Raw genomic sequence first — 72,089 nt, forward strand, 5'->3', positions numbered from 1 at the left:
GAAACACTTCCAACACATATCGTCAGCTCACCTTTAGCTAGTCTCTGTTTATTCCGTAGCTTTTATTTTGAGTTACTAACACTTAGCAACCGAACCGGTATCTAATACCCTGGTGCTACTAGGAGTACTAGTAAAGTACACATTAACATAATGTATATCTAATATACTTCTATCGACCTTGCCAGCCTTCTCATCTACCAAGTATCTAGGGTAATTCTACTCTAGTGGTTGTTCCCCTTATTACAGAAGCACTTAGTCTTGGGTTTGGGTTCAACCTTGGGTTTCTTCACTAGAGCAACAGCTGATTTGCCGTTTCATGAAGTATCCCTTCTTGCCCTTGCCCTTCTTGAAACTAGTGGTTTCACTAACCATCAACAATTGATGCTCCTTCTTGATTTCTACTTTCACGGTGTCGAACATCACGAATAGCTCAAGGATCATATATCTATCCCTGTTAAGTTATAGTTCATCACGAAGCTCTAGTAGCTTGGTGGCAATGTCTTTGGAGAAACATCACTATCTCATCTAGAAGATTAACTCCCACTCAATTCAAGTGATTGTCGTACCCAGACAATCTGAGTACAAGCTCAACGACTGAGATCTTCTCCCTCAGCTTGTAGGCTAGAAAACTCGTCGGAGGTCTCATACCTCTTGACGTGGGCACGAGCCTGAAATCCCAATTTCAGCTCTTGGAACATCTCATATGTTCTATGACATTTCAAAAATGTCTTCGGTGCCTCAATTCTAAACCATTTAACATTACCGAACTATCATGTAGTCATCAAAACGTGTATGTCAGATGTTCGCAACATCCACAGACCACGTTCGAGGTCCAGCACACCGAGCGGTGCATTAAGGACATAAGCCTTCTACTGTCTGCATAATTGCTACTTTCAACTTTCAACTATGTTTTCTCTAGGAACATATCTAAAACAGTAGAACTAAAGCGTGAGCTATGACATAATTTGCAAAGGGCTTTTGACTATGTTCAGGATAATTAAGTTCATCTTATGAACTCCCACTCAGATAGACATCCCTCTAGTCATCTAAGTGATTACATGATCCGAGTCAACTAGGCCGTGTCCGATCATCACGTGAGACGGACTAGTCATCATCGGTGAACATCTTCATGTTGATCGTATCTACTATACGACTCATGCTCGACCTTTCGGTCTCTTGTGTTCCGAGGCCATGTCTGTACATGCTAGGCTCGTCAAGTCAACCTAAGTGTTTCACGTGTGTAAATCTGGCTTACACCAGTTGTATGTGAATGTTAGAATCTATCACACCCGATCATCACGTGGTGCTTCGAAACGACGAACTTTCGCAACGGTGCATAGTTAGGGGGAACACTTTCTTGAAATTTTAATGAGGGATCATCTTATTTACTACCATCGTTCTAAGCAAATAAGATGCATAAACATGATAAACATCACATGCAATCAAATAGTGACATGATATGGCCAATATCATTTTGCTCCTTTTGATCTCCATCTTCGGGGCTCCATGATCATCATCGTCACCGGCATGACACCATGATCTCCATCATCATGATCTCCATCATCGTGTCTCCATGAAGTTGTCTCGCCAACTCATTACTTCTACTACTATGGCTACCGGTTAGCAATAAATTAAAGTAATTACATGGCGTTGTTCAATGACATGCATGTCATACAATAAACTAAGACAACTCCTATGGCTCCTGCCGATTGTCATACTCATCGACATGCAAGTCGTGATTCCTATTACAAGAACATGATCAGTCTCATACATCACATATCATTCATCACATTCTTATTGGTCATATCACATCACATAGCATACCCTACAAAAACAAGTTAGACGTCCTCTAATTGTTGTTTGCATGTTTTACGTGGCTGATATGGGTTTCTAGCAAGAACGTTTCTTACCTACGCAAAAACCACAACATGATATGCCAATTGCTATTTACCCTTCATAAGGACCCTTTTCATCGAATCCGATCCGACTAAAGTGGGAGAGACTGGCACCCGCTAGCCACCTTATGCAACAAGTGCATGTCAGTCGGTGGAACCTGTCTCACGTAAGTGTACGTGTAAGGTCGGTCCGGGCCGCTTCATCCCACAATACCGTCGAAACAAGATTGGACTAGTAACGGTAAACATATTGAGCAAAATCAACGCCCACAACTACTTTGTGTTCTACTCATGCAAAGAATCTACGCAATAGACCTAGCTCATGATGCCACTGTTGGGGAACGTAGCAGAAATTCAAAATTTTCCTACGAGTCACCAAGATCTATTTATGGAGAAACCAGCAACGAGGGGAAGGAGAGTGCATCTACATACCCTTGTAGATCGCTAAGAGGAAGCGTTCAAGAGAACAGGGTTGAAGGAGTCGTACTCGTCGTGATCCAAATCACCGGAGATCCTAGTGCCGAACAGACGGCACCTCCGCATTCAACACACGTGCAGCCCGGTGACGCCTCCCACGCCTTGATCCAGCAAGGAGAGAGGGAGAGGTTGGGGAAGACTCCATCCAGTAGCAGCACAACGGCGTGGTGGTGGTGGAGGAGCATGGCAATCCTGCAGGGCTTCGCCAAGCACCGCGAGATATGAGGAGAAAGAGAGGTAGGGCTGCGCCAATAGGAGAAGAACTTCATGTGTTGGGCTGCCCCTTTGCCTCCACTATATATAGGGGGAGAGGGAGGATGCGCCCCCACCTAGGGTCCCACCACTAGGGGCGGCGGCCAGCCCTAGATCCCATCTAGGGGGCGGCCAAGGGGGGGGAGAGGGGAAACTTGCCCCCCAAGAAAGGTGGGTGCGCCCCCTCCCCAAACCCTAGGCACCTTGGGCCCTGGTAGGGGGCGCACCAGCCCACCTGGGGCTGGTCCCCTCCCACACTTGGCCCATGCTGCCCTCTGGTGATGGTGGCCCCACTTGGTGGACCCCCGGGACCCTCCCGGTGGTCCCGGTATGTTACCGATAAAACCCGAAACTTTTCTGGTGACCAAAACAGGACTTCCCATATATAAATCTTTACCTCCGGACCATTCCGGAACTCCTAGTGACGTCCGGGATCTCATCCGGGACTCCGAAAAACATTCGGTAACCACATACAAACTTCCTTTATAACCCTAGCGTCACCGAACCTTAAGTGTGTAGACCCTACGGGTTCGGGAACCATGCAGACATGACCGAGACGTTCTCCGGTCAATAACCAACAGCGGGATCTGGATACCCATGTTGGCTTCCACATGTTCCACGATGATCTCATCGGATGAACCATGATGTCGAGGATTCGATCAATCCTGTGTACAATTCCCTTTGTCTAGCGGTATTGTACTTGCCCGAGATTCGATCGTCGGTATGCCGATAACTTGTTCAATCTCGTTACCGGCAAGTCTCTTTACTCGTTCCGTAACACATCATCCCGTGATCAACCCCTTGGTCACATTGTGCACATTATGATGATGTCCTACTGAGTGGGCGCAGAGATACCTCTCCGTCAACTGGAGTGACAAATCCCAGTCTTGATTCGTGCCAACCCAACAGACACTTTCGGAGATACCCGTAGTGCACCTTTATAGCCACCCAGTTACGTTGTGACGTTTGGTACACCCAAAGCATTCCTACGGTATCCGGGAGTTGCACAATCTCATGGTCTAAGGAAATGATACTTGACATTAGAAAAGCTTTAGCATACGAACTATACGATCTTTGTGCTAGGCTTAGGATTGGGTCTTGTCCATCACATCATTCTCCTAATGATGATATCCCGTTATCAACGACATCTAATGTCCATGGTCAGGAAACTGTAACCATCTATGGATCAACGAGCTAGTCAATTAGAGGCTTACTAGGGACATGGTGTTGTCTATGTACCCACACATGTATCTGAGTTTCCTATCAATACAATTATAGCATGGATAATAAACGATTATCATGAACAAGGAAATATAATAGTAATAATAACTAATTTATTATTGCCTCTAGGGCATATTTCCAACATAAGTTCCCTGAGCGCGCTTTGTCTGTTACAGCCTTATGGCCTGATTGCCTGGTTATCGGAAACACCGTCGATATTCTCGATAGGTGGAGTACATAACACTTTTCGGTCCTTGACCGAAGAGGGAGAAGCCGATGGTCGGTTAAGACGCGTTCAAAGTTCGGGTGAACACACATATGATATAAGTACTTTGGTACATACAATCATTATACATAAAATTCTTTTATAATAAGTGTTCTTCTTTCCAGTCGTTGCAAAGCCTTTTTTCTATCACTCCTTTTTTCGACACGAGTGTTTGGTAAATAGCCGGATTTCCCTCTCAAAGCCGCTAAAGTTTGCTAAACTGGCCTAGCGAAAGGTACTCCACCTTCGGGATAGGAGGTTGAAGCCGTAGGCTGACCCGCTTGAAGTCTTGAGATAGGATGTGTCATGTTAAAAGCACGACAGAAGCACAATTTTTACTCTAAGACCAATTTTTGGATTGGCACCAAACACTTGATCTTGTTCGGATGTCAAGTTTTTACTGACGTTTCTTGGTTTTCCAAGTTTATGGCACTTTTAAACTATTTGTGTGTTTCTAGCACAAGTCTCGCAGTGCAACGCCGGACACCTTTAGGGACTCGGCAAAAACATTCTCGGATATTACTATATATGCATCGGTTTCAAATTGTGTCTTCGGTCAATAGTTGGGTTGCCCGGTTCTTGTGCTTGCCTCCTATGTTCCGCTTTGTTTGGTTAGGTGTGCAAAGGGAGAACCACTGCGATTGTGCTTCCATCTCGCATGGTTAAGCACCTCAGTGGAGAAAGCCGAAAACTGACTGTCACAATAAGCGTAAACTGGTCAGTGATCCGATGACTATGTTAAATGACGGGCCGTTCATAACATTAGCCGAAGTGTTCACGGCTTGACCTCGGCTGTCGCCGAACACTAAGCGGGGGGCTACTTGCTGGCCTCCCAACATTAAGCTCCTATGACTAAGTGAAAGTTATAAAGCCTGCATATCTGATTGCCTTGTTTCCGCCAACCCAAAGAAAGGAATCGATAGCGGGACTATTTTCTTTGGACGATGTTTCTTATGTTAAACAATAATATAACATGTCTCTCTACGTACCTTTGTTTATAAAACTATATGGCTGGATTGCCTTGTTTGCCGTAAATCTTTGCCCTCATAAAGGCTTTATAAAGTAGGACAAACACTCCTCGGCTGCTGGCCAAGGAGGTTGAAGCCGATGGTCGGTCAACAAAGTTTTGTGCAATGCGGATCTGAGCATTAATGTTGTAAAGTACCTAGATACATAGAGTCATTACACATAATTTATGATTTTACTATGGATATCGATCCTTAATTCGGCCTCCCGTGCCCGCATTAAGGCTTGGGGGCTACTAGGCTTCGGGATTATTATTTACAAATATTAAAAGGAGTACATCGATCCCCTGATCTGGTGTCGCCACCCGATCAGTGTCTCGGGGGCTACTGCATTGCCTGTCCAATGCAGAAAATTTAAAGTGCAATATAGTTTTCGAGGAGATTATTATCCTCAGGTTGGTCGGCCGCACTCAACCTGAGTCTCGAGGACTTTGCACACCACGTTTCTATTCCTATGTATGTTGTCGAGCTAAGAGTTGATCCTCAGGCCGATTTCGCGCATCGACCTGAGTCTCAGGGGCAACTAGGATCAGCGGTTTCATGTTTTCCTTCAGGTGCATCTCGTGTTTTAGACCGACGCACACACCTTGAGGGCTACTGGCTATATATCTCGGCAGAGAATAAATTGCACCAATCAAAAAATCAGCCTGCAGTCAGGGGTGGTGCACCACCTCGGAAGCAGCCCGGCATTAAGCTCGGGCGCCAGTGGCTGGCTCCATAGAGGGCATTTCCGGCATTAAGCTCGCCTAAGCTCCTTCAACTTTTTGAACCCAGATGATCTATGACATCTCGGATATAGTCCAGCGTTGGAGCTCGGATACAGTCCAGCGTTGGAGCTTGGACACAGTCCGGCGTTAGAGCTTGGATATATTCCGGCGTTGGAGCTCAGAAGCAGTCCGGTGTTGGTGCTTGGCTGCAAAAGATACCTCGAATGCAATCCGGTGTTGGAGCTCGGACGCAAGAAGACACTGCTGCTCGGGAATAACTTCAAACCTGAGGTGTGGCATAATAATAACAAGGCATTGATAAAGGCCGGAAACTTAAAGGGGCTCCTCGGATACCCGACATATAAACTCTTCGGATTTACTTTGCGATCCTCAAGATCGAAGATGGGAAAATTTGTTGAACCAGATTTCAAGACCGACAACCGAAGATGAAGAATAGTTCAGAAGAATCGAGGAGCGTCCCCAACTTGAAGACCAGTTCAGGGGGCTACTGTCGGTGTCCTGGACTAGGGGTACTCACCACGTCGTCTCCCGATCAGTTAGATTGGGCCGAGGACCCCCATGGTCGTATACTCATGGGCTAGTTCGGACAGTTGCCGCATACAAGGAAGATTCCACAAGACTTGGTGATCAAGACAAGGACTCCTCCCCACCGGCGTATTCGGCTAGGACTCTTGTTATCCTAGGCCTCTGGTACATTATATAAACCGAGGCTAGGCTAGTCGATAGAGGATATTATGACATTACTCATCATACCTCTAGGGTTTAGACCACAACATATGATCTCGAGGTAGATCAACTCTTGTAACCCCTATACTCATTATAGTCAATCAAGCAGCATGTAGGGTATTATCTCATCAAGAGAGCCCGAAGTTGGGTAAAATCCCGTGTTCATGTTACCATTGATCCTCAGACGCACAGCCTGGGACCCCCTACCCGAGATCCGCCGGTTTTGACACCGACAGCACCCCCCCCCTCAAGCCCAACCCGAATTGGGAGGGGGGCCGGGCCCCCTTTCCTTCTCTCCCTCTCCCTCTTCCTTCTTCTCCTACTCCAACTAGGGAAGGAGGGAAACCTACTCCTACTGGGAGTAGGACTCCCCCCTTGGGCGCGCCATAGAGAGGGTCGGCCCTCCCCTCCTCCACTCCTTTATATACGGAGGAGGGGGCACCCCATAGACACAGGTTGATTGTTTAGCCGTGTGCGGTGCCCCTCTCCACAGATTTTCACCTCGGTCATATCGTTGTAGTGCTTAGGCGAAGCCCTACGCCGATAACTTCATCATCAGCGTCATCACGCCGTCGTGCTGACGAAACTCTCCCTCGACCCCATAGACACAAGTTGATTGTTTAGCCGTGTGCGGTGCCCCTCTCCACAGATTTCCACCTCGGTCGTATCGTTGTAGTGCTTAGGCGAAGCCCTGCATCGATAACTTCATCATCACCGTCATCACGCTGTCGTGCTGACGAAACTCTCCCTCGACCACAGCTGGATCTAGAGTTCATGGGACATCACCGAGCTGAACGTGTGCAGATCGCGGAGGTGACGTACCTTCGGTGCTAGGATCGGTCGGATCGTGAAGACATACGACTACATCAACCACGTTGTCATAACGCTTCCGCTTTCGGTCTACGAGGGTACGTAGACGGTACTCTCCCCTCTTGTTGCTATGCATCACCTTGATAGATTTTGCGTGATCCTAGGATTTTTTTTTAAATTACTGCGTTCCCCAACCAGGACGACGTGCACACCTTCGCTCATATTATTCTTGACCACGTTACTAATGACACCATAGTCAAAAGTTATTTTTCATAACAACACGTATACGTGTAACTCAAGCAAGATCCAACACATTATGACAACATTTTTATTCACTCGTACATAATTCATCTTACACAAACTAACATTGTTTACCAGATAATTCAAATGCATAGTTCATCTTACACAAATCAATATTGTTTACACGAATAGTTAAAATAGAGAGTTCATCTTACAAAAGCCAACATTGTTTACACCGATAACTAAGAACAACCAAATATTGGCTTAAATGTGTACCTAGTCAGATAGCTCTGAGCTTAATTTGCGCACCATGCATTGGTTGCAATGTCATCACGGTGTGCGGTGCATGCGTATATGATGGCGCGAGCTCAAACTCGAAATGCTGAAGGATCATGCTTAGTGCCATCTTGGCTTCGAGCATTGCAAAGTTCTGGCCGATGCACACCCGTGGCCCCCAACCAAATGACAAGAAGGCGCCCGGATGCTTAGATGCCTTGGAAATCCCCTGGGCAAATCGGTCTGGTTTGAACTCATTGACATCACTTCCCCATATGTCTGGATCATGATTGATAAATAGAACTGGCACCTCGATGAACACACCCGAGGGGTATCTGACCCCTCCGATATCCATATCCTTGTATGTTTTTCGGCTAAAAACTGTAGCCGATGGATACAACCGAAGAACCTCGTGAAGGATCATGGTCACCTACAATTAGTGGAAAGACAAATGTATAACTTCAAAGTCATGTTACAAACAAAATACATCAATTTCAGCAAGTACTCACCGTTTTTAGTCGGCTAAGGCCCTCGTACTCGGGTTTGTTCTTCCTAAATAAACCTAGGACCTCCTCCCTCGCAAGGTCTTGCCACTCCGGATGCATGCTTAGTACAATCATTGTCCACGTGAGCAGCACCGACGTTGTCTCCATTCCTGCCAAGTAGAATAGTTTGCACTCCTCGATGACATCTTCCATTGCCATTCCTTGGCTAGGTTGGCCATTCTCGTCCATGTCCTTCATATTTGACTCTAGCAACAGGCCTAGCAGATCATTTTCCGATTTTTCACCTTCTTCCATAGCTCGCATTCTTTTATTGATTAGACCTTGTAAAACTGATTCAACCTCCTTATTGTTTTTGCGCATTTTCAAATTGTTCTTGGTGGGCAAGAATCTGCAGTACATCAGGCAGGTCCCACAACGTAAAATAAGTGTAACCAAAAGGAAAAATGTACATGACTAATACTGATTGGGATTTTCAAGAGATTTAACACACTCAGAAATTAGCAAAAGCAAAGAAAAACCGAGAATCACATAATAACTCACAGGTAACCCGGAATAATAATCCTCTGGACCGCACCAACAAAGAGCTTAGCTTGCTCGGACTGCAGTTGGAATATCCGCCTTCCTTCGAGATAACTGCTGCCGAAAGCTGTGCGAGAAATGACATCCCCGGTGAGGTTCTGGAGCTCCGGCCACACATCCACCTCGCACGATCCGCCAGAACAATGCAACTCCTTCCATCTGGTGACAAGCTCTTCACAGCTTGCAGAAAAAGCCGGTAGCATGAGCTGCAAATTAAGTCATAAACTGACAATAAGCCATAACTAATCACACTTGTGGCAACTATTCTAGGACGTACGTACAATATTTTTTTAAAGTTGATGAAATTGAACCGAAATTTGAAGATAACATAAATTGAAAGGAAATTTGTCTTTTCCGCAAAAAAAAAAGGAAATTTGTCTGAATTGTGTGTGATTTTTTTCGCTGACCTTGAGCTTCTCAAGATGGAAAGCGGGATTGAGGATCCTCCTGTGCTTGACCCATTTCTCCCCCTCATGGGTCGTGAGGCCGTTGGCGAGCAGCTTGGTGAGAGCCGGGAACTGGGGCTTCTGGAAGTGGCCAAACTTGTTGGACAGCACGTCCTTGATAAGCTCAGGGTCAGTGATGGCCACGTTGGCCACCGGTCCGAACCAAGAGAAGCACGGCTTGCCGTTGTCCCGGACGTTGTTGTGGAGGAACGGGATGACGCGGGGGACGATGTCGTGGCAGCGCAGCGGCAATGGCTTGGCCCAGGCCTCGTCGTTGAGCCGGCCGAAGTCCTTGAGGTCGCCCATGAGGAAGCGGTACGGCGTGCCGCCGACGCCCTGCGCGCGCAGCGTCCGCTCAAGCCGCCGCGGGCGCCACCACAGCCGGTCCAGCAGCAGGCGGGCCTGCCACAGGAGCGCAGAGCCCGTGAGCCCGTACAGGAGGTAGCTCCATGGCACTGCCGCTGCCGCCGCTGCAAGGTCAAAAGCCATTTTTCTCAAAAGTCAAGAGATGTTGGGCTACTAGCTGAACGAGTGTGCATTGACTGGTGGCATATTTGGCATCGTCTTATATAGAGGTGTGTCCCTGGGTAGGAGTTTGATTAGAAGCTTGATTAGTCTCTTCTTTGCATTTGTTTTAAGATTTCTTGGAGTGTAAGACTGGTTTGGCATCGTGTTATGTAGCGGTGTCACTGTGTTGTTGGATCACTGTCTTCGTCCCATTTGTTAAATGATTTCTTGCGGTAGAAGACTAATGGATATGCTTGCAGCGAGCTTGGAGGAGAAGAAAGTTCGATCAGGAAAAGATCGGTCAAACGGTGGCGCCGGCCACCCACGTGGGACTTCTTGTTGCTACTCTGCTTTGTCACTGATCTCATTTATTTTTCTTATCCAAGTTAAATTACTGATCAACGTTTTTTAGTAAATACGCTGAAAGTAATAGAACTTAGACGTGACAGTTAATTTGATGCATAAATTTGTAAAATAGTACATGATTGCAATCATCTAACTTGATTGTGCTTTTAAATACGATCACATTTCTCGTACGCGGACATATCTGCTGCCTATGTGGCACGTCGGCGTGCCTATGGCCCACTGTCGGACACTGGAACCGCTGGGAACGAGGTGTTTGTGTTTTTTTTTATCGAAACCCCCTCACTTTTTTTCTACTTACCCATGAAAGGCCCTCGAATGACCCTCCAATTGCAAAAATTGTAAAATGGCCTGCCAAGTTTTGAACCTAGCAGCAAGCATTGATAGCCAACTGATCTAACGGGGTGATTGATGTCTAACTAGACCATCAAGGCGTGTGTTGGCCTGCAACACATGTTATGATTTTAACTATTGATAGTTTTGTCATCTATGTGAGGTCAGGGCCTCCAATGCCGACCCGTAAATTTCCTCCCGCATCCGTCCGCGAACACGGATGCGGGGGGTGGCCATCAATGCTGCCCGCATATATTTCAACAACTTTTTAAACTAATAGGACGAAATTCATGCAAACCAACCAGATTTTTATATAAACCGAACAACATTCATGCAAACACGATGAATTTTCATCAAAGTTCAGATAGAAATGGTTTTAGGTTGGCTCTTGTGGCAGTGTATGGCGTAGCCCAACCTGAACTTAAGCCCGACTTCCTTGCTGATCTAGTTAGGATCTGTGGGGAGGAAAGGTTGCCAATTTTAGTCGGAGGGGGTTTTAACATTATCAGGAGGAGAGAAGAGAAGAAGAATGACAACTACGATGGCGGGTGGTCATTCATGTTCAACGCGATTATTGAGAGTCTTAATCTGCGAGAGATCGACCTTACGGGTAGACAATTCACATGGGCGAATTCGTTACCTAATCCGACCTATGAGAAGTTGGACACAGTGCTGACTAGTGTAGAATGGGAACAAAGATACCCTTTGGTATCGGTGCATGCTATGCAGCGTGCAATCTCAGACCACACACCCCTGTTACTAGACTCGAGTGAAGCAACTCATATAGGTAACAAAAACCTTTTCTCTTTCGAATTGAGTTGGTTCGAAAAGAAGAATTTCTTAGATATTATTGCAAGGGAATGAGCTAAGCCTGTGAGTGGTAATTCCAATGTTGAACGGTGGCAAAACAAGATTAGACACCTTCGACAATTTTTAAGGGGTTGGGCCAGAAACGAAAGTGGGATTTATAAGCGAGAAAAGGAAAGACTGTTACAATTGATTGAAACTCTAGATCTCAAAGTGGAATCTACCCTTCTCAATAGGATTGAGCAGGATGCTAAGTCTGACGCAGAGCAGAAGCTTCGTGATCTTCTTAGAGAAGAAGAAATGAAGTGGGCCTTGCGTGCGAAGGTTCTCAAAGTTGTCCAAGTGGATGACAATACTCATTTTTTCCGCATGATTGCAAATGGAAAATGAAGGAAAAAGAAAATCATCCAACTTGAGCAGGATGAAGGGATGGTGGTCGGTCATGAGAACCTTAAGATATATATTTCGAATTATTATAAACAACTCTTTGGGCCTCCTATGGACAATGATGTGTCCCTCGATGATCTTGTAGTTGAGGACATTCCTCAGCTTCGGTCAGATGAAAATGAGATTTTATCTGCACCATTTTCAGAGAAAGAGGTGTTTGAGGTGATTTCGCAAATGAAACCGAATAAGGCGTTGGGACCAGATGGGTTTCCTGTTGAATTCTATAAGAAATGTTGGCATGTCATAAAGGGAGACCTTCTGCCCATGTTCCAGGACATGTTTAATGGTCACCTACAACTTTTCCATCTTAACTTTGGAACAATAACATTGTTGCCAAATAAAGAAGGAGTAGTTTGTATTGAACAGTTTCGACCGATGTGTCTTCTGAATGTGAGTTTCAAAATTTTCATGAAGGTGGGCACCAATAGATTGACACATATTGCTCACTCGGTGGTGCAATCGAGTCAACGACCTTTGTGCCTGGGAGACACATCTTGAAAGGGGTTGTTGTCTTACATGGAACTCTTCATGAAATCCACTCGAAGAAACTCGATGGGGTGATTTTCAAGGTGGATTTTGAGAAGGCATATGACAAAGTCAAATGGCCTTTCTTACAGCAGGCAATGTGCATGAAAGGGTTTAATGAAAAATGGAGGAAGCAGGTGGATTCCTTCCTCCAAAAAGGCAGTGTCGGGATTAAGGTGAACGATGATGTGCGTCATTATTTCCAAACTCACAAAGGTTTAAGACAAGGGGATCCATTATCTCCTATTCTTTTTAATATCGTGGCCGATATGTTGGTCATGCTTATAGGCAGGGCAAAAGTGAATGGCTTAGTAGGTGGACTAATTCCCCATCTGGTTGATGGTGGGGTTTCCATCTTACAATATGCTGACGATACTATCTGTTAGGAATCGTTGCATGGAAAACAAAAAAATTATATGCACACGCAATGATCTATCCATGGAGATGCATAGAAACGAGGGGGAGAGTGTGTCTACGTACCCTCGTAGGCCGTAAGCGAAAGCGTTTCACAACGCGGTTGATGTAGTCGAACTTCTTCGTGTTGGATAACGTTGCAGAAAACAAAAATTTTCCTACTCGTTTCACCAAGATCATCTAGGAGTTCATCTAGCAACGAGTGATTAGATGAATCTACATACCTTTGTAGATCGCGAGCGGAAGCGTTCAAAAGAACGGTGATGATGTAGTCGTACTCGACGTGATCCAAATCACCGATGACCAGCGCCGAACGGACGGCACCTCCGCGTTCAACACACGTACGGAACAGCCACGTCTCCTCCTTCTTGATCCAGCAAGGGAGGGAGGAGAGGTTGAGGGAGATGGCACCAGCAGCAGCACGACGGCGTGGTGTTGATGGAGCTGCAGTACTCCGGCAGAGCTTCGCTAAGCACTATGGAGGTGGAGGAGGTGTTGGGGAGGGAGAAGGAGGCAACCAAAGGCCAAGGCGTTCAGGTATGAAGTCCCTCCTCTCCCCCACTATATATAGGAGGGCCAAGGGGGGGTGGCCGGCCCTAGGAGATCCAATCTCCTAGGGGGTGCGGCGGCCAAGGGGGGTTTCCCTCCCCCCCAAGGCACCTAGGAGGTGCCTTCCCCTCCTAGGACTCTTCCCCCTTCAAACCCTAGGCGCATGGGCCTATGTGGGGCTGGTGCCCTTGGCCCATTAGGCCAAGGCGCACCCCCTACAGCCCATGTGGCCCCCCCGGGACAGGTGGACCCACCCGGTGGACCCCCGGGACCCTTCCGGTGGTCCCGGTACAATACCGATAACCCCGAAACTTGTCCCGATGCCCGAAACAGGACTTCCCATATATAAATCTTTACCTCCGGACCATTCCGGAACTCCTCGTGACGTCCGGGATCTCATCCGGGACTCCGAACAACATTCGGGTTACTGCATATACATATCCCTACAACCCTAGCGTAACTGAACCTTAAGTGTGTAGACCCTACGGGTTCGGGAGACAAGCAGACATGACCGAGACGACTCTCCGGTCAATAACCAACAGCGGGATCTGGATACCCATGTTGGCTCCCACATGCTCCACGATGATCTCATCGGATGAACCACGATGTCGAGGATTCTATCAACCCCGTACGCTATTCCCTTTGTCTATCGATATGTTACTTGCCCGAGATTCGATCGTCGGTATCCCAATACCTCGTTCAATCTCGTTACCGGCAAGTCACTTTACTCGTACCGTAATGCATGATCCCGTGACCAGACACTTGGTCACTCTGAGCTCATTATGATGATGCATTACCGAGTGGGCCCAGTGATACCTCTCCGTCATACGGAGTGACAAATCCCAGTCTTGATCCATGTCACCCAACAGACACTTTCGGAGATACCCGTAGTCTACCTTTATAGTCACCCAGTTACGTTGTGACGTTTGGCATACCCAAAGCACTCCTACGGTATCCGGGAGTTACACGATCTCATGGTCTAAGGAAAAGATACTTGACATTGGAAAACTCTAGCAAACGAACTATACGATCTTGTGCTATGTTTAGGATTGGGTCTTGTCCATCACATCATTCTCCTAATGATGTGATCTCGTTATCAATGACATCCAGTGTCCATAGTCAGGAAACCATGACTATCTGTTGATCAACGAGCTAGTCAACTAGAGGCTCACTAGGGACATGTTGATGTCTGTTATTCACACATGTATTACGATTTCCGGATAACACAATTATAGCATGAATAAAGACAATTATCATGAACAAGGAAATATAATAATAATGCTTTTATTATTGCCTCTAGGGCATATTTCCAACAGTCTCCCACTTGCACTAGAGTCAATAATCTAGTTACATTGTGATGAATCGAACACCCATGGAATTCTGGTGTTGATCATGTTTTGCTCTAGGGAGAGGTTTAGTCAACGGATCTGCTACATTCAGGTCCGTATGTACTTTACAAATCTCTATGTCTCCATCTTGAACATTTTCACGAATGGAGTTGAAGCGACGCTTGATGTGCCTTGTCTTCTTGTGAAACCTGGGCTCCTTGGCAAGTGCAATAGCTCCAGTGTTGTCACAGAAGAGCTTGATCGGCCCCGACGCATTGGGTATGACTCCTAGGTCGGTGATGAACTCCTTCACCCATATTGCTTCATGTGCTGCCTCCGAGGCTGCCATGTACTCCGCTTCACATGTAGATCCCGCCACGACGCTTTGCTTGCAACTGCACCAGCTTACTGCCCCACCATTCAAAATATACACGTATCCGGTTTGTGACTTAGAGTCATCCAGATCTGTGTCGAAGCTAGCGTCGACGTAACCCTTTACGACGAGCTCTTCGTCACCTCCATAAACGAGAAACATTTCCTTAGTCCTTTTCAGGTACTTCAGGATATTCTTGACCGCTGTCCAGTGTTCCTTGCCGGGATTACTTTGGTACCTTCCTACCAAACTTACGGCAAGGTTTACATCAGGTCTGGTACACAGCATGGCATACATAATAGAACCTATGGCTGAGGCATAGGGGATGACGCTCATCTCTTCTATATCTTCTGCCGTGGTCGGACATTGAGCTGAGCTCAATTTCATACCTTGCAACACAGGCAAGAACCCCTTCTTGGATTGATCCATATTGAACTTCTTCAATATCTTATCAAGGTATGTGCTTTGTGAAAGACCTATGAGGCGTCTCGATCTATCTCTATAGATTTTGATGCCTAATATATAAGCAGCTTCTCCAAGGTCCTTCATTGAAAAACTTTTATTCAAGTAGGCCTTGATGCTGTCCAAGAGTTCTATATCATTTCCCATCAAAAGTATGTCATCTACATATAATATGAGAAATGCTACAGAGCTCCCACTCACTTTCTTGTAAACGCAGGCTTCTCCATAAGTCTGTGTAAACCCAAACGCTTTGATCATCTCATCAAAGCGAATGTTCCAACTCCGAGATGCTTGCACCAGCCCATAAATCGAGCGTTGGAGCTTGCACACTTTGTCAGCATTCTTAGGATCGACAAAACCTTCCGGCTGCATCATATACAATTCTTCCTTAAGGAAACCATTAAGGAATGCCGTTTTGACGTCCATTTGCCATATTTCGTAATCATAGAATGCGGCAATTGCTAACATGATTCGGACGGACTTCAGCTTCGCTACCGGTGAGAAAGTCTCATCGTAGTCAACCCCTTGAACTTGTCGATAACCCTTAGCGACAAGCCGAGCTTTATAGATGGTCACATTTCCATCCGCGTCTGTCTTCCTCTTAAAGATCCATTTATTTTCTATGGCTCGCCGCTCAACGGGCAAGTCAGTCAAAGTCCATACTTTGTTTTCATACATGGATCCTATCTCGGATTTCATGGCTTCTAGCCATTTGTCGGAATCCGGGCCCGCCATCGCTTCTTCATAGTTCGAAGGTTCACCATTGTCTAACAGCATGATTTCCAAGACAGGGTTGCCGTACCACTCTGGTGCGGAACGTGTCCTTGTGGACCTTCGAATTTCAGTAGGGGCTTGATCAGAAGTATCTTGATCATTTTCATTAACTTCCTCTCCAATCGGTGCAGGCACCTCAGGAACATTTTCTTGAGTTGCGCCATTTTCCGGTTCAAGAGGTAATACTTCATCAAGCTCTACTTTCCTCCCACTTACTTCTTTCGAGAGAAACTCTTTCTCCAGAAAGGACCCATTCTTGGCAACAAAGATCTTGCCTTCGGATCTGAGGTAGAAGGTGTACCCAATAGTTTCTTTTGGGTATCCTATGAAGACGCATTTTTCCGACTTGGGTTCGAGCTTTTCAGGTTGAAGTTTCTTGACATAAGCATCGCATCCCCAAACTTTTAGAAACGACAGCTTAGGTTTCTTCCCAAACCATAATTCATACGGTGTCGTCTCAACGGATTTCGACGGAGCCCTATTTAAAGTGAATGCGGCAGTCTCTAAAGCATAGCCCCAAAAAGAAAGCGGTAAATCGGTAAGAGACATCATAGATCGCACCATATCTAACAGAGTGCGATTACGACGTTCGGACACACCATTACGCTGAGGTGTTCCAGGCGGCGTGAGTTGTGAAACTATTCCACATTTTCTTAAGTGTGCCCCAAACTCGTGACTCAAGTATTCTCCTCCACGATCTGATCGTAGAAACTTGATTTTCCTGTCACGTTGATTTTCAACCTCACTCTGAAATTCCTTGAACTTTTCAAAGGTTTCAGACTTGTGTTTCATTAAGTAGATATACCCATACCTACTTAAATCATCAGTGAGAGTGAGAACATAACGATAGCCACCGCGAGCCTCAACACTCATCGGACCGCACACATCAGTATGTATGATTTCCAATAAGTCGGTTGCTCGCTCCATTGTTCCTGAGAACGGAGTCTTGGTCATTTTTCCCATAAGGCATGGTTCGCACGTGTCAAATGATTCATAATCAAGAGACTCTAAAAGTCCATCAGCATGGAGCTTCTTCATGCGTTTGACACCTATGTGACCAAGGCGGCAGTGCCACAAGTATGTGGGACTATCATTATCAACCTTACTTCTTTTTGGTACTTACATTATGAACATGTGTAGCATCACGTTCGAGATTCATAAAGAATAAACCATTCACCATAGGAGCATGACCATAAAACATATCTCTCATAAAAATGGAACAACCATTATTCTCAGATTTAAAAGAGTAGCCATCTCGAATTAAACGAGATCCCGATACAATGTTCATGCTCAAAGCTGGCACTAAATAACAATTATTAAGGTTTAAAACTAATCCCGAAGGAAGATGCAGAGGTAGCGTGCCGACGGCGATCACATTGACCTTGGAACCATTCCCGACGCGCATCGTCACCTCGTCCTTTGCCAGTTTCCGCTTATTCCGCAGCCCCTGCTTTGAGTTACAAATGTGAGCAACTGCACCGGTATCAAATACCCAGGAGCCACTACGGGCACTAGTAAGGTACACATCAATTACATGTATATCACATATACCTTTTGTTTTGCCGGCCTTCTTATCCGCTAAGTACTTAGGGCAGTTCCGCTTCCAGTGACCGCTTCCCTTGCAATAAAAGCACTCAGTCTCGGGCTTGGGTCCATTCTTTGGCTTCTTCCCGGCAGCTTGCTTGCCGGGCGCGGCAACCTCCTTGCCGTCCTTCTTGAAGTTCTTTTTACCCTTGCCTTTCTTGAACTTAGTGGTTTTATTGACCATCAACACTTGATGTTCCTTCCTGACTTCTACCTCTGCTGATTTCAGCATAGCAAATACTTCAGGAATGGTCTTTTCCATCCCCTGCATATTGAAGTTCATCACAAAGCTCTTGTAGCTTGGTGGAAGCGACTGGAGGATTCTGTCAATGACCGCATCATCCGGGAGATTAACTCCCAGCTGAGTCAAGCGGTTATGCAACCCAGACATAGTGAGTATGTGCTCACTGACAGAACTGTTTTCCTCCATCTTACAGCTGAAGAATTTGTCGGAGACTTCATATCTCTCGACCCGGGCATTGAGCTTGGAAAACCATTTTCATCTCTTCGAACATCTCATATGCTCCATGTCTCTCAAAACGCTTTTGGAGCCCCGGCTCTAGGCTGTAAAGCATGCCGCACTGAACGAGGGAGTAGTCATCGAAACGTGCCTGCCAAGCGTTCATAACATCTTGTTCTGCAGGGAGAACGGGTGCGTCACCAAGCGGTGCTTGTAGGACATAATCTTTCTTGGCAGCTATGAGGATGATCCTCAGGTTCCGGACCCAGTCCGTATAGTTGCTGCCATCGTCTTTCAACTTAGTTTTCTCTAGGAACGCGTTGAGGTTGAGGACTACGTTGGCCATTTGATCTACAAGACATATTGCAAATATTTTAGACTAAGTTCATGATAATTAAGTTCAACTAATCAAATTATTAGTGAACTCCCACTTAGATTAGACATCCCTCTAGTCATCTAAGTATTACATGATCCGAGTTAAACTAGTCCGTGTCCGATCATCACGTGAGATGGACTAGTCAACATCGGTGAACATCTTCATGTTGATCGTATCTTCTATACGACTCATGCTCGACCTTTCGGTCTTCTGTGTTCCGAGGCCATGTCTGTACATGCTAGGCTCGTCAAGTCAACCTAAGTGTTTGCATGTGTAAATCTGTCTTACACCCGTTGTATGTGAACGTCTGAATAAAACACCCGATCATCACGTGGTGTTTTGAAACAGCGAACTGTCGCAACGGTGCACAGTTAGGGGGAACACTTCTTGAATTTATTGTGAGGGATCATCTTATTTACTACCGTCGTTCTAAGTAAACAAGATGCAAAACATGATAAACATCACATGCAATCAAATAATAAATGTGACATGATATGGCCAATATCACATAGCTCCTTTGATCTCCATCTTGGGGCTCCATGATCATCTTGTCACCGGCTTGACACCATGATCTCCATCATCATGATCTCCATCATCGTGTCTCCATGAAGTTGCTCGCCAACTATTACTTCTACTACTATGGCTAACGCGTTTAGCAATAAAGTAAAGTAATTACATGGCGTTTCTTGATGACACGCAGGTCATATAAAAGAATAAAGACAACTCCTATGGCTCCTGCCGGTTGTCATACTCATCGACATGCAAGTCGTGATTCCTATTACAATAGCATGAACATCTCATACATCACATATAGATCATTCATCATTCATCACAACTTTGGCCATATCATATCACAAACCACTTGCTGCAAAAACAAGTTAGACGTCCTCTAATTGTTGTTGCAAGTTTTACGTGGCTGAATTAGGGTTCTAGCAAGAACGTCTTCTTACCTACGTTAAAGCCACAACGTGATTTTTCAACTTCTATTTACCCTTCATAAGGACCCTGTTCATCGATTCCGCTCCAACTAAAGTAGGAGAGACAGACACCCGCCAGCCACCTTATGCAACTAGTGCATGTTAGTCGGTGGAACCGGTCTCACGTAAGCGTACGTGTAAGGTTGGTCCGGGCTGCTTCATCCCACAATACCGCTGAAGCAAGAAAGGACTAGTAACGGCAAGAAAGTTGACAAATCTACGCCCACAACAAATTGTGTTCTACTCGCGCAAGAAGAACTACGCATAGACCTAGCTCATGATGCCACTGTTGGATAACGTTGCAGAAAAAAAAATTCCTACTCGTTTCACCAAGATCATCTAGGAGTTCATCTAGCAACGAGTGATTAGATGCATCTACATACCTTTGTAGATCGCGAGCGGAAGCGTTCAAAAGAACGGTGATGATGTAGTCGTACTCGATGTGATCCAAATCACCGATGACCAGCACCGAACGGACGGCACCTCCGCGTTCAACACACGTACGGAACAGCCACGTCTCCTCCTTCTTGATCCAGCAAGGGAGGGAGGAGAGGTTGAGGGAGAACAGCCACGTCTCCTCGGTGGAACAGCCACGTTTCCCTCCCCCCCCCCCAAGGCACCTAGGAGGTGCCTTCCCCTCCTAGGACTCTTCCCCCTTCAAACCCTGGGCGCATGGGCCAATGTGGGGCTGGTGCCCTTGGCCCATTAGGCCAAGGCGCACCCCCTACAGCCCATGTGGCCCCCCCGGGACAGGTGGACCCACCCGGTGGACCCCCGGGACCCTTCCGGTGGTCCCGGTACAATACCGATAACCCCGAAACTTGTCCCGATGCCCGAAACAGGACTTCCCATATATAAATCTTTACCTCCGGACCATTCCGGAACTCCTCGTGACGTCCGGGATCTCATCCGGGACTCCGAACAACATTCGGGTTACTGCATATACATATCCCTACAACCCTAGCGTAACTGAACCTTAAGTGTGTAGACCCTACGGGTTCGGGAGACAAGCAGACATGACCGAGACGACTCTCCGGTCAATAACCAACAGCGGGATCTGGATACCCATGTTGGCTCCCACATGCTCCACGACGATCTCATCGGATGAACCACGATGTCGAGGATTCTATCAACCCCGTACGCTATTCCCTTTGTCTATCGATATGTTACTTGCCCGAGATTCGATCGTCGGTATCCCAATACCTCGTTCAATCTCGTTACCGGCAAGTCACTTTACTCGTACCGTAATGCATGATCCCGTGACCAGACACTTGGTCACTCTGAGCTCATTATGATGATGCATTACCGAGTGGGCCCAGTGATACCTCTCCGTCATACGGAGTGACAAATCCCAGTCTTGATCCATGTCACCCAACAGACACTTTCGGAGATACCCGTAGTCTACCTTTATAGTCACCCAGTTACGTTGTGACGTTTGGCATACCCAAAGCACTCCTACGGTATCCGGGAGTTACACGATCTCATGGTCTAAGGAAAAGATACTTGACATTGGAAAACTCTAGCAAACGAACTATACGATCTTGTGCTATGTTTAGGATTGGGTCTTGTCCATCACATCATTCTCCTAATGATGTGATCTCGTTATCAATGACATCCAGTGTCCATAGTCAGGAAACCATGACTATCTGTTGATCAACGAGCTAGTCAACTAGAGGCTCACTAGGGACATGTTGATGTCTGTTATTCACACATGTATTACGATTTCCGGATAACACAATTATAGCATGAATAAAGACAATTATCATGAACAAGGAAATATAATAATAATGCTTTTATTATTGCCTCTAGGGCATATTTCCAACACTTCGCACTTCAACCCATCAAGTACCGGACGCACAGCACCTCTGCGTTTTGCACATGTTCAGCTCGGTGACGTCCCTCGCCTTATTGATCCAGCAAGACGTCGAGGTAGTAGATGAGTTCCGTCAGCACGATGGTGTGGTGACGGTGATGGTGAAGTGATCTCCGCAGGGCTTCGCCTAAGCACTACGAAAATATGACCGGGGGTGTAAACAATGGAGGGGGCGCCGCACACGGCTAGGCAATTGTCTGGGGTGTGCTAGGTGCCCCCTCCTTACATGTATAGGTGGGAGGGAGAGGGAGAGGCCAAGGGGCGCCCCAAGTAGGTCTGAATCCTACTTGGGCTCCTGCCCTTGGCCGCACCCCCTACCATATTTGTCGGAGGGGGAAGGAAAGAGGGGGAGAGGGAAGGAAGGGGGAATCATATTCCACTCTTTCCTTTCCCTTCTTCTCTTTCCTTCTCCTCCTAGGCTGGCCCATATGGGGGGAGCCCAGCCCCTTGTGGCTGGTGTGTTTCCGCTCTTGGCCCATAAGGCACATATCTTTTGTCGGGGGTGTCCGGAACCCCTTCCGGTGACCCGATAAGTACCCGGTACCCCCCGAAACACTTCTGGTGTACGAATACTATCATTCTATATATCAATCTTTACCTCTCGACCATTTCAAGACTCCTCATCATGTCTGTGATCTAATCCGGGACTCCGAACAATATTCGGTCACCAAATCACATAACTCATATAATACTATATCGTCATCAAACGTTAAGCGTGTGGACCCTACGGGTTCGAGAACTATGTAGACATGACCGAGACACCTCTCCGGTAAATAACCAATAGCGGAATCTGGATTCCCATATTGTCTCCTACATATTCTACGAAGATCTTTATCGGTCGAATCGTTATGACAACATACGTAATTCCCTTTGTCCACCGGTATGTTACTTGCCCGAGATTCGATCGTCGGTATCTTCATACCTAGTTCAATCTCGTTACCGGCAAGTCTCTTTACTCATTCCGTAATACATCACCTCGTGACTAACTCCTTAGTTGTTTGCTTGCAAGTTTATGATGTGTATTACCGAGAGGGCCCAGAGATAGCTCTCCAATACTCGAGTGACAAATCCTAATCTCGATCTATGCCAACTCAACAAACACATTTGGAGATACATGTAGAGCATCTTTATAATCACCCAGTTACGTTGTGACGTTTGATAGCACACAAGGCATTCTTCCGATATCCGGGAGTTGCATAATCTCATAGTTGACCAAATATGTCATAGTCGAAGGAATATGTATTTGACATGAAGAAAGCAATAGCAATAAAACTGAAGGATCATTATGCTAAGCTAACGTATGGGTCTAATCCATCTCATCATTCTCCTAATGATGTGATCCGTTATCAAATGACGACTCATGTCCATGGTTAGGAAACCTTAACCATCGTTGATCAACGAGCTAGTCTAGTAGAGGCTCACTAGGAACACGTTGTTCGTTTATGTATTCACACATGTATTAAGGTTTCCGATCAATACAATTCTAGCATGAATAGTAAACCTTTATCATGAATAAGGAAATATAAAATAACAACTTTATTATTGCCTCTAGGGCATATTTCCTTCACTATCATATTCATGGAACATGATGTTGCAAAGGCTAGGAATATGAAACTAGTACTTTGTCTCTTCGAACAAATGTCGGGGCTTAAGATTAATTTTCACAAGAGTGAATTGTTCTGCTTTGGTTGGGCCAAAGAGGAGCAAGAGGTGTATAGACATTTGTTTGGATGTGAGATGGGATCCCTACCTTTCAGCTATCTAGGGATCCTGATTCACCATCGTAAACTTACTACTAAAGAATGGAAATGCATCGAAGACCGATTTGAGAAAAAAAGTAAGTTGCTGGAAGGGTAAGCTTATGTCCTATGGAGGTCAGCTGGTGCTGATTAACTTAGTACTTACCAGTATGTCGATGTTCCTATTATCTTTCTTTGAAGTACCCAAGGGGGTACGGAAGAGGTTAGATTTTTATCGGTCTCGATTCTTCTGGCAATCGGATGAAGTTAAATCAAAATATCACTTGGCAAGATGGGATATTATTTGCAGACCCAAGGACCAGGGGGGCTTGGGGTCGGAAACCTGGAGGTTAAAAACAAATGCCTGCTGAGCAAATGGCTCTATAGGTTATCAGTAGAGACTAATGGTACGTGGGCACAGATTTTGCGCAAAAAAAAAATTTACACACTAAAACTCTGGCCCAGGTTATTGTAAGACCTAATGACTCGCCATTCTGGATGGGGCTAATGAGGGTAAAAGATACATTCTTTCATAGAACAAAATTATTTGTTGGTAGTGGTACCACAACAAGATTTTGGGAGGACATGTGGTTAAGGGGACACGCTGCTAGCCTTACAGTATCCCACCTTGTATAATATTGCACAACATAAGGACTATTACGTGGCTTTAGTATTACAAGTGGCACCATTAAATATCCAGTTCAAGAGGTCCTTAATTGGGGAACATTGGAATTCCTGGCTTCACCTTGTGCGCAGATTGATGGATGTTCAACTCTCTCACCAGCTTGATTCTTTCCACTGGAAGTTAACTAGAAGCGGGATGTTTACGGTAAAATCTTTGTACTTGGATCTAATCAATATTGTCCCAATCTCAAGATCGATTCATATTTGGAAGATTGAGGTTCCCTTGCGAATTAAAATCTTCATGTGGTTTGTCCACAAGCAAGTGATCCTTACCAAAAAAAAATTTTGCTTAGGCGAAGATGGGTAGGCGGTGCACGTTGCTGTTTTTGTGAACGAGATGAAACAATACAACACATTTTTATTGATTGCCTTCTCGCGAAGCTACTTTAGCACACCATTCATATAGCCTTCAATATTACTCCTCCAGATAACATTTACACGCTATTTGGGATGTGGTTAAATGGAGTAGACTCAATTATTGCGGCATGCATTCGGATAGAAATATGTGCTTTATTGTGGGCTATATGGAACTGTAGAAATGATATGATCTTTAGCAGACAAAATGTTTTGAATTTCTTGCAGGTCATCTTCAGAGCTACGGCATGGATCCGTATTTGGTCGTTACTCACTCCTACGGACTACAGAGAGCTACTGGGTGCAACTGCTGGGAGATGGTAGCATGGAATATATTCAACCGGTTTGGATGATGACCCATTAATAAGATAGGTGTTTAGTCATCTCATCCTGTTTTATGCCGGTTGTGGCTTTATTTTCTTTCAGATATTTTGTTTCTTTTGCTCCGTTTGTGAGCTATACTGGATTGCAGACTTTGTATTTCGTTGGCACCTTTTAATAATATGGCCGCATGCATCAGTTAGATGCAGAGGCCAGGGGTGAGCTTCCTTATGAAAAAATATCACAAATCATCATACATAGCATGCAAATAAATCTAGTACAACAGTGTCTTAAATTCGACGAGATTTAGCCGGATGTCCAACTAGTTTTTCATCAACAGATCATGTCGTCCCACACATACTACCCCTTCAGCTTCATCCAATAGTGTGTGTACGTAAATGGTCGTCCCTCTGTCATGTGGTACATCACGACAGCGCATACGGGCTACGGAATGTGTAGAGCAACATTGAGTGAATGAATGATTTAATCAACAAGTTGAGAAAGAAGAAGCAAAACTTACATTGTCCTTTGTCGCGTGCAATGGCCACCTTGCCTTCAGTTGAGCAACTACGTGACAAAACTTGGTGATGATGGTCTGGATGGCATACCATCAATATGATAACGACTTCACATTGCGATCAGGAATGACGTGCATGTCGTAGGGCGCAGTGTGCTTTCGTGCGTGAAACAATTCATGCGCTTGCTGCCAGAAGATCCTCCCTCTGCTCATGCCTACGAAATCTACGGATATGACCAACCACGCATCCCACAGTAACTCATTCTCCATGGTCGAGTACCCCGTCATCCTTCTTAATCTGAAAAAACAACATGGTGTCCTAAAATAAGCTCAATGGCATTTGATTGAACACCTGCCAGGCGTGGTGGCCGCCATGGAGGTCCTCGACAGGGTGGCGGAGTGTACCTGAGTAGAAAAGGCTCCAGGGTGGACAACGACATCATTAAAGGCGAGTGGGCGCGTCGGTGCTGATTGCGAACATTCGGCAATGAATATGTGGTGGAGGTGGAGGGTGCAAAGCAAGGGGGGAGTAGCGGAGTGGAAGAAAATTGGACGGGAAGGGTGGATTTAGTGGGCCTAGGGTGTCGGAGTCCAACGTGGCTGTTGTCCAGACTCTCGCAACCCCCCCCCCCCCCCCCCCTCCCCCTCTTACGTTGTCTCCACTTTGCGAAACAAAGTGTGTCCGGACTGCCGAGCGGATCGATATAGGACCGTGTTGGATGGTTCCCGTGGTTCGGACATATACGGATGATTTGAGGGCCAGCGTTGAAGATGCCCTTATATATATCATGCACTATGTCTGAACTATAGGCCTACAACACATGTTATAACTATAATTTTAACTATTACTCCCTCCGTTCGGAATTACTTGTCCAAGAAATGAATGTACATAGATATATTTTAGTTATAGATACATCCATTTTTGTGACAAGTAATTTTGAACGGAGGAAGTAGTTACTTTTTTGTAGTTTCCAAAAATGGGATTCATATGCAATTAGTACTCGAAACAATAAGAAAGCGATGATGGAACCGAGAAATAAGGGTGTGTTATCTTGCAACATCATGTTAATATTGTACATCTTGCTGGGCAGAAGCTAGTCGAGATATTTATGCATTCATTTCAATCGTTTGCCACCCAACACACACGAAGCACGATGCTTCAATTCGAACTATACAATCGTGTGTGTTATTACGACTTATCTCACACGTGTCGGTCGACCAAACAGTGTGACGGCACAATTCCCTTTTCAAGGATCAGCCATCACACACTGTGTTCAACCCTATGGTGTGTTATATGCGTCTTAGACCCTGTTTGGTTCATAAGTCTTAGGATTTTTTTAGTCTCAACTAAAAAGTCACTAGTTCCTAAAAAGTCTCTTCTTGTTTGTTTTCAGAGACTAAAAAGTCCCTAGTCCCTCCCTAAAGATTATTAAATGACCATGTTATCCCTAATATACACAAAAATAACAACCAAACAACATCATGGAGCAGCAGGGCAATGGATGCAGAAAGAGGCATTGTTGGAGAAGTCTCAAAAAGTCTCAAAAAAGACTCTTCTTAAGAGTCTTCTTCATTTAGTCCCAAAAAGCTACTTTTAGTCCCTAGTGGTCTCTTCTGTTTGGTTAAAAAGTGGCACTTTTTCTAGTCCCTACATCAAAACCCTGGAAACAAACACCACTTAATACCATCATTCTACACTAGTGCCAAAAAGGTAAACAAAGTGCCAAAAAGATAAATAACTATAATTACATTTCCATTTGGCACCCAATGATACTCATGATTCTACTCTTATTTGTGAGGAATGTGTAGTTTGGACATTGACACATTCTTCAAGGTAAAAGTTTGACCATCATTTCAAATAAAAATCAAGATATGGTGCTTCAAAGAATACTAGTAAGAGCGTTTAGATCACTATTCTTTAGTGAGGGAGTACAAAATAACTTTTGTATGGATCTAGTAATGACCCTGACCCTTGCAAACTTTCGGTTCCACCAGTAAAGGAACAAGAACAAGAACATCAACAGGCAACAGCCAACAGATCAAGGAAGCCAAAACAAAGGCCAACTTAACCCAAGGCTTGACAGGCACCCACCCGTTGCCGAGGCACAACTGCTAATTCTTGCGAGTATGCTGCCGGTGCATTGCAATATTAGTCACAGGTAATAAGAAAATAAAGTTTCTAAACATAAACATTTCTATCTTTCTGCTCACTTACAAACTTACAGTTGCACCAGTAAAGCAACATGAACACCAACAGACCAAGGAAACCAAACACAAGGGCCGGCCAACTCAACAAAAGGCTTTTGACACCTGATAGACAAAAATGCACTTAATGTAGGGCTCTCCAAGGATCTGCTGCTGCCTGTTTGTTAGCCCATGGTGTGCTCCAGCATCTACTGCCGTTTCTCGCGTTAGCATTGTCGGCGACGAGAGGGGATATATACAGACGGAGAAACAACACTTCATCTGATCTCTCTAACTTAAAACTTTCACACAGCTGCTACTATCAGACTTGGTAGACCATTCCTACCTCCAAGGTGGAAGCATGGGGTATGTTAGCGGCATAGGACGGGCCACGGCTGTTCCTCCTCAAGAACTCGTAGAAGAAGTTTATCACGATCCGCTTCACGAAGCTAGACCCGCTCTTGGCCTTCATGTGGGAGTGACCCAGAATGAAGGACATGCCAGCCTCCCTTGCGTCCATCAGGTCCTGCAGCTCGCTCCGCACCTCGGCGTCCACCTGGGCGCTCTTTGGTAGCACAAACCTCGCTTGCTTTCGCTGTGGCACCACAGTTTGTTGGTTTATCTCCTTGTTAGGGGATGCCGGCCCATCAACTTCACCGTCACCGTCCTCCTCCCACAATGGAATGGCACCGCTGCTAATGGAGGAGAGTTTCTCGCTGCCTTCCACAAAGCCATTCTGGTCAGACCCCCCACTGCGAATGAACTCCGCTATGCTGTTAATTAGGTCCTTTTCAAATTCTAGGTCATCCTGCTGCACATCACGGTACCCATATCTGACAATGACCCTGTATAGCCTGTACTCTTTCGGACCAATGCGACCCACCAGAAATCTCTCTTCTGGTTCAACATGTGGTACTGGAACTGATTTAACGCAGAGAAAGACCAGTACCTGTTCAAAAATATAATCTATAAGCACTCCACAAGCTGGTGGTGGAATGGACTAATTTATCAGAACTTCTTAAGGATTCAGACAAACTGGTATAATTTGCTCAACAAACATCTTAGAAGGATGCGCGCTGAATTGAAAAGATATGGTAAGGTGCCTCCATACCTGGTGAAATGCTGGCAGATTTGTTACGAAATGGGAGAAAATGGCTGGAATTCCAGACATAAGCTCTGTATGTATCAGCCCAATGCCTCGAACACGAACAATTCCCAGTGAAGGGCCGAGGTTCAATAGCCAGTTTACTGAAACCTTGTTTTGAACATCAAACTCGTACTTCTTTATTGTGCCATAGTGCCACACATACATGACCACCATAAATATGAAGGAAAGGGTAATAGGGACCCAGGCACCTTCATGAAACTTGACAAGGGAAGCTGAGAAGTACATTACTTCGATTGAGCCAAAGAAAATCAGGAAACCAAGGGCAATGAAGATACTTTTGTTCCAGACAAGCACGATAACCAATGACATTAAACAAGTGGTCACAAGCATAACCGTTATGACCGCAAGACCTTGTATAAAGAAAGTTGGAGGGTTAGGACTGCCGCAATTATAAATTCATTTCAGTACATGAAAATACAAAAAGAAAATAGCATCTGCATTTCTTGGTGTCCATAGGAAAGAACTGTCATCATATTAACTCATCTCACCTTGTGCGTTCGCCAAGTGCTTTGTGTTATTGAAGCCAATAGTAACAGCCAGACACAGTATCATCAGGATCCAATTGATCTCAGGTATGTATATCTGACCATGCACCGTAGAGGATGTGTGCACGATCTTTACACCAGGGAAGCAACTTAGTGCAGAGCACTGCTTGATAATTGAGAAGGTACCAGTAATAATCGCTTGGCTTCCGACCACAGATGCTAGGATAGCGATCACTAGAACAGGCCATCTGAGTTTTTCTAGAAGGACAGTTGTATACATCAATGCTCGAAAATGCGCAAATCTTATACTTGTCAATTATTTTACCAGCAATAATAAAAATAATAAAAGGCAAACCCAAAAAGGATACCTGGTACTGAAACATAGAACCCAATATGATAGCTATTCTCAAAGCTGTGGTGTTGAGAGATATAGGCAGCCTGTCCCATATAAGCCAGGACAAGAGCTGGATAAACCACTGATATGAACGCAATCTGATCGAAGCAAAAACATTGAGATAAGTAATTGATGATAATCCAGATTTTAGTTTAAGAATTGTGAGTACCACATGGATACTAAAAGCTGGAACTCTGTAGGAGGTAATGTGAAATATAGGAGTAACAAGGACACTGATCCTACATACAATAGTCCTATATACTTTGTCACAACTGATTTATTTCTCAAAATAAACAATAGACTGAAGTTGTGTCTCCTATATCAGAGGGAAAAACAAAGATCACCAGGTATCTTGCAAGTAAAGATATACATCTGTACAAGCTTAAACTACTGTTTGACCTTTTAAGGAGATCAGTTCATTAGTATTGCCATTCAAATGGAATCAACACACATATGCAGAAAACAATATATTCGAGAGATGGTTGCTATCAAATACGATGTTTACTGAACAAGTATTTGACAGCTATCTAAACAGTTACTAACTAAAGCCTGAAGGAAGGAAAGAACAAATGGTAGGTGGACCAAACAAGGGGATAATATTATGGACAATTAGAAGAAAAAGAAGGATATATCACTTTTAGATTTTAGCACAACTTCTATTATAGTACAAATATACAAATGTGATCCACGTATATAAAGGATACAACAATAATTTCTAACACAGCTATTTTAGCACAAAATGGTAGCATAACTTCTATTTTAGCATAACTTCTATTAGAGTACAAATATTACAAAATCCCTCCAGTATATAACACCGGTAGATTTGAAACTCCCCTCGGGAATTTTTTAATAGAATTATGTGAACTTATCACAACTTAGATAATATCAAAAAAGAAATGACTACAATAATACTCCTTCCGTTCATAATTATAATATGTTCTAACTTTTTTTCTGAATCGGATGTATATAGACACGTTTTAGTGTGTTTGTTTAATCATTTCAGTCCGTATTTAGTCCGTATTGAACTATCCAAAATATCTTATATTTGTGGACGAAGGGAGTATTATTTTATAACTATAGAACGTACCAACACACAAATAAGGTCATCAACCATAGTGACACAAGTAAGAAATGTGAAACATGGTGTGCAATACCTCGTACTTTGAAAAGAGAGATTGTAAATAGTAATTAGTAGGGTGCAGAAAACAATATACTCGAGAGACGGTTGCTATCAAGTACGATGTTTACTGAACAAGTACTTGACAGCTATCTATAACAGTTACTCCCTAAAGCCTAAAGGTAGGAAGGAACAAATGTTAGGTGGACCAAACAAGGGAATGAAATTATGGACAATTAGAAGAAAGAAAGGATATCACTTAGATTTTAGCGCAACTTTTTTTACAGTACCAAACAGACATGTGATCCTCGTATTGTCTATTACAACATCCCCCAGTATAACACCGCTAGACTTGGAAACTCTCCTTCAGGCTTTTTTAATAGAAATTATGTGAACTTATCACAACTTTAATAATATTAAAAATGATATGACTACAATAATATTATTTTATAACTATATAACGTACCGGCACACAAATAAGGTCTTCAACCATAGTGACAAGAAATGCGAAACATGTTGTGCAATACCTCGTACTTTGAAAAGAGGGGTTGTAAATAGTAAATTAGTAATTAGTAGGGTGTTATCAAGGGATCAGTTAACTCATACTTTAAAAAGAGGGGATGTAAATAGTAATTAGTAGGGTGCTATCAAGGGATTAATTGTGTGTTTCAGATGTTCAAGTTAATCACTTGAGCCTATAGAACCGACTGGATGGATGGTTTGCGTCACCCTAACTTTTGTATATATATATATATATATATATATATATGTATATATATATATATATATGTATATATATATATATATGTATATATATATATATGTATATATATATGGTAGGACTTTATTTTCCTCTTTGAATTGACTCATGCAAGTAATTACTGAATGGTGTATTCAGAATTAAATTGGGACGTTAGTATTTGGCAAATTGATAGAAGGGGTATCACCGAAACAGTCGTACCTGAATTGATCTCTGCGAGAAATGTCCAAGATCTGCATACATAGCTTCCGAGCCTGCAGGTAATAGCATTTCAAATAAGTCTCTGTTTCAACAGAGTCACAGAGTCACAGCTAAGCAGTAAATAGGCAACAGCCTGCCTTGTCCATACCTGTAACACAGAGAAGGATTCCACCCAGTGACATCCAGCCACCTTTCTGAGTCTTCTTGAGGAACTGATACATGTAGTATGGCGAAAGGGCTCGATACACATGGTGGTTCCAGTAGATGATGTTGTAGAGCCCTATCGTGCTTATGCAGAGAAGCCAAATGCAGACGATTGGCGCAAAGATAAACCCAACTCTGTGCGTGCCATAGTGTTGCAGAGCAAACAAGCATATAAGTATGGCGCACGTCACCGGAAGCCCTACATCTGCACATTGACACGCCACATTAAGCATTCATATGCATGGTATAATCAAACATAGCAAATACTTACTAGTAGTAGTCAAATGCTCTAACGATAAACTAGCACAGCTCAATAGGGATCAGCAAGTGTAAGCATTTTGCTGCTAATCTATAGTAGCAATAGAAACAACCGGCAGAAGCAACAGACTCAACCTACATTTGTGTTGCGCCCTCTCCATTGATAGCTCGAGCCCCGAGACCGCGGAGAAAACTGAAAAGGGTTGGAGGAAGCACGTCGCTCGCGTCAGAGGGCCAAGAGACAATGGTAAGGAGACTGATTGAACGAGATGGGAGAGGGGTTAAGCAACAAACCGGAGAGCGCAGGGGTGAGCACTCCGTCACCGATGAGCATACACGTCCCAAGCAGCGCGAAGAGCAGCAAGAGCCTCTGCAGCACCCTGTACCTCTCCAGCACCGTCCTGGCCCTGGAGACGGCGCCGCGACGGGCGGCGGCGTCCTTGTCGTCCGACATGAGGTCGTCGCTGGTGCCGCCGCCGGGCAGGAGGCCGGCGCGCACGTGGCGGCAGATGAGGGAGTAGAGCGCGAAGGTGCCGCCCTCGCCGCCGTCGTTGGCGCGGAGCACGATGAGGACGTACTTGAGGAGGGAGATGAGGGTGAGCGTCCAGAAGACGAAGGAGAGGACGCCGTAGATCTCCTCGTTGCCCGCCGTGTGCGTGATGTCGTCGCCGGCGAAGGCGCTCTTGAAGACGTAGAGCGGCGACGTGGCCACGTCGCCGTACACCACCCCGAGGCTCTGGTACGCCAGCAGCAGCACCGCGCCCCACGACTCCCCCCGCTTCCGCCGCGCGACAGCAAGAAGAAGAAGCAGCAAAACCCGTCAGCACACAGAGCCCAAAACACACAAAAAGCGAAGCTCCGGCGCCGAATCCAAGAAACAAGAGCGCCGAGCGCTGAGCTCGCTCACTCACCTTCCGCGGCGCCCCCGCGCCGTGCGCGAGCTCCAGATCCATGCTTTGCTCGCGTCCGCCCAGGCCACCCGCGCCTCAATGCGCCGCGGCGCCCATGGGAGCACCCGCACTCCAAATCACCGGAAGAAGACGGACGGATGATTCCCGCCCGGCAAATCGTACCGCGGGGCACACGGCAGGATTTATCGGCTTGGACGCTTGCTCGCCTTCTCCAACCAGCTTTGCTCCTCCTCCTCCGCGCCAAGAAGACGGGGCAGAAGCAGAAGCGGTAGCACGCGGTGGCCGCTTTTCTTTTGCCGCTCCGAGAAGGCCGCGACGAGTCAAACAAAACAAGTGAAGCGAACAGGGTTGGGCGGAGAGACTGGAGAGCGAGCCCGAGTGACCAGCCAACCAACCAAGCGGAGGCAAGAGGAAGGAAGAAGATAGGGACTCCCCTAGTAGTAGTAGATGCGGGATGGCGCGGCGGTGGGCTCCTCTCCTCCCGCTCCCGCTGCGCTGCCCCGGCTTCGGCGATTTTTTGTGGAAAGAGACCCTCTATCCACTGGAATTGCCAAAAAAGACCCTGCGAACGAAATTGACAAAAGAGACCCCCTCACTAATGGCGGCAGGCGCGGCAGGCGACACGTGTCACCTGCCGCCACGCCATGAGGCGGCGGGCCCGGCCGCCACAACAGGAGGCGGCAGCCCGGTGTATAACGGTGTGTGCACAGGGCAGCACTGTTGGAAATATGCCCTAAAGGCAATAATAAAAGCATTATTATTATATTTCCTTGTTCATGATAATTGTCTTTATTCATGCTATAATTGTGTTATCCGGAAATCGTAATACATGTGTGAATAACAGACATCAACATGTCCCTAGTGAGCCTCTAGTTGACTAGCTCGTTGATCAACAGATAGTCTTGGTTTCCTGACTATGGACACTGGATGTCATTGATAACGAGATCACATCATTAGGAGAATGATGTGATGGACAAGACCCAATCCTAAACATAGCACAAGATCGTATAGTTCGTTTGCTAGAGTTTTCCAATGTCAAGTATCTTTTCCTTAGACCATGAGATCGTGTAACTCCCGGATACCGTAGGAGTGCTTTGGGTATGCCAAACGTCACAACGTAACTGGGTGACTATAAAGGTAGACTACGGGTATCTCCGAAAGTGTCTGTTGGGTGACATGGATCAAGACTGGGATTTGTCACTCCGTATGACGGAGAGGTATCACTGGGCCCACTCGGTAATGCATCATCATAATGAGCTCAGAGTGACCAAGTGTCTGGTCACGGGATCATGCATTACGGTACGAGTAAAGTGACTTGCCGGTAACGAGATTGAACGAGGTATTGGGATACCGACGATCGAATCTCGGGCAAGTAACATATCGATAGACAAAGGGAATAGCGTACGGGGTTGATAGAATCCTTGACATCGTGGTTCATCCGATGAGATCATCGTGGAGCATGTGGGAGCCAACATGGGTATCCAGATCCCGCTGTTGGTTATTGACCGGAGAGTCGTCTCGGTCATGTCTGCTTGCCTCCCGAACCCGTAGGGTCTACACACTTAAGGTTCAGTTACGCTAGGGTTGTAGGGATATGTATATGCAGTAACCCGAATGTTGTTCGGAGTCCCGGATGAGATCCCAGACGTCACGAGGAGTTCCGAAATGGTCCGGAGGTAAAGATTTATATATGGGAAGTCCTGTTTCGGGCATCGGGACAAGTTTCGGGGTTATCGGTATTGTACCGGGACCACCGGAAGGGTCCCGGGGGTCCACCGGGTGGGTCCACCTGTCCCGGGGGGGCCACATGGGCTGTAGGGGGTGCGCCTTGGCCTAATGGGCTAAGGGCACCAGCCCCACATAGGCCCATGCGCCTAGGGTTTGAGGGGGAAAGAGTCCTAGGAGGGGAAGGCACCTCCTAGGTGCCTTGGGGGGGAGGGAAACCCCCCTTGGCCGCCGCACCCCCTAGGAGATTGGATCTCCTAGGGCCGGCCACCCCCCCTTTGGCCCTCCTATATATAGTGGGGGAGAGGAGGGACTTCATACCTGAACGCCTTGGCCTTTGGTTGCCTCCTTCTCCCTCCCCAACACCTCCTCCACCTCCATAGTGCTTAGCGAAGCTCTGCCGGAGTACTGCAGCTCCATCAACACCACGCCGTCGTGCTGCTGCTGGTGCCATCTCCCTCAACCTCTCCTCCCTCCCTTGCTGGATCAAGAAGGAGGAGACGTGGCTGTTTCGTACGTGTGTTGAACGCGGAGGTGCTGTCCGTTCGGCGCTGGTCATCGGTGATTTGGATCACGTCGAGTACGACTACATCATCACCGTTCTTTTGAATGCTTCCGCTCGCGATCTACAAAGGTATGTAGATGCATCTAATCACTCGTTGCTAGATGAACTCCTAGATGATCTTGGTGAAACGAGTAGGAAATTTTTTGTTTTCTGCAACGTTCCCCAACAAGCACAGGCCAGCGTGCCGCGACAGAACGGGCCGCGCCAGGCGGGCCCGGCCGCCACCAGGTAAGGCGGCCGCCGCTGCCGCTGTCGTTACCCGGCCGACAAGGCCTGCTGCGCGCGGGCCCAGCAGGTGGGCCACGCCGCCACCAGCCGAGGCGGCCTATACTGTGCTACTGCACGCGCGACAGCGCAGACGGCACTGATTTCGAGGCAGGCGTCGCTGATTTCGAGGCGCAACAGTGACGGCTGTGACTCCGGCGCACGGGAATATGGACGCTTTTGGTTCTTTTGCGTTAGCGGATGCGACGGCACTGCGAGAATCACGCTGATTGTTGCTTCAGCGAATGCGACGGCACTGCGGGAATCACTCACTCGCTGCGGGAATCCGAGGTTGCGGGAACCTGTTGTGCCGACACTACAGGGATCCTCTTCCTCTATATAGTATGCTTCTGCTCCGTGCGCAAGCACACTGGCATCCTCTTCTAACTTCTGAGTGTGTAAGAACAGAGAGAAAGAAAAACTCAGTAGGCACTTTCACTCGTGATTTAGGGCGATTTGGAGTTGAATTTTGAATATGTTGAAGTTGAAGAAAAGATAGACGAAGGTAAGATCTATCCATTTTTGTTGGTTTCGTTTGCATGCATGATGTTTTTACTTTTTTTTGTTTAGTTCATAACTATGTGTTATCTATTTTGTTAGGCATTATTTCATCACTTTTTGAAGTTATTTAGAGCTTCAGGAGTACAATTTGCTTAGCGAAGTGAACTACGAAGTTGAAGATCAAGGTATGAGCTTTGCAATAAATTGATTTTTTTGTGCATGCAAGGTCGTAATTAGTTAGTCTTTTAGCTCATCATTAGCTATGCAATGTTAGTGATTAGAGGTTAGAAATAATTTCAGACGACAGATGTAGCATTTATAATATATTTTTTAGAAGAGTAGGTTGAAGATGTTGTATCAATGTTAGGTGCGTCCATTAGTATTGACATGCAAGAAATCTTAATACGGTAATTAAGAAACACTTGTACTGTAATTGTTCATTGCATGTGGTATGTTATTTCATGTGGTATGTTTATTAATAAGTTTATAGTTAGGAGGTTGTAGGTCTACTTTGTTATGTCGAAATAATGTAAATTTTATATGTTACGAATATGTGCTAATGTACTTGATGATGTATGTAATTAGGTAAAATAATTAATCTTAGTAGCAAACAAGGAGGAGATGACGTGATTGAAGAAATTGTGTTTCCATCTTCGCTATCCCTTTTGAGGTGATGACCAGATACATGCAAGTGCTATTTTCATAATTTTGATAGCAGAAAGAAAAATCCGTGTGTAATATTGATGTTCGTATGATAATAGGTTGACTCTGTTCATATAGTACTGGTGACGGATATTTATTCGAACTATCTGGACTCTTAATTGCATTCGCAAGCACATCCATATTGGAGCTAAGGTATAAAATGACGCCGTAATTTTGTTAATATTTTTTATATTGATGTATTGTCATGCCGCTGCAAATATTATTATTTGTAAATAAATGAATTTTATCGTATGATATGAAAAACATTATATCATGCCGGAAGAAATTAGATATTTTACTCATATGATATTAAAATGTTATTATCGTAATATTATGTTTAGTGGTTGTTTGGATAGCGAGTACTTAACCTCAGTTTTGTCATAACCTGTTGTAAGAAAATTATGTAGAAAACCATATTTTACTAATAGTCGTTTTCCAGAAGCTAAGTTTTTGCATGTTGCGAGAACTATTTTAGGATATTTTTGGGGTAATTAGAGAAAAGCAAACAGAGCTTTAGTTTGTTACGCTCGTAGACAAGTTTGAGAAAAATAGATCTTTAAATACCCGTTAACCAAACAACCCCTTAAAGTCTAAGCAAATGATTCTAAAAACAAACCGAATATTTGTAACGAAAATACGGTTATTATTTTAGTCGTAAGATATGTAAATGTTGTCATCGTTACTAAATGTTCAGTTACTAATTATGTTGGTTAGGTACTATGGAAAATTTAGTAGTGTACTATAGGAACGTCTTACGCGACGGTCCATGCGGGGTGGATGTGTCCTTCTGCGAGTCGACTACAGTTGTGGTGAGAGACATGGTCAACGTGGGTTACGCAGCTGTTAGAAGGTGCATCCAAGCGGTGTTTGGCCCAGTGATGTAGGAAAAAAAATGACAATGGAGGCCTTCGTCGTTGACGGAGGAAATGATGGGACAGTTGCCTGTTGGGGTTTGCGGCCTGTCACAGGTGATCGGTCGTGGGGGTCGTACATGAGGTTTGCAAGCAATCCCAATAACTCAATGTATGGTGAGCCGATGGTGTATATGGAGTTCATTTCAGTCACTGATGTTGCCGGATGCAGTAGCAGGGGTGGTGAGGTCGAGTTGGCCATCACATCAGCCCCTAGCATCGGCCCATCGGAACCAACGGGCGGCCAGCCTGTGTATGACACAGGATATTGGTCGGCGCCCATTGACATGAGCGAACACGTGGAGGGATTGCCGGAGGCGCTAGATGATGATGATCATTCTTCTGCGTCTTCGGAGTCAAGCGGAGAAGAAGATGTTCCTCCTCAGAGGGCGGTCGCGGCGGCACTGCAACCTGGGTTTTTACAGGATATGAGCATCACCAACGAATTTCACTCTGCTTCTGGCCTAGGAGCGGGAAGCCTGGAGGTTGGGCAAGTTTTCCCAGATAAGAAGTCTGCTTACCAGGCAATGGGTAGCTATGCAATCGGCATCCACCGCCAGCATAGAGTGAAGCAGTCTGATAAAAAAGAGTTGAAGGTCATATGCATCCACACCGCGAAAGGTTGCCGCGGAAGAGTTCTCGCTAGACTGAAGCCTGGGGTATGTCAGTCATGACATATCACAAAAATAGTGGAGCATACCTGTGAGCAAACTGGGACTCTTTCAGATCACTGCAATGTGACAGCAAAATTTGTGGCACAGACGATGGAAACAATTGTGCAGGGAAGTCTCAACATTAGTGTTAGGGCTCTGCAAAAAGATGCAGAGGATCTAATTGGATTCCCTGTTAGCTACAGCAAGGCTAGGCGTGCGAAGGAAAATATATTCAAGAACTTGTATGGTACCTATGAGAAGGCATATTCTTATGCCCCTAGAATGCTTCATCAAATAGCAAGTGTTAATAGGGGGACTCAAATTTGGCGGAGAGAACGTCCAAACCCAATGAACCCGGGTGAGCTAATCCTGGACCGCTTATTCTGGGCATTCGCCCAGACTATACAAGCCTTCAGGCACTGTTGCCCGGTATTATCTGTTGATGGTACCTTTCTCACTGGAAAGTACAAGGGCACACTATTGGTGGCGATTGCAGCGGATGCAAATAATCAGCTTCTTCCTATTGCATATGCATTGGTCGAGAGCGAGAACAAAGATAGCTGGTTGTGGTTCCTGAGCTGCGTGAAGATTGGTGTCGTGAAAGAGCGTAAAGGTGTTTGCATCATTTCTGATCGCAACACTGGATTATTAAGCGCTCTTGAAATAATTAAGGCGTCGGAAGAAGAGTGGGGCTGGCCCGATCTAGAGGGAAGGTGGTGCATGAGGCATTTGGCAACAAACTTTTACTCCAAATTCAAAAACAAGGATTGGTTCAAGTTATTCAAGAGGATGTGCATGCAAAAAACTGAAGCCAAAATGAATGCGATATGGGCAGGTATCAATGGTGAGATCGACCGCGCGGCCTTGCCGCAGAGAGAAGACCGGAGGGGTCGTAGGACGGCCATAAATTTGAGCCAGTGGATCGCCGAGAATTGCCCTCATTTGGAGAAGTGGGCGCAGGCTCACGACACCGGGGCTCGGTATGGAATAATGACCAGCAACATGTCAGAGGTGTACAATGATGTTCTTAAAGGGGTGCGAGCTCTGCCTATCACAGCCCTAATTGAAGAAACTTGGAACCGGACCCTGTCATACTTTGCAGACAGGGTCACCGTCGCCAAAGCACAAGTTGAATTGAACAAGCCATGGTCCGAGAAGATGCAAAGACATCTGGACGAGAAAGCAAAGAAGTCCCAAAGTCATGGCTGCCGGAAAGTGGACGCACTTAGTAATAAGTGGGAGGTCAATGTGCGAGCCAAGTACGTTAAGGGTCACCACAGAGGATCAAAAAGCAAGCTGTCACCCTTGGCTCAACCTCCTGTGAGTGCACTTGTAACAAGCCCAAGCTTGAGGGCTACCCTTGCAGTCATGTGCTCCGGGCGGCTGCTGTTCACAAAATCAGCGTCGAGGCATATATATCGCCGTATTTCAACATGTACAATCTGTACAACACTTGGAACGGTGAGTTCTGGGCTTGGGGCATTGATATGAATTACAAAATATTGTGGCCAGATGGGCCGAAATGGGTTCCGAACACCGACTTAATGAGAACCGCAAAGGGACGACGTCAGTCTAGGCGTCATCGCAATGACATGGACCATAGCCAGATGGGAGAACCAAGGCGATGCCGCATTTGCAGGTGTCCTGGACATTCACGCAAAGATTGCCCGTATCGAGCCAACAACAACGCATGATGTTGATATATATGTACTCGCCATGTCTATTTATATTTCTACTTGTTATGTGTACTTATATTAAATTTAAATTGATTCTCTTTGTATTATTGTACTCCTGATGTTAACTTCAGATAATTAATGTGAATCGTATCTCTTTGTATTTTTTAAGTTAATTTTGATTTGCATTTGTATTTCTATCTTCCTCGTAATTTATATTTGTATGTTTGTGTGCAGGTTATGGGTGAAGTGCCAATGCTTTTGCAGGGGCCCCATGACGCCGGCCACCGTTGCCACCTATTTTTGAAACCAAATACTAAGCATGATTATTGGCCTTTCAGACTTCGAACCATAAAGAAAACATGACCAATACACAATCATTTCCTTGCTCACCTTGACGCTTATGGACTACAAGGTTTTGCTAGGCTCACATCATGCGACGACCAAGTATGTTCGGACCCATCCCTTTTGACATCCCTCGTTGACCGGTGGAGACCTGAAACCCACACCTTTCACTTTCGTTTTGGGGAGCTTGCACCTACACTGAAAGATGTTTCTATGATCACTGCTCTACCAATTAGAGGTGAGCCGGTAGTCTCTCCACGAGTGTCTCCATCTTGGGCATTAGATATAGCAGCCCGTCTTGGGATGGAAATGCCAGAATCACAACGTTCTGGTAACCCTCGGGGCATCCCACTCGTCTGGCTTCGTGATAACTTTCTTAATTTATCTAGCTTCGCCAATGAGGAGACGGGAGAAAGATATATGTTTGCGTATTTGTTGTGGCTCCTCGGGAATATATTTCCAAATTCACATGGGGACGTTGTTGTCCCTGGTCTCATCTACATTGCAGAGAATATGGTAGATGAACCTTTACCCGAGCAGCCAAAATACAGCTTCGGTTCTGCCATGCTATCTCATACATACAGAGGCTTGTGTGATGCCACGCAAAAAACCTCTTTCGCACAAAAAGCTCCATTACTTTGTGTCGCCTATGAGTTTCTACAGTTGTGGTCCTTAAAATACCTCCTTGTAGGACGACCTCGTATAGTATAACCCGTATACCCATACGACTTTAGCGAGGGTGCTAGCGCAACTATGGCCACCAGGTGGACAAAGGCATGGAAACGTTGGTCTCCAGATATTGCGAAAAATTGTTACCCTATGTACCACCAGCAGTTTGAGATACTTGATGAGGCAGAAGTCACATGGAACCCGTGGACCCAGGACCAGCTAAAAATGGTCTTTGATGCTCGACACTTCACACCAGGCATGTTGACCGATAGTGCATTCTGGCTGACTCGCTGCAACTTATTGTTCCTGTGGTGTGTTGAGCCTTACAACCCAAAGCGTGTAATGAGACAGTTCGGTCTCTATCAAGAAATTCCACCACCTTTTCTCAGACGTATCGACGAGGAAACACATAAGTAAGATGTGACATCCCTAAATAGTTAGTGTCATTTTTAATTTACTAAACTCACACTTTGTTACATAATTTGCAGGCCAACCAATATGGGCAGGGGTTGGAGTTTATACGATTGAAGGGAAGAGAACATTGAATGGGTACACAAGTGGGAAAATGAAGCGCTAGCAGATATAGTGCGTCAACTTAGGTATATTTTATGTACATTATTTTTTTACGATGATCATACGATGCGTGAAGATGCTTTGCTTTCATCACAACGGTTTATGTAATTATTTAATTTTGCAGACCGTACGATGGAAGTACAGATCAAGCGTACAAGCAGTGGTACTGCATGAACACACGTGCTAGCCTGGCCAGTCAGCCAGCTACTATACCAACACATCTCACACAAGAGGAGCAGGCGCGGAGACGTGTTGAGCTGCATGCAGCTTACTATCGTGACCACCTGGTAATCACTTGTAACTTTTTTAGGTCCATCATTTCATAATCATTTGAACTAAATAACATCCAAATATTGTTCAGCTTGAAAATGTCAACGAAGTTGGGCAGATGGCTACGGATAGCATGCCGGCCCACGGCCCATATCGCAAGACATTCCAGAAACTTTTGCAACAATTCGTGGCAAAGAAGTTCAGATGCAGTAGAGGCGACGACGTTGTCACTGGAGCATACATGCCGGTAGCGAGGTCAGCCAGACTGAGTGCGGCACCGTCGTCCAGACCGAGCGAGGCGCGTACGAGCCATGAGCAATGGGGGGAGGGTCCGAGTACTAGAATGACATTGCCACGACATGACTCATCTCTGCCACTGCATCGCTCTTCTTCGATGCAACTTCGTCAGGGGCAGACATCTCAGGACCATGGCACGGGCTTGGATTTGATGCCCGAGCAGTTTCTTTCCCCTAACCCATATGCGTACACAGGATATGATGCATACACCCAAGGTGAGGGATCTCAGCCGTATCTCTCCACGCGAGGGATCCCCATGCCCGAGGAGACTCGTGTACCAGATTTAAACCAACACCACGTACAATGTCCAGATAGTATAGGAGAGGGATATGCTCAGTTAGTCATGTTTACATTTCAATGCATTTACAATGATATCATATATTATCCTCTAACAGTTTGTTTAAAATCTTTCTATGTGCAGGACACACCTGATGTTAATTGGGGCGATGAGAACACCCAACGCGGCGTCAACACAGGCCTCCAGGGAGCATCACATGATCATGGCGTCAACACAGGCCTCCGGGGAGCATCACATGATCTTGGTGACACGGTTACATCATTAGTTACAGAGTTCTTCGGAGGGGACGTTATTGGCCCATCTTTTATCCCCCCGGAGTCACAACCATACGCCTACAATTACGCTTCAGGTTCGCAACAAGGATTCGCGACTCCACCACCTACGCAGGACTCGCAGACACATGAAGCCGAATTGGAGTACGGCCGCAGTCTTCGTGTGACCCGGCCACCACTTCGCTTGTCGCCTTCCGGTCGTAAGGAAAGGCCAGGTGGTCGTCATAAAGTAGGGTGATTCATCTATACACGTGCATGACCCATTGTATCTACATATGTCGGTATCAGACTATTCAATTTGAACATCTATGTATGCTGAAATAAAAATGCACCAGTCAGGAACAATTTTTTCCCGCAAATGCTTTCCCCTCAATATTTTCCCGCAAATGCTTTCCCTCCATATGTTCCGCCACCCATTTCCCGACAACGCTTTCCCGCCATATGTCCCCGCCACTCGTTTCCCGCCATATGTTCCCGCCAACCCTTTCCCGCCATACTGCACTCGTTCTTTCCCGCCATTTTCTCCTCTCTACCTATAAAACCCCCTTCAGACGGAGGTGGATAAGCATTCGAGTGTAGTGTAGTCGAGATGTCCCATTATCCTTTCGATCGTAGTTTTTACCCTGGGATGAGCAGGACTCTTTTGAGGCTAGCTACCGATTTCAGGATGGACAATAGGATAGTTCCATGGGACGAACTCACCGGTAGTGACACCATAATGAATGAGTTGGCTCACCAATTACGTAGGTCTGGGTGGCCTGAAAGGACCTATGAGGAGGTACGTAAAGAACTTCTTAGGTTGCATGCAAGGTGGAAGAATGTAGTGGAGCCGAAGAGTGAAACTTTCAGAAGGACTGCAGAAAATCATTCATTTTTATGGACCGAGGAGAGCGAGGATGAAGATGATATCTTCATGCCGCCGCTTCCGGGTGCTGCATCGTCAAAGGGCAAGAGTTCTGCATCGTCTAAGGGCAAGAGTACTGCATCCTCGAAGAGCAAGAGTTCTGCATCGTCCAAGGGTAAGAGTTCTACATCCTCGAAGGGCAAAAGTTCTGCATCGATGGAGGATGACGATGATGCCTTCATGTAGTTTTTAAGCTGTATTCCAGTTCTACCGTTTAATTCGGATGTACTTGCATTATTAGTTTGTACTCTCTTATTGTAGGGCATTATGTTCTATCTTAATTTTATTTTGTAGTTGTTGCACGATATTCGATATTAGTGGAGGGAAAGAAAATGCCACTACTTTATTCTAAAACTATATTTATTTCCATTACGACACGGCACAACTGAAAATAAGATACATTGTAGGAATAAACCTACATTTAACTCCTGAAATAAAGCTACATTAAAGTGCAGAAATAAAGATACAAATGATTGCGAAATTTAAAATACTACCACAGGAATCTACTGAGTCCAGCGTGGATATTTTCCTTTTCCATCGCCAGCTTCTTCTGCTGCCTTGGCCTCACGAGCCCTTTCTTTCTTTCTCTGCCTCTCCGCCTCACGAGCCTCCTTTCGCTGTCGTTCCTGCTCCTCCATGCGACGAGCCTCTTCCCTGTTTTTCTTTCCCATTTCCTGAAAAAAATGGTGTTCCTCCGCATAGTATTCTTTTAACTCTCTCTCTTGCTCTGCTTTCTCCTCAGCTTCCGCCTTCTCGCGTCGCTCTTCCGCAAATAAACTATTCCACGCACGATGACTTCTTTCACGAATCTCAGTCACTGCCCAAGCCGGCTTCTCCGTGTCAATCCAACGATAGTACATGCACAGAGGCGGAGGAGACTACAACAAGAAACAAGAATGTTATTAAAGAATAAATCAAAATATCAACAATATCTATTCGTGATGGTTAAAGCATACCGGAGGCTTGTCGTACTCTGAAATAGCTACGGCAGGATCTTCCTCATAATTGGCGCACATGAAAAACTTCATGCCCAACCAATCTGAAAATCCGTCACCTCCTTCACCTTGCAAAGATCGCCACACCAACACCGCAGGACTGCCACCCCCAGAGGCAAACTTGCATTCTTCATTTTTCTCGGCCTAATGCTTTGATCCGAGCAAGGCAAACTCATACCGACTGAAAAAATGTGTTACACACTTTGCGCACTGCCGATTTCGAGGATGGCTGGACGAGAGCCTCGGTGTCTCCTTTTATAGGCTCAGACGATAAATGATGGCGAGAAAATAAGCGAGAACAGAGGAAATTAGGCGGGAAATTTTAGGATCCCTGTAGTGTCGGTACAACAGGGAACCTCGGATTCCCGCAACGAGTGAGTGTATTTCTGCAGTGCCGTTGCGTCCTCTCAAGCAGTAGCCAGCACGCGTGTGGGAATTAGCTAAGTCTGCAACAGGAACCTGTCGCCACGCATGACTCAAGCAAAACAAGCAAAAACAGGCTATCAGCATCAATTTTCGAATCATCGGAATGAGCAAAGTTTGTATCGGAATCAGCGCCGTCAGTCACGGAATCAGTGTCAGTTTCCCGCGCATGTAGAAGAAAAGATGCCGCCAGCAACAGTGGCGGCCTGGCCCGCGCCTCGGCTCACGCGCAGCAGAGGCTGTCGGCCAGCCAGCGCGCCAGCAGGATGCCGCCTCCGGCTGTGGCGGCGAGGCCCACTGGCGGGGCCCGGGCGCAGCAGAGGCTGTCGGCCCGCCAGCGACCGCGCCAGGGGAGGCCGCCTGGTCTTGTGGCGGCGTGGCCCACAACGCCTGGCCCGTTCCGTCGCGGCATGATGTATTGTGCGGAAGCCGTTCTGGCTGGGTCGCCGCCTCCGGCGGTGGCGGCAAGGCCCGTCGCCTCCTGGCGTGGCGGCAGGTGCCACGTGTCACCTGCCGCGCCTGCCGCCACCATTGGGAGGGTCTTTTTTGTCAAATTCATTCAAAGGTAGTTTTTTTTGTCAATTCATCTCGACAGGGCGTTCTTTTGTTGAATTTTTTTATGTGGAGGTCGGGCGACGCGGAGCGGATCCTTGTAGCCGCGGAAGGCGGCAGGAAGCGAGGGCGGACGGATCGATCGGGGGGCGGGAGCGCGCTCGCGCGTGCGGTGCCATTGTGCGGGACGGGACGCGTGGGCTATCGCGTCGGGCGCGATACGTGGTCGCGGCTTTCGTAGTATCTCGTCTACGACCATCTATCCATTGTGGTTGTGCGTGGCTTTTAACGCCGGGGCATGTGCTTTTCGCTGGGGTTTGTTTGGTCGCCTTTTGCGCCCAGCTTTAGTCGGTGAACAGCGGATTACACATGTTGTTAGGGTGGAGTGGGAATCTTACTTATACGCCGGAACACGGAAAAAAGAAGGTGGCGAGTGAGCGAGCTCTGCTGCATGGCACGGCATCGGACTCTTTGGCTGGCGGGCAGGGACAGAAAATATATGGTTACGAATGGCATCACTTCTTGGGCTGCACCGTGGAGGACGGTATAGAAAAATCGTAGAAGGCACCAGCACATTGACTCGTAACAGTGGGGATGTAGAGGAGGACGGTCTGCGGAAAATTTGAGAATTAAACTCCAGGTTTAGATGTTACGTACTTTCGTTTCTCTATCAAAGGCGTCCATCGGTTACATGGATTCCACGAAAGAAGGGCGTTACGAGCCCGTTTCTGGGTGGATCGCCAAAAATGGCTCCCCCTTACCCTTTTCGCGTTCTTTTATCCTACGAAATGTTGCTTCACACGCTGACTCTCCTTGCCACATTTCGCTCCCTTCATTCTCCATGTTTGGCGATGTTCACATACGTGTGTGGCTATCTCTCATCTAGATGAGAGTTAACTATGCCGCACCTTGCAATTGTGTCCCATGAAGAGATTCCCAACAAAGTGGATAACTATTATACAAGTGTGTTCGTCGCCGCACCTTTGAGAGCCCACACCATCGACCTCAGTCTCCTTCACATGCTGACCATGAACCTATCTCGCCTCGAAGATCCTTTCACTGTGGAGGAGGTTGAGAAAATTGTGAAGAACATGCCCATGGACAAGGCGGCGGGGCCCGATGAATTTACGGGGCGGTTCTATGCATGGTGTTGGCATGTCATAAAAGGTGATCTCATGAGGGCACTCCAAGTTTTCTACCATGTGATATGAGAGGCCTGCCAGCAATTAACAAGGCGATTGTGGCTCTACTCCCTAAAAAGGACGGTGTGGTGGACATTCGAGATTTCAGGTCGCCGAGCCTAGTACATGACGCGATCAAGATCTTTGACAAGACGTTATCAACAAGACTTGCGGAAGACTTGCCTTCTATAGTGGGGAAGCATCAAAGGGCACTCGTCAGAGGCCGATCCATACATGATAACTTCATGCTAGTGCAATGCACCGCACCAAGACTGCATGCCCTTCGAGACCCAACAATTATGCTCAAACTTGAAGTTTTCCGTGTGGCCGACTTTAGCGAACATTGGATTGCATGGATATGTGGGCTGTTGGCAAGTTCATCGACAAGAATCATGATCAATGGAACACCAGGAAGACCAATCAACAATACCGCTGGTCTGAGGCAAGGCGCCCCTCTCTCTCCAATGATCTTCATCCTGATCACGGAACCCTTGCATCGTATGTTTGAATTGGCAACCTCGAGGGGTTTGCTTGCTCCTCTAGCAAGGACAAGGTTGAAGCACGGTCTATCAATGTTTGCCGACGACGCCATGATCTTCCTAAAGACAAATGAGCTCGACCTACACGTGTGTGCATCACTACACGGGCTATTTGGTGAAGCGCCGGGGCTGCGAGTGAACCTATCTAAAAGTGTGGCCTACCCAATACAATGCTCCATCAAGACCATGGAGGCAGTGGAACGGGCCCTTGGCTGCCCGAGAGGAGTCTTTCCATGCAAGTACCTAGGATTGCCACTCACCCTACGGAAGCAATCCCACGTCCAACTAACCAGCCTAGTGGACCAGCTCGCGGCAGCTCTACCGAAGTGGAAGGCGGACAAGATGCCGAAGAGTGGAAGAATGTTGCTAGTCCAATCCATGCTCTGTGCGATCCCGCTGCACGTGATGATGGTGCTGGACCTCCCGCATAGGACAATCACATCAATGAACAAAATATGCCACAGTTTCTTGTGGTGCGCGGAGGCAAGCTCAATCGGCGGCCATTGTGTCGTCGCATGGGAGGCCGTGTGCTCTCCCAAATGGGCAGGTGGACTTGGACTTCCAAACCTGAAGTGGATGAATACCACCATGCAGGCAAGGTGGCCTTGGTTGCAAATATCAGACAACTCATGCCCATGGGCTGAATTCCAAATCCCAGTGCCACAAGCATCTAGACAAATTTTCAACGCGCTAGCTCACTAGACGATAGGCGACGGACAAACAACATTCTTCTGGGAAGATAGATGGCTCGACGGCTACAAGATTGCAGAGCTTGCGCCGACTACTTACGACCGTGTCAGGAAAGGTATGAGAGCCACATGCACCGTCTCCCAGGCGTTGCAGGATGCTAGATGGGCTACTCAAGTTGGCCCGGAGGTAACAACAACGATGCTACGTGAGTACCTGGTGCTGTGGACTGCGATAGACAGAGTGGAGCTCGATCCAACACGGCAAGATAACATCACCTGGTCCTGGGAAGCGAACGACTGCTACTCTATGAGGACGGCCTACGCCGCCAAGTTCTGGGGCAGGCAAACCATCCGAATGGCCGACTTTACTTGGAAGTCCAAAGCGCCAACACAATGTCGCTTCTTTACATGACTTGTAATGCAGAATAGATGTTGGACGTCGGACCGGTTGGCAAGATGAGGACTTGATCATCAAGAAAGATGCCCACTATGCAACCAAGAGGAAGGGAGCATCTGATAAGGCCAAGTCTACTGCTAGCATACTTGATGATGATACGGATGCGCTAGCTCCAAGGTTTTTGCAATTACCATACAACGATGAAGATGAATTAACAGGTCTCATGCGTGAACATGTCATGGTTGTACAAAAGGTGTATTCATTTGAGTCTTGGCCAAAGTACAGAGGCGTGCTACCATGCTCATATGCATCAGATAATCAAGTGAAACACATGCATGCCACTGTTTGGGGGACTGGAGGAAGATCATGGAAGGAGGGCCTTGGCTGTTCCAAAAGGCACCGGTGGTGATCGAAGAGTATGATGGGCTCTCAGACATGAAGGAGTTCAAACTTGACAAGATTCCGGTGTGGGCTAGGGTGAAGGGACTGCCAGATGGCCTCACTAGGAAGAGAGAACTGGCAGAAAGAGTGGCAGCAAAAGTGGGTGATCCCCCGTTCAATGTGATCATGAATAAGGGGAGGATTAACCCGGCTAGCACTTTGCGTGCAAGGATTTATGTGGATGTCAACATCCCTCTGGTTCGCTTTGTCCACATCACGTTGAAGGAACGGAAGAAATATAGTGTATACTATGAGAAGCTCCCTGATTTTTGCTATGCTTGTGGTCTGATGGGACACCTTGCTGATGAATGCGGTGATAGAGTTCATGATCCAAGTACCTTTGAATGGGGCGATTGGATGTTATGGGAGCCGGAGATGCCTGCTGCTCAGCCCTTTGGGGGTGGAGGAAGAGGAGCGGGGGGGGGGGGGGGAGGGGAAGAGGCCGGACGGCAGGTGGAGAAGATAGAGGAACATGGGGAGGTAGAGGATCGACGGGAGGAAGAGGAAGGAGGGAGGGAGGAGAAGGAGTTTTTCACGCCCCACACCAGATGGATGTGGATGAACGGGGCGCTCTGGTCGAGAGGGGAGGTGATAAGGGGGCGAGGAAGAGGCTGGTGACAGCGGACGAAACGCTTAACATTGGGGGACAACAATTGAGGAACCTATCGGGCAAGGTTGCGGATACGGTGATGATGATGGAAGGAACTACGCCAACAGCTGGCCCATCTGCGGTGGCTACCACACCAGAGAAAAATCACATCATCAAAAAGCATTGTCAAGAAGGGGAAAAGGAGAAAGCTCAGAGCAAAACAGTGAGGCGGCCTCCCCTGAGGAGGGCCGCCTGTCAAGATGAGAACCCTATGCTGGAACTGCCATGGGATTGGCGACCCCGCGACAGTACGTGAGCTCCGCGATCTTGTGGAGGCTAGTGCACCGTCGGTGCTTTGTATTGTGGAGACACATATAGCAAAGAACCGAGTAGAGGGTTTGGCGGTTTCGTTAGGGTTTGATAGTAGCTTTGTAGTAGCAAGTAGTGGAAGGAGTGGAGGTCTATGTATTTTCTGGAAATCAACTATTGATCTTGCAATAAAAAACTTTTCTCATTACCACATTGATTCATGGCTTTCTGAACCAGGTGCCGAGAAATGGCGTTTGACGTGTTTCTATGGGGAGGCAAATAGGAGCCTGAGATATAAAACTTGGGACATGATGAGGAGACTGCAGGGAGAGAGTACCCTGCCTTGGGTTTGCATCGGCGATTTTAACGAGGTTTTGCGACAAGAAGAGCAGATGGGTCCAAATACCCGAGACAGCTCGCAGATTGCTGGGTTTCAGGAGGCCGTGGATGTTTGTGGCTTGTTGGACCTGGGTTACAAGGGGTTGGACTGGACATTTGAAAAGCAGGTGGTGGGTGGACAATACTGCAGGGTCAGGCTGGATAGAGCGTTGGCAACGCCTAGCTGGTCAAGCTTGTTTCCATTTGCTAGCATGGAGCACCTGACAGCGGTGAAGAGTGATCATAGTCCCATCCTACTACTGAATGACTTGGAGACTGGAAACAGGAGGATGAACATAAATAAACCGTTTCGATATGAGTGCGCGTGGGAGATAGACAGTCGCTTCGCAGCATCTGTGGAAGCTGCATGGAAAGACGATGGTCCTGCGGGTTCGGTGTCCGAGCTAGCAAACAAGCTACATTCCGTGTCTTCGGCTATGACGCGATGGGGGCGGCATACATTTGGCTCTGTTCGTATGGAGTTGCGTTCTCTTTGCCGCCAACTAGCTTTGCTGCGAGAGGAACTGACACATACGGGGCCTAGCCTCGAAGAGAAAGCTATTGAAGATCGAATGATAGAACTAGCCTATCGGGAGGAGATAATGGCGAGGTAGCGATCTCGTATCACCTGGCTTTCTGAAGGTGATCAGAACACAAATTTCTTTCAGCGGAAAGCAAGCGCGAGAAGATCTAAGACCAGAATAACACAGTTGAACCGGGAGGATGGCTCGGTTTGTACGGATAGGGACGAGCTGGCCAACATGGCAACGGAATTCTACACAAACCTGTATACATCGGAGGGCACTATTGGTATGGAAGAGGTGTTGTCACACATACCGGTGCGGGTGGATGGCATAATGAACTCAAAGTTGAGTGAAACCTATAGCAAAGAGGAAGTAAAGGAAGCCCTCTTCCAAATGTTTCCGACCAAAGCACCAGGTCCAAACGGTTTCCCCGCCCACTTCTTTCAGAAGCATTGGGAACTTTGTGGGGATGAGGTAACAAGAATGATCATTCGTGTGCTTGATGGAGTAGATTCACCTGAGGAGATTAACAACATGTTCATTGTTTTGATTCCCAAGATAGCGAGTCCAAAAGTTTTAGGAAAATTTTGGCCAATAAGCCTTTGTAACGTGATCTACAAGATCGCCCCAAAGGTCTTAGCAAACCGGCTGAAATCTATTCTCCCCGGTATCATCTCTGAAGAGTAGTCGGCTTTCGTTCCTGGACGCCTTATAACGGACAACTTCATAACAGCCTATGAGTGCTTGCATTACATGAAAACCAGGAGGGTCAAAGCTAACAGATATTGTGCCCTGAAATTGGATATGATGAAGGCATACGATCGTCTGGAGTGGTCATATCTCGAGGTAGTAATGACCAAAATGGGTTTCAGCCCTAGGTTTATTGCTACTGTGATGAGGTGTGTGTCCTCGATCTCTTTCTCTGTTCTCTTTAATGGAGGGAGCTTGGATGTTTTCAGGCCTTCCCGGGGCTTACGGCAAGAAGACCCTATATCGCCTTACCTATTCCTGCTAGCGGCCGAGGGTTTGTCGTGCTTATTGAAGGCGCAAGGGGCAGTGCGTGGGATAGAGGTTGCTCCAAATGCCCCTACAGTTAACCACTTGCTTTTTGCCGACCATAGTTTGCTATTTTTTGAGGCCTCCGATGAAAGTGCTACAAGAGTTAGAGATATACTAACAACTTATTGCAATGCCTCTGGCCAAAGGATAAATCAGGAGAAGTCTTCCATCTTCTTCAGTAAAGGAGTGCCTGGTGTGACAAAAGAGTCGATCAAGCAAACTTTGGATGTTCATAATGAATATTTATCGGAGAAATACCTAGGCCTACCCTCGGATGTGGGTAGAGCTAAGGAAGGATCCTTTCGATATCTCAAGGACAGAATTTGGAAGCGAGTTCAAGGGTGGATGGAAAAGTGCTTATCAGCGGGAGGTAAAGAAGTGCTTATTAAATTCGTGGCCCAATCCATTCCTACATATTTGATGGCGTGCTTCAAATTACCACGAGGTTTTTGTGAGCATATTAATGGCATAATTCAAAAATTTTGGTGGGGAAGTAAGAATGGAGAAAGGAAGGCATCGTGGGTCTCATGGAGTACAATGACTAAGCCGAAATACATGGGAGGGCTAGGCTTTCGAGACATTGAACTGTTCAATCTGGCATTACTTGCTCGCCAAGCCTGGCGGCTGTTACAGGAGCCTGAGACTTTGAACGCAAGAATTTTGCGAGTCCGCTATTACCTCGGTGCAAATATTCTCGACGCTACCCTGGGTCAGTCTCCATCTCAGGTTTGGCGATCGATTTTGGAGGGGAGGGATGTGCTGTCGTTAGGGCTGATCAAGAGAATAGGTGATGGTTCGACGACCCGGATTTGGTCTAACAATTGGATACCGAGGAACTATAAGCTACGACCGATCTGCGCTCTAACAGCTAACCCACCATCTTCGGTGGCGGAGCTAATTAATCCCATGACTCGCTCTTGGGATAGGAAAACACTCTCGGATAATTTCATAGCACCGGATGTTGAGGCAATCATCAATATACCAATCAGTAACCGAGTGCAAGATGATTTCTGGGCGTGGCACTATGATCGGCGTGGTGTTTTTTTAGTTCGATCAGCGTACCAAATGATTACGGCTTTCAAAGCTCAACGGGAAGATTGGCTAGAGCACCGCTCGGGACACTCAAATGTTGCAGCTGACAGGAGTTCATGGGCACAGCTATGGAAGGTGAAAGTGCCATCAAAAATCCGTGTTTTCATATGGCGACTCGCTCACACCTCTCTTCCCACGGGTACGGTCCGACACCAGAGGAAAATGACAGACAATCCTATCTGCTCTATATGTAATGCAACGGAGGACTCATGGAGGCATTCACTTTTGAGCTGAACAATGGCCAGGTGCGTGTGGGCGCTGGGAGACGAGGAGTTACTTGAGCATGTGATATCGAACCAAAATGAGGATGCCAGGCTCTGGCTTTTCTGGCTCTTCGAGTCCACAAACCAACATGATCTTGCTCGTGTCCTTGTGACCATGTGGGCAATTTGGTGGGCTCGGAGAAAGGCTATTCATGATAATGAATTTCAAAGTCCGTTATCAACGATGTGCTTCATCAAGAGGTATTTAGATGACCTTGAGATTGCAGATGTTAGGAAATCAAGACCGCATTTGGGGCGGGCGGATCGGCCCCGTGCTAAAGCGTGGTTACCACCGACGGGGGACGCGGCAAAGCTAAATTGTGATGGGGCTCTTTCCACTTTGGGAGAAAGGGGAGCTGCTGCAGTGATATGTAGGGACAAAGAAGGGAGCTATCTGGGAGCATCAGCAGCGGTGATTGATGGCATGATTGATCCAGCGTGCCTGGAAGCGCTAGCTTGTAGCGAAGCCCTCGCCCTTGCTCGGGATTTAAACCTGCAAGACTTGGAGATAGCCTCAGACTGTCAGAAGGTGATTTCGCACATCAGAGATGGAGGGGCGCCGGTCTATGCTTCTATCCTTAGGGAAATTCAACTTAGTAGGAATGATTTTACTTCTGTTATTTTCAGTTTTGAATATAGGGAGAATAATTTTGAGGCCCACTCGCTAGCTAAAGGAGCTGTGTCTTTTGTGGTGGGTCGCCATGTGTGGCTAGGGGTTTTGCCCGACATTGCTTGTATTCCTCGGATTTTGAGTCATGAATAAAGCCCCTAGTTTACCCTAAAAAAAACTATACGTGCATGAAGAATTAGGCCAATGCTTGTTCACGTGGACAGCACAATATCTCCTGTTCAAACGACAAGCAATCAAGACAATATTTAGGATCTTGTTTCTCTTCTTACCACGCAAGGAAAATGTAGTGAGGATTTATTCACCGTGGGATTTGAGGCCATTGAAGGAAGTTGGCTAGGGCCCACCAAAACAAATCAGGTGTAGCACATTTTCTGTAGACAAGTCTCAGTCGGTTAGTATTTAGGTTGTTTTTTTCTATTGTTCTTTTTCAGCCGTGAGTTAAAGATAGGGCCAAATATTGATTTTCTTCTTGTGAATCAAGTTAGAAGGGTCAGCTATTATAAAGCTGAGTACGTGTGCATGTAACAGATTTTATTTTTTGGAGATGAAATAGACACGTGTGTGTTTTTCGGTCGTCGGCCATTATCAAGTTTTGAGAAATCTTGTCAAAAGTCTCTACTGGCGCGTGAATTCCTGCGACGCGACGCGTAAGAGATTACAAGCTGAACCTATACGGTTCGTCCACGTTATTCCTTCGGATCGAGGGGTTGGCGTGTTGTTTTTGGGAGGTTTGTGAACATCTTTGTAAACCTGCATCTAGTTCTTGTTGCGATGGAGTTTTGTGCCGTGAAAGATCGGGCAAACGACGGATCGATCCTCGCCTCGAGGTTCGTTCCTCATCAGCACCAACCATATCTTACTACACTGTGTTTTGGCGCGTGAGGTGTGGACGGCGATATGCCACTCTCTAGGCAAGCCAGAGTGGATGCCGATGCCGGAGGTCAACCTCTCTGTGTGGTGCCAAGACAAGGGAGGTCGAGGGCAAGCTAAGGGAGATGCCAACGCGATCATTATCCTAGTTATGTGGCAACTGTGGAAGCACCACAGCTCTATCATTTTCGACGGAGCCACGCCATCCGAGAATCTAGTTATCCTTGCCGTCGCAAGAGAGGGCCGTGTATGGAAGCAAGCGGGACTACTAAAGGGAGACACAGACAGATTCCTTGCCGAGGTGGAAGGGTGGGCTACAATGAGTAGCTAGCACTAGATAGCGAGGGTGGAGGGTGATGTTGGTGTTCATGTATATATGTAACATGTAACACTAACATGTAGGGGCTCTTTATCCCACTCTAACTATGCCGCACCTAACTTCTACACCATTTGACATCACGTGCATTTTTCTTTTATCTTTACTTGAATATTAAAAAGGTATAGGAGCTAGATATGACTTTGTTAAGCCTCAACTAGATGACATAAATGATGAGCGAAAATCACTAGAATTGAGGAGAGGTATGACTTCTACTTGCGTTAGGGGGGGGGGGGGGTAAAAATAAGAGTTTTTCATTTGATCACACATTGTTTGGTCTACGTGCGGAAAAGCTTCACGCCTTTTTTTAAACGGGTGAAGTATGTTTTGCTCAAAATGATTATCCTCCTAGTGAACGACAATACTTCCATCAACATTGACGTGCTTGTGGTGACTTCACTTGTGTAATACCTCTAAGATTTTAATGATTATCCTCCTAGTGAACGACAATACTTCTATCAGCAATGACGTGTTTGTCATTACTTCACCAATCTTGGATCTCTCTAACTCCAGCCATGAACGCTTGTTTGTGTGAAAATGTATGTGCATTTACATTACTTGGTGTAGAGAAAACAATGCAATTCAAGTGGATTATAGTTATAATTCTACTTATCAAACAACCAACATAGGTAACAAGACATGCACTTCACTAAAATTCCCTCCAAATCCTTGGAAGCCTCTTCCCTATTGGAAATAATAGGCATTGGCCTATGTATTTTCGCATTAAAGAGAAAGCAACGTGTGTGGAGAACAAGTGGGATTTAGTCTGATACTGCCAATGAATTTCTCCACATACTGTGGGTTCAAGTGATTGAAGGTATGCCATTCTTTTGATGGTTAATAGGAAGCAACCTATAAATTCGGAGAAATAAATAGAGAGCAGTGTGAGAGACGAAGGGGTATTGTATTGGACTTCTCAGAGGAAAAATAATGAAAACTGAACTCAAACTTGCCATTTATGAGTTGAAGGCATATAGATACATTCCGCAGGAAAAGTGATCCAAAGAGCTTTGTACGAAAAATCTGAATATTTTATTTTCAAAAAATTTATATAAAACCATGCAATCCAAAGAGACCATCATCTGAGAATACACTCATTGAACCATCTAGGTAAAATGAATTTACAATTAGGGAAATGCCCTAATAGTAAAATTGACGCTAAGGTACATTCTATGGAGAAGTGAGCCAAAAAGCTTTGTAGGTAAAATCTGAATATTTCATTTTCCAAATTTCTATAAAAAACCATGTAATCCAAAGAGACCCTTATCTAAGAGTCCCTATACACCCACCAGGCCATCTAGCTAAAACATAATTTACAATTAGGACAACACACCATTGGTAAAATCAAAGCTAAAAGTAAGTACTCTTTTTCAAGATGCCTCTCACGCCGGTCTCGCATGCTGCTACGTCTTGAGCTTGTGTTGGTTTTCCTTGAAGAGGAAAGGGTGATGCAGCACAGTAGAATAAGTATTTCCCTCAGTTTTTGAGAACCAAGGTATCAATCTAGTAGGAGGCTCCTCACAAGTCCCACGCACCTACACAAACAAACAAAGAACTCGCAACCAACGCGATAATGGAGTTGTCAATCCCTTCACGGCCACTTGCGAAAGTGAGATCTGATAGAGATAATATGATAAGATAAATATATTTTTGGTATTTTATAATATAGATTGGAAAAGTAAAGATGCAAATAAAAGTAGATTGAAAGCTTATATGATAAAAGATAGACCCGGGGGGCATAGGTTTCACTAGTGGCTTCTCTCAAGATAGCATAAGTATTATGGTGCGTAAAAAAATTACTGTCGAGCAATTGATAGAAAAGTGAATAATTATGAGATTATCTAGGCATGATCATGTATATAGGCATCACACCCGTGACAAGTAGACCGACTCCTGCCTGCATCTACTACTATTACTCCACACATCGACTGCTATCCACCATGCATCTAGAGTATTAAGTTCATAAGAACAGAGTAACGTTTTAAGAAAGATGACATGATGTAGAGGGATAAACTCAAGCAATATGATATAAAACCCATCTTTTTATCCTCGAGGGCAACAATACAATATGTGCCTTGCTGCCCCTGCTGTCACTGGGAAAGGACACCGCAAGATTGAATCCAAAGCTAAGCACTTCTCCCATGGCAAGAAAGATCAATCTAGAAGGCCAAACCAAACCGATAATCCGAAGAGACTTGCAAAGATAACTCAATCATACATAAAAGAATTCAGAGAAGATTAAAATATTTCTCATAGATAAACTTGATCATAAACCCACAATTCATCGGATCTCCACAAACACACCGCAAAAAGAGTTACATCAAATAGGTCTCCAGGAAGAAGAAGGAGAATATGGTATTGAGATTCAAAGAGAGAGAAGAAGCCATCTAGCTAATAACTATGGACACGAAGGTCTGTGGTAAACTACTCACAACTCATCGGAGAGGCCTTGGAGTTGATGTAGAGGCCCTCCGTGGTGGATTCCCCCTCCGGCAGAGTGCCGATGACAGCTCCAAGATGGGATCTCGCGGATACAGAAGGTTACGGTGGTGGAAATAGTTTTTCGGTGGCTCCTTTGATGGTTTTGTTGGGGAACGTTGCATAAAATAAAAAAATTCCTACGTTCACCAAGATCCATCTATGAGTTCATCTAGCAACGAGAGAGAGAGAGAGAGAGAGATGCATCTACATACCACTTGTAGATCGCATGCGGAAGCGTTCAAGAGAACGGGGTTGAGGGAGTCGTTCTCGTCGTGATCCTATCACCGGAGATACTAGCGCCGAACGGACGGCACCTCCGCGTTCAACACACGTACGGTCAGCGTGACGTCTCCTCCGTCTTGATCCAGCAAGGGGGAAGAAGAGGTTGATGAAGATCCAGCAGCACGACGGCGTGGTGGTGGATGCAGCAGGACTCCGGCAGGGCTTCGCCAAGCAACTGCAGGAGGAGGAAGAGGTGTAGCAGGGGGAGGGAGGCGCCAAGACTCAGGGTGCGGCTGCCCTCCCTCCCCCCTCCTTTATATAGGCCCCCAGAGGGGGGGGGGCGCCGGCCCTGGAGATGGAATCTCCCAAGGGGGCGGCGGCCAGGGGGGTGGAGTGCCCCCCAAGGCAAGTGGGTGCGCCCCCCACCCTAGGGTTTCCAACCCTAGGCGCAGGGGGGCCCAAGGGGGGGCGCACCAGCCCACTAGGGGCTGGTTCCCCTCCCACTTCAGCCCACGGGGCCCTCCGGGATAGGTGGCCCCACCCGGTGGACCCCGGGACCCTTCCGGTGGTCCCGGTACAATACCGGGTGACCCCGAAACTTTCCCGATGGCCGAAACAGCACTTCCTATATATAATTCTTTACCTCCGGACCATTCCGGAACTCCTCGTGACGTCCGGGATCTCATCCGGGACTCCGAACAACATTCGGTTTGCTGCATACTCATATTCATACAACCCTAGCGTCACCGAACCTTAAGTGTGTAGACCCTACGGGTTCGGGAGACATGCAGACATGACCGAGACGGCTCTCCGGTCAATAACCAACAGCGGGATCTGGATACCCATGTTGGCTCCCACATACTCCTCGATGATCTCATCGGATGAACCACGATGTCGAGGATTCAAGCAACCCCGTATACTATTCCCTTTGTCAGACGGTATGTTACTTGCCCGAGATTCGATCGTCGGTATCCCAATACCTCGTTCAATCTCGTTGCCGGCAAGTCACTTTACTCGTACCGTAATGCATGATCCCGTGACCAGACACTTGGTCACTTTGAGCTCATTATGATGATGCACTACCGAGTGGGCCCAGTGATACCTCTCCGTTATACGGAGTGACAAATCCCAGTCTCGATCCGTGTCAACCCAACAGACACTTTCGGAGATACCTGTAGTGCACCTTTATAGTCACCCAGTTACGTTGTGACGTTTGGTACACCCAAAGCACTCCTACGGTATCCGGGAGTTACACGATCTCATGGTCTAAGGAAGAGATACTTGACATTGGAAAAGCTCTAGCAAAACGAACTACACGATCTTGTGCTATGCTTAGGATTGGGTCTTGTCCATCACATCATTCTCCTAATGATGTGATCCCGTTATCAACGACATCCAATGTCCATAGTCAGGAAACCATGACTATCTGTTGATCAACGAGCTAGTCAACTAGAGGCTCACTAGGGACATGTTGTGGTCTAAGTATTCACACGTGTATTACGATTTCCGGATAATACAATTATAGCATGAATAAAAGACAACTATCATGAACAAAGAAATATAATAATAATCCTTTTATTATTGCCTCTAGGGCATATTTCCAACAGTCTCCCACTTGCACTAGAGTCAATAATCTAGTTACATTGTGATGAATCGAACACCCATAGAGTTCTGGTGTTGATCATGTTTTGCTCGCGGAAGAGGTTTAGTCAACGGATCTGCGACATTCAGATCCGTATGTACTTTGCAAATTTCTATGTCTCCATCTTGAACATTTTCACGGATGGAGTTGAAACGACGCTTGATGTGCCTGGTCTTCTTGTGAAACCTGGGCTCCTTGGCAAGGGCAATAGCTCCAGTGTTGTCACAGAAGAGTTGATCGGCCCCGACGCATTGGGTATGACTCCTAGGTCGGTGATGAACTCCTTCATCCATATTGCTTCATGCGCTGCCTCCGAGGCTGCCATGTACTCCGCTTCACATGTAGATCCCGCCACGACGCTCTGCTTGCAACTGCACCAGCTTACTGCTCCACGATTCAACATATACACGTATCCGGTTTGTGACTTAGAGTCATCCAGATCTGTGTCGAAGCTAGCGTCGACGTAACCCTTTACGACGAGCTCTTCGTCACCTCCATAAACGAGAAACATGTCCTTTGTCCTTTTCAGGTACTTTAGGATATTCTTGACCGCTGTCCAGTGTTCCTTGCCGGGATTACTTTGGTACCTACCTACCAAACTTACGGCAAGGTTTACATCTGGTCTGGTACACAGCATGGCATACATAATAGATCCTATGGCTGAGGCATAGGGGATGACACTCATCTCTTCTTTATCTTTTGCCGTGGTCGGGCATTGAGCCGAGCTCAATCTCACACCTTGCAATACAGGCAAGAACCCTTTCTTGGACTGATCCATTTTGAACTTCTTCAAAATCTTATCAAGGTATGTGCTTTGTGAAAGACCTATGAGGCGTCTCGATCTATCCCTATAGATCTTGATGCCTAATATGTAAGCAGCTTCTCCAAGGTCCTTCATTGAAAAACACTTATTCAAGTAGGCCTTAATGCTGTCCAAGAATTCTATATCATTTCCCATCAAAAGTATGTCATCTACATATAATATGAGAAATGCTACAGAGCTCCCACTCACTTTCTTGTAAACGCAGGCTTCTCCATAAGTCTGCATAAACCCAAACGCTTTGATCATCTCATCAAAGCGAATGTTCCAACTCCGAGATGCTTGCACCAGCCCATAAATGGATCGCTGGAGCTTGCATACTTTGTTAGCATTCTTAGGATCGACAAAACCTTCCGGCTGCATCATATACAGCTCTTCCTTAAGATAACCGTTAAGGAATGCCGTTTTGACGTCCATCTGCCATATCTCATAATCATAGTATGCGGCAATTGCTAACATGATTCGGACGGACTTAAGCTTCGCTACGGGAGAGAAAGTCTCATCGTAGTCAACCCCTTGAACTTGCCGATAACCCTTAGCGACAAGTCGAGCTTTATAGATGGTGACATTACCATCCGCGTCCGTCTTCTTCTTAAAGATCCATTTGTTTTCTATCGCTCGCCGATCATCGGGCAAGTCAGTCAAAGTCCATACTTTGTTTTCATACATGGATTCTATCTCGGATTGCATGGCTTCTAGCCATTTGTTGGAATCTGGGCCCGCCATCGCTTCTTCATAGTTCGAAGGTTCACCGTTGTCTAACAACATGATTTCCAGGACAGGGTTGCCATACCACTCTGGTGTGGAACGTGTCCTTGTGGACCTACGAAGTTCAGTAGCAACTTGATCCGAAGTACCTTGATCATCATCATTAATTTCCTCTCCAGTCGGTGTAGGCACCACAGGAACATTTTCCTGAGCTGCACTACTTTCCGGTTCAAGAGGTAGTACTTCATCGAGTTCTACTTTCCTCCCACTTACTCCTTTCGAGAGAAACTCTTTTTCCAGAAAGGATCCGTTCTTGGCAACAAAGATCTTGCCTTCGGATCTAAGGTAGAAGGTATACCCAATGGTTTCCTTAGGGTATCCTATGAAGACGCATTTTTCCGACTTGGGTTCGAGCTTTTCAGGTTGAAGTTTCTTGACATAAGCATCGCATCCCCAAACTTTTAGAAACGACAGCTTAGGTTTCTTCCCAAACCATAATTCATACGGTGTCGTCTCAACGGATTTAGACGGTGCCCTATTTAAAGTGAATGTAGCTGTCTCTAGAGCGTATCCCCAAAATGATAGCGGTAAATCGGTAAGAGACATCATAGATCGCACCATATCCAATAGAGTGCGATTACGACGTTCGGACACACCGTTACGCTGAGGTGTTCCAGGCGGCGTGAGTTGTGAAACGATTCCACATTTTCTTAAGTGTGTACCAAATTCGTGACTTAAATATTCTCCTCCACGATCTGATCGTAAGAATTTTATCTTTCGGTCACGTTGATTCTCTACCTCATTCTGAAATTCCTTGAACTTTTCAAAGGTCTCAGACTTGTGTTTCATCAAGTAGACATACCCATATCTACTCAAGTCATCAGTGAGAGTGAGAACATAACGATATCCTCCGCGAGCCTCAACGCTCATTGGACCACACACATCAGTATGTATGATTTCCAATAAGTTGGTTGCTCGCTCCATTGTTCCGGAGAACGGAGTCTTGGTCATTTTGCCCATGAGGCATGGTTCGCATGTGTCAAATGATTCATAATCGAGAGACTCTAAAAGTCCATCAGCATGGAGCTTCTTCATGCGCTTGACACCAATGTGACCAAGGCGGCAGTGCCACAAGTATGTGGGACTATCGTTATCAACTTTACATCTTTTGGTATTCACACTATGAATATGTGTAACATTACGTTCGAGATTCATTAAGAATAAACCATTGACCATCGGGGCATGACCATAAAACATATCTCTCATATAAATAGAACAACCATTATTCTCGGATTTAAATGAGTAGCCATCTCGTATTAAACGAGATCCAGATACAATGTTCATGCTCAAACTTGGCACTAAATAACAATTATTGAGGTTTAAAACTAATCCCGTAGGTAAATGTAGAGGTAGCGTGCCGACGGCGATCACATCGACCTTGGAACCATTCCCGACGCGCATCGTCACCTCGTCCTTCGCCAGTCTCCGCTTATTCCGCAGCTCCTGCTGTGAGTTACAAATATGAGCAACGGCACCGGTATCAAATACCCAGGAGTTACTACGAGTACTGGTAAGGTACACATCAATTACATGTATATCACATATACCTTTAGTGTTGCCGGCCTTCTTGTCCGCTAAGTATTTGGGGCAGTTCCGCTTCCAGTGACCCTTCCCTTTGCAATAAAAGCACTCAGTCTCAGGCTTGGGTCCATTCTTTGACTTCTTCCCGGCAACTGGCTTACCGGGCGCGGCAACATCTTTGCCGTCCTTCTTGAAGTTCTTCTTACCCTTGCCCTTCTTGAACTTAGTGGTCTTATTGACCATCAACACTTGATGTTCTTTCTTGATTTCAACCTCTGCTGACTTCAGCATTGAAAATACTTCAGGAATGGTCTTCACCATCCCCTGCATATTGTAGTTCATCACAAAGCTCTTGTAGCTCGGTGGGAGCGACTGAAGGATTCTGTCAATGACCGCCTCGTCCGGGAGGTTGATCTCCAGCTGGGACAGGCGGTTGTGCAACCCAGACATTTTGAGTATGTGCTCACTGACAGAACTGTTTTCCTCCATCTTACAACTATAGAACTTGTCGGAGACTTCATATCTCTCGACCCGGGCATGAGCTTGAAAAACCATTTTCAGCTCCTCGAACATCTCATATGCTCCGTGTTGCTCAAAACGCTTTTGGAGCCCCGGTTCTAAGCTGTAAAGCATGCCGCACTGAACGAGGGAGTAATCATCAGCACGTGACTGCCAAGCGTTCATAACGTCTTGGTTCTCTGGGATGGGTGCTTCACCTAGCGGTCCTTCTAGGACATATGCTTTCTTGGCTGCTATGAGGATGATCCTCAGGTTCCGGACCCAGTCCGAATAGTTGCTGCCATCATCTTTCAGCTTGGTTTTCTCTAGGAACGCGTTGAAGTTCATGTTGACATGAGCGTTGGCCATTTGATCTACAAGACATATTTTGCAAAGATTTTAGACTAAGTTCATGATAATTAAGTTCATCTAATCAAATTATTTAATGAACTCCCACTCAGATTTGACATCCCTCTAGTCATCTAAGTGTTACACGATCCGAGTCGACTAGGCCGTGTCCGATCATCACGTGAGACGGACTAGTCATCATCGGTGAACATCTCCATGTTGATCGTATCTTCCATACGACTCATGTTCGACCTTTCGGTCTCTTGTGTTCCGAGGCCATGTCTGTACATGCTAGGCTCGTCAAGTTAACCCTAAGTGTTTATGCATGTGTAAAACTGTCTTACACCCGTTGTATGTGAACGTAAGGATCTATCACACCCGATCATCACGTGGTGCTTCGAAACGACGAACTTTAGCAACGGTGCACAGTTAGGGGGAACACTTTCTTGAAATTATTATAAGGGATCATCTTATTTACTACCGCCGTTCTAAGTAAACAAGATGCATAAAACATAATAAACATCACATGCAATTATATAAAGTAGTGACATGATATGGCCAATATCATATAGCTCCTTCGATCTCCATCTTCGGGGCTCCATGATCATCTTCGTCACCGGCATGACACCATGATCTCCATCATCATGATCTCCATCATCGTGCCTCCATGAAGTTGCTCGCCAACTATTACTTCTACTACTATAGCTAACGGTTTAGCAATAAAGTAAAGTAATTACATGGCGTTAAATCATTGACACGCAGGTCATACAATAATTAAGACAACTCCTATGGCTCCTGCCGGTTGTCATACTCATCGACATGCAAGTCGTGATTCCTATTACAAGAACATGATCTCATACATCACAATATATCATTCATCATTCATCACAACTTCTGGCCATATCACATCACATGACAATTGCTGCAAAAACAAGTTAGACGTCCTCTAATTGTTGTTGCATCTTTTACGTGGCTGCAATTGGGTTCTAGCAAGAACGTTTTCTTACCTACGAATAACCACAACGTGATTTTGTCAACTTCTATTTACCCTTCATAAGGACCCTTTTCATCGAATCCGCTCCAACTAAAGTAGGAGAGACAGACACCCGCTAGCCACCTTATGCAACTAGTGCATGTCAGTCGGTGGAACCTGTCTCACGTAAGCGTACGTGTAAGGTCGGTCCGGGCCGCTTCATCCCACAATACCGCTGAAGCAAGAAAAGACTAGTAGTGGCAAGCAAGTTGACAAGATCTACGCCCACAACAGATTTGTGTTCTACTCGTGCAATAGAGAACTACGCATAGACCTAGCTCATGATGCCACTGTTGGGGAACGTTGCATAAAATAAAAATTTCCTACGTTCACCAAGATCCATCTATGAGTTCATCTAGCAACGAGAGAGAGAGATGCATCTACATACCACTTGTAGATCGCGTGCGGAAGCGTTCAAGAGAACGGGGTTGAGGTAGTCGTTCTCGTCGTGATCCTATCACCGGAGATCCTAGCGCCGAACAGAGGGCACCTCCGCGTTCAACACACGTACGGTCAGCGTGACGTCTCCTCCGTCTTGATCCAGCAAGGGGGAAGGAGAGGTTGATGAAGATCCAGCAGCACGACGGCGTGGTGGTGGATGCAGCAGGACTCCGGCAGGGCTTCGCCAAGCAACTGCGGGAGGAGGAAGAGGTGTAGCAGGGGGAGGGAGGCGCCAAGACTCAGGGTGCGGCTGCCCTCCCTCCCCCCTCCTTTATATAGGCCCTCAAGGGGGGCGCCGGCCCTGGAGATTGAATCTCCCAAGGGGGGCGGCGGCCAGGGGGGTGGAGTGCCCCCCAAGGCAAGTGGTGCGCACCCCACCCTAGGGTTTCCAACCCTAGGCGCAGGGGGGCCCAAGGGGGGCGCACCAGCCCACTAGGGGCTGGTTCCCCTCCCACTTCAGCCCACGGGGCCCTCCGAGATAGGTGGCCCCACCCGGTGGACCCCCGGGACCCTTCCGGTGGTCCCGGTACAATACCGGGTGACCCCGAAACTTTCCCGATGGCCGAAACAGCACTTCCTATATATAATTCTTTACCTCCGGACCATTCCGGAACTCCTCGTGACGTCCGGGATCTCATCCGGGACTCCGAACAATATTCGGTTTACTGCATACTCATATTCATACAACCCTAGCGTCACCGAACCTTAAGTGTGTAGACCCTACGGGTTCGGGAGACATGCAGACATGACCGAGACGGCTCTCCGGTCAATAACCAACAGCGGGATCTGGATACCCATGTTGGCTCCCACATACTCCTCGATGATCTCATCGGATGAACCACGATGTCGAGGATTCAAGCAACCCCGTATACTATTCCCTTTGTCAGACGGTATGTTACTTGCCCGAGATTCGATCGTCGGTATCCCAATACCTCGTTCAATCTCGTTGCCGGCAAGTCACTTTACTCGTACCGTAATGCATGATCCCGTGACCAGACACTTGGTCACTTTGAGCTCATTATGATGATGCACTACCGAGTGGGCCCAGTGATTACCTCTCCGTTATACGGAGTGACAAATCCCAGTCTCGATCCGTGTCAACCCAACAGACACTTTCGGAGATACCTGTAGTGCACCTTTATAGTCACCCAGTTACGTTGTGACGTTTGGTACACCCAAAGCACTTCTACGGTATCCGGGAGTTACACGATCTCATGGTCTAAGGAAGAGATACTTGACATTGGAAAAGCTCTAGCAAAACGAACTACACGATCTTGTGCTATGCTTAGGATTGGGTCTTGTCCATCACATCATTCTCCTAACGATGTGATCCCGTTATCAACGACATCCAATGTCTATAGTCAGGAAACCATGACTATCTGTTGATCAACGAGCTAGTCAACTAGAGGCTCACTAGGGACATGTTGTGGTCTAAGTATTCACACGTGTATTACGATTTCCGGATAGTACAATTATAGCATGAATAAAAGACAACTATCATGAACAAAGAAATATAATAATAATCCTTTTATTATTGCATCTAGGGCATATTTCCAACAGGTTTCGGGGTACATGGGTATATATAGGAGGAAGAAGTACATCGGTGGACGCCCAAGGGGCCCACGAGATAGGGGGGCGCGCCCAGTAGGGGGGGCGCGCCCTCCACCCTCGTGGCCGCCTCGGGAGCTTCTTGACTTGCACTCCAAGTTCTCTGGATCACATTTGTTCCAAAAATCACGCTCCCGAAGGTTTCATTCTGTTTGGACTCCATTTGATATTCCTTTTCTTCGACACACTGAAATAGGCAAAAAAACTGCAATACGGGCTAGGCCTCTGTTAGTAGGTTAGTCCCAAAAATGATATAAAATTGTAAAGTAAAGCCCATAAACATCCAAAACAGGTAATATAATAGCATGGAAGAATCAAAAATTATAGATACGTTGGAGACGTATCAAGCATCCCCAAGCTTAATTCCTTCTCGTCCTCGAGTAGGTAAATGATAAAAACAGAATTTTTGATGTGGAATGCTACCTAGCATATTTCTCAATGTATTTCTCTTTATTTTGGTATGAATGTTCAGATCCAAATGATTCAAAATAAAAGTTCATATTGACATAAGAAATAGTAATACTTCAAGCATAGTAATCAAAGCAATCATGTCTTCTCAAAATAACATGGCTAAAGAAAGTTCATCCCTACAAAATCATATAGTTAGGCTATGCTTCATTTTCGTCACACAAAAATGCTCCCATCTTATACACCCCCGATGACAAGCCAAGCAATTGTTTCGTGCTTAAATAATCTCAAACCTTTTCAACTTTCACGCAATACATGAGCGTGAGCCATGGATATAGCACTATGGGTGGAATAGAATAATGATGGGGATTGTGTGGAGAAGACAAAAAAGGAGAAAGTCTCATATTGACGAGGATAATCAACGGGCTATGGAGATTCCCATCAATTGATGTCAACATGAGGAGTAGGGATTGCCATGCAACGGATGCACTAGAGCTATAAATATATGAAAGCTCAACAAAAAAAGAAACTAGTGGGTGTGCATCCAACTTGCTTGCTCACGAAGACCTAGGGCATTTGAGGAAGCCCATCGTAGGAATATACAAGCCAAGTTCTATAATGAAAAATTCCCACTAGTATATGAAAGTGACAACATATGAGACTCGCTATATGAAAAACATGGTGCTACTTTGAAGCACAAGTGTGGAAAAGAGATAGTAACATTGCCCCCTTTTTTCCTTTTTTTTCTTTGGCCTTTTTTTGGCCTTTATTTTTTTTTCTTTTTTTTCTTTGGCCTTTCTTTTTTTCTTTGGCATTTCTTTTTTTAGGGACAATGCTCTAATAATGATGATCATCACACTTCTATATGTTTACAACTCATGAATTACAACTCGAAACTAGAACAAGATATGACTCTATATGAATGCCTCCGGCGGTGTACCGGGATGGGCAATGAATCAAGAGTGACATGTATGAAAATTTATGCATGGTGGCTTTGCCACAAATACGATGTCAACTACATGATCATGCAAGGCAATATGACAATAGTAATGTATGTCATGATGATAAACGGAACGGTGGAAAGTTGCATGGAAATATATCTCGGAATGGCTATGGAAATGCCATAAATAGGTAGGTATGGTGGCTGTTTTGAGGAAGATATAAGGAGGTTTATGTGTGATAGAGCGTATCGTATCACGGGGTTTAGATGCACCGACGAAGTTTTCACCAACTCTCAAGGTGAGAAAGGGCAATGCACGGTACCGAAGAGGCTAGCAATGATGGAAAGATAAAAGTGCGTATAATCCATGGACTCAACATTAGTGAAAAGAACTCATATACTTATTGCAAAAATCTACAAGTCATCAAAAACCAAGCACTACGCGCATGCTCCTAGAGGGATAGATTGGTAGGAAAAGATCATCGCTCGTCCCCGACTGCCACTCATAAGGATGCACAATCTAAGAACACCTCATGTTTCAAATTTGTTACACAACTGTAACCATACGTGCATGCTACGAGACTTGCTAACTTCAGCACAAGCATTCTTTAAATTCATAATCACCCAACTAGCATGACTCTAATATCACTACCTCCATGTCTGAAAACAATTATCAAGTATCAAATCCATCATAGCATCCAATTCACTTCCTATGATAGTTTTTATTATACCCAACTTGGATGCCTACCATTCTAGGACCAATTTTATAACCATAGAAAATACCATGCTGTTCTAAGAGACTCTCAAAATAATATAAGTGAAGCATGAGAGATCAACAATTTCTTCAAAATTAAACCACCGCCGTGCTCTAAAATATATAAGTGAAGTACTAGAGAAAAAAATTATCTAGCTCAAAAGATATAAGTGAAGCACATAGAGTATTCTAATAAATTCCAATCAAGTGGGCTTCTCCAAAAAGGTGTGTACAGAAAGGATAATTGTGGTAAACTAAAAAGCAAAGACTAATATCATACACGACGCTCCAAGCAAAACACATATCATGTGGCGAATAAAAATATAGCTCCAAGTAAAGTTACTAATGAACGAAGACGAAAGAGGGGATGCCTTCCCGGGGCATCCCCAATCTTAGGCTTTTGGCTATTCTTGAATATCTTGGGGTGCCATGGGAATCCCTAAGCTTAGGCTCTTGCCACTCCTTATTCCATATTCCATCAAATCTTTACCCAAAACTTGAAAACTTCACAACACAAAACTCAACAGGAAATCTCATAAGCTCTGTTAGTGCAAGAAAGAAAAACCACTACATAAGGTACTCTAATGAACTCATTCTTTATTTATATTGGTGTTAAACCTACTTTATTCCAAGTTCTCTATGGTTCATACCCTTACATACTAGCCATAGATGCATCAAAAGAAGCAAACAACACACGAAAGGCAGAATCTGTCAAAAACAGAACGGTCTGTAGCAATCTGTAACTTTCGGTTACTTCTGGAAATCCAAAAATCCTACCAAAATAGGACGTCCTAGGCAATTTGTCTATTGATCTACATAAAAACGAATCAACGCAAAAGCACGTTTTTGTGATTTATTGATTTTTTTTATCGTGAGCGCAAAGTTTCTGTTTTTCAGCAGAATCAAATTAACTCATACCATAGGTTATCCTATAGGTTCTACTTGGCACAAACACTAAATAAAACATGAAAACACATCTAAACAGAAAGTAGATGCAAGATTTATTACTAAACAGGAACAAAAACAAAAAACACAAATAAAATTGGGTTAGCTCCCAACTAGCGCTATCATTTAACGCCCCTAGCTAGGCATAAAAGCGAAGATAGATCTAAGTAGTGCCATCTTTGACACTTGATTCTTCAATAGAGCACTTGTAATCCTTAGGAAATTCTTTCTTTTTAGTAATGATTAAATTTCTAGGCAAGGAATCAAGAAATTTACTTGTAGCAAAAGGTTCCTCAATGATAGTGGAAAAACTGGGGTGAACACTTATGGATTTGAGATCCGCATGTTCCTTACTAGAAGATTCACCCTTATTTTTAGGAACATAAATTAATTTGCCAAATTTACTAGGATGAGTTGGAGTATTTTTCATGGATGAAAAGGCAGACCCTAAGTTAGTAATTATATCCTCAAGTTTACCAATTCTTGTAGAATCTTGTTCTAATTTTTCATTAACTATAGGTTCCTTTTCTTTAAGATTTTTCAGAGCAACTCCAACCTTAGATCCATATTGAGTAATTTGGTTGTGGATCTTTTTATCCAAATTTTCAATTAACTCAATAGTGGCAACTTTATTTTCAATAATTTCAAGCCTTTGCATCACATGCTCTAAAGTTAAAATAGTTCCATTAACCAAAAGAGGTGGTGGGCCAAACAAATCTAACATAGCATTATAAGCATCAAATGTATGGCTAGTCAAGAAATCCCCTCCGTTAATGGTATCAAGAATGCATCTATTCCAAGGAGTAATGCCTACATAAAAATAGCGAAGAAGAACGAAAGTAGAAAGCTTCCTAGTAGATTTATTTTGAGCATTGCAAATTCTATGCCAAGCATCTTTTAAATTTTCTCCCTTCCTTTGTTTAAAGTTAAGAATTTCATCTTCGGGAGTAACGACAAGGATAGGAGGACTAGCCATTAAGACAAGGTAAACGATCTAACACACGAGCAAACAGAAAAGGGCAAGCGAAAGAGAGAGGAAGAAGAAGGCAAGCGGAAAAGAGAGGAGATTGGGAAAGAGAGGGTGAATAAAACGGCAAGGATGAACTGGGGGAGAGGAAAACGAGAGGCAAATGGCAAATAATGTAAATGCGAGGGAGATGAGTTTGTGATGGGTACTTGGTATGTCTTGACTTGAGCGAAGACCTCCCCGGCAACGGCGCCAGAAATCCTTCTTGCTACGTCTTGAGCTTGCATTGGTTTTCCTTGAAGGGGAAAGGGTGATGCAGCATAGTAGCGTAAGTATTTCCCTCAGTTTTTGAGAACCAAGGTATCAATCCAGTAGGAGGCTCCTCACAAGTCCCATACACCTACCCAAACAAACAAAGAACTCGCAACCAACGTGATAAAGGGGTTGTCAATCCCTTCATGGCCACTTGCGAAAGTGAGATCTGATAGAGATAATATGATAAGATAAATATATTTTTGGTATTCTATAATATAGATTGGAAAAGTAAAGATGCAAATAGAAGTAGATTGAAAGCTTATATGATGAAAGATAGACCCGGGGGCCATAGGTTTCACTAGTGGCTTCTCTCAAGATAGCATAAGTATTACGGTGGGTGAACAAATTACTGTCGAGCAATTGGTAGAAAAGTGAATAATTATGAGATTATCTAGGCATGATCAAGTATATAGGCATCACGTCCGTGACAAGCATCTACTACTATTACTCCACACATCGACCGCTATCCAGCATGCATCTAGAGTATTAAGTTCATAAGAACAGAGTAATGCTTTAAGAAAGATGACATGATGTAAAGGAATAAACTCAAACAATATGATATAAACCCCATCTTTTTATCCTCGACGGCAACAATACAATACGTGCCTTGCTGACCCTGCTATCACTGGGAAAGGACACCGCAAGATTGAACCCAAATCTAAGCACTTCTCCCATGGCAAGAAAGATCAATCTAGTAGGCAAACCAAACCGATAATTCGAAGAGAATTGCAAAGATAACTCAATCATACATAAAAGAATTCAGAGGAGATTCAAATATTTCTCATAGATAAACTTGATCATAAACCAACAATTCATCGGATCTTGACAAACACACCGCAAAAAGAGTTACATCGAATAGATCTCCAAGAAGAAGAAGGAGAACATGGTATTGAGATTCAAAGAGAGAGAAGAAGCCATCTAGCTAATAACTATGGACCCGAAGGTCTGTGGTAAACTACTCACAACTCATCGGAGAGGCCTTGGAGTTGATGTAGAGGCCCTCCATGGTGGATTCCCCCTCCGGCAGAGTGCCGGCGACGGCTCCAAGACGGGATCTCGCAGATACAAAAGGTTACGGTGGTGGAAATAGTTTTTCGGTGGCTCCTTTGATGGTTTCGGGGTACATGGGTATATATAGGAGCAAGAAGTACGTCGGTGGACGCCCGAGGGGCCCACGAGATAGGGGGCGCGCCCTCCACCCTCGTGGCCGCCTCGGGAGCTTCTTGACTTACACTCCAAGTTCTCTGGATCACGTTTGTTCCAAAAATCACGCCCCCGAAGGTTTCATTCCGTTTGGACTCCGTTTGATACTGTTTTTCGAAACACTGAAATAGGCAAAAAAACAGCAATACAGGCTGGGCCTCCGGTTAGTAGGTTAGTCCCAAAAATGATATAAAAATGTAAAGGAAAGCCCATAAACATCCAAAACAAGTAATATAATAGCATGGAACAATCAAAAATTAGAGATACGTTGGAGACGTATCACATGCATGGTGTAGTAACTGCTTGGGAGTTAATTCCAGATTACGCGCATGCATTGTTTGGAATTAAAT

The 72,089-nt window shown here is 45.7% G+C and overlaps 3 protein-coding genes across 3 annotated transcripts; all 3 read right to left on the bottom strand.

Annotated features, from left to right (window-relative positions):
- Positions 1-7,716: 7,716 nt before the first annotated feature.
- On the bottom strand, positions 7,717-9,994 carry LOC123134472 (cytochrome P450 72A15). The gene is made up of 4 exons (XM_044553726.1): positions 9,408-9,994; positions 8,962-9,206; positions 8,425-8,809; positions 7,717-8,345 (listed from the first exon to the last, which is right to left on the bottom strand). Exons 1-4 carry the CDS (start codon positions 9,933-9,935, stop codon positions 7,920-7,922), a joined length of 1,584 nt encoding a protein of 527 aa, XP_044409661.1. The 5' UTR covers positions 9,936-9,994; the 3' UTR covers positions 7,717-7,919.
- A 17,382-nt stretch (positions 9,995-27,376) lies between these two features.
- LOC123138134 (potassium transporter 25) lies at positions 27,377-33,306 on the bottom strand. Its single transcript, XM_044558042.1, has 9 exons — positions 32,896-33,306; positions 32,279-32,762; positions 32,124-32,177; positions 31,671-31,931; positions 31,523-31,575; positions 29,419-29,542; positions 29,054-29,308; positions 28,509-28,915; positions 27,377-28,346 (listed from the first exon to the last, which is right to left on the bottom strand). The coding sequence occupies exons 1-9, from the start codon at positions 32,935-32,937 to the stop codon at positions 27,720-27,722; spliced, it is 2,307 nt and encodes a 768-aa protein (XP_044413977.1). The 5' UTR covers positions 32,938-33,306; the 3' UTR covers positions 27,377-27,719.
- Positions 33,307-43,859: 10,553 nt separating this feature from the next.
- On the bottom strand, positions 43,860-44,557 carry LOC123134473 (vicilin-like seed storage protein At2g18540). The gene is made up of 2 exons (XM_044553727.1): positions 44,474-44,557; positions 43,860-44,395 (listed from the first exon to the last, which is right to left on the bottom strand). The coding sequence occupies exons 1-2, from the start codon at positions 44,543-44,545 to the stop codon at positions 44,021-44,023; spliced, it is 447 nt and encodes a 148-aa protein (XP_044409662.1). The 5' UTR covers positions 44,546-44,557; the 3' UTR covers positions 43,860-44,020.
- Between the last annotated feature and the right edge of the window lie 27,532 nt (positions 44,558-72,089).

Source organism: Triticum aestivum, chromosome 6B, assembly GCF_018294505.1.
Source record: "Triticum aestivum cultivar Chinese Spring chromosome 6B, IWGSC CS RefSeq v2.1, whole genome shotgun sequence".
NCBI lineage: Eukaryota > Viridiplantae > Streptophyta > Magnoliopsida > Poales > Poaceae > Triticum > Triticum aestivum.

What these genes read in the sequence shown, in the direction of transcription:
- LOC123134472 (XM_044553726.1), bottom strand. Translation starts at nt 9,935, where the DNA reads ATGGCTTTTGACCTTGCAGCGGCGGCAGCGGCAGTGCCATGGAGCTAC. An exon ending in ATTATTATTCCGGGTTACCT is followed by an intron (nt 8,810 to 8,961) that starts GTGAGTTATTAT and finishes GATGTACTGCAG; the next exon opens with ATTCTTGCCCACCAAGAACA. An exon ending in GCCTTAGCCGACTAAAAACG is followed by an intron (nt 8,346 to 8,424) that starts GTGAGTACTTGC and finishes CACTAATTGTAG; the next exon opens with GTGACCATGATCCTTCACGA.
- LOC123138134 (XM_044558042.1), bottom strand. Translation starts at nt 32,937, where the DNA reads ATGGATCTGGAGCTCGCGCACGGCGCGGGGGCGCCGCGGAAG. An exon ending in GCGCGGGGGCGCCGCGGAAG is followed by an intron (nt 32,763 to 32,895) that starts GTGAGTGAGCGA and finishes GCGCGGCGGAAG; the next exon opens with CGGGGGGAGTCGTGGGGCGC. An exon ending in AATCCTTCTCTGTGTTACAG is followed by an intron (nt 31,576 to 31,670) that starts GTATGGACAAGG and finishes TATTACCTGCAG; the next exon opens with GCTCGGAAGCTATGTATGCA.
- LOC123134473 (XM_044553727.1), bottom strand. Translation starts at nt 44,545, where the DNA reads ATGAAGTTTTTCATGTGCGCCAATTATGAGGAAGATCCTGCCGTAGCT. An exon ending in CAGAGTACGACAAGCCTCCG is followed by an intron (nt 44,396 to 44,473) that starts GTATGCTTTAAC and finishes TTCTTGTTGTAG; the next exon opens with TCTCCTCCGCCTCTGTGCAT.